Raw genomic sequence first — 72,089 nt, 5'->3', positions numbered from 1 at the left:
CTAGTGCTCCTGCGGGGGAGTGGGGTTATGGTACGGGGGCTTGCCCCACTCCGCTCGCCCAGCGCTCTTGCTGGGGAGCGGGGTCGGGGCACAGGGGTACCCATTTTTCTGGGGCCCCCCAATTGGCTGTGGTCCCTGGGCATGGGCTCCATAGGCCCAGTGGCTAATCCGCCACTGCCCATGATCTCTCTCTACTATAGCCCTGGAACTCTAAGCCATAAAGGGGCTGTCTTCCCTTTACCCAAAATGTCCCAATTCACTTTTCCCAGAACTATTTCATATGTTGCCTCTGCCTTTTTAAGCCTTCTCCCTGGTCTTTTCTTTGGCTACTTCTGCACAGTCCTTCCTGGCTCCTTCCCAGAGATCTTGTCATCCAGATCTCATTCTTGGGCCTCTTACCTGGAGAAATCGCCTACAGCTGTCACCGTGACTGCCACCACTGCTGCTGCTATCACACACCTGATCTTGCTTTGATCCTGGTTTCTCCTAGATAGAGCATAGAGATTGCTGTGTGCAGGCCTGCCCCCTGTTTCCCATTAGGGCTTACAATTTACAGTAACATGCAACTAAAAGTCCCAGAATACCTATACTAAGGGAACAGAATTTGGAACAGGGATAAGCTGGACTCAGAACTGCCCTTAAAGGGACAGCTTCTGCTGGGACAGGGGGATTATATTGATCATATTTTATCTCAAGTAGGTAGGGGTAAGATTCCAGAAATAATATAAGCTTTTGATAAGAAACCAAAGCTATCTGAAAAAAGTAGTTGATTATAAGTTCTAGTAAACTCCATAGAAAGGTGATAGATTAAAACAAAACACTTTGAGGTGACAAGGGCCATGTTCAAAGGAAGTTCTGTTGCTTGGAGACGTTAACAACAAAGTCACAATAACATGTTTTAAATTATACTAAGAAATGTTGATAAATTAACATACTTAACAAGTAATGAACAAAGGTATCAGATGTATCAATGTTTTATGAAAGACTGAGTGAAACATTTAATTTATGTGTTGAAGAGTCAATGTGAAGTAAAATTGTTCAAGTTAAAGCCAACCAAAAGAGTGCTACAAAGAACTGCATGACCACAGAGATTTGTTAACTCCTTAATTGGAAGAACAAACAAGCAAAGCCAACCTCATAAGTCAAATAAGAATAAATGAAGGAAGAATAAGCAAGAGCTGACTCAGAGATTAACAATTTATACAGGTCCTTCATCCAACTGGTTTTTAATCAATTTAAGGCTGTTGGAGAACATATGACTCAAGTGACTATGTTGTGGCATACAGACTAGTTAAATACATTTATAAAACCATCAAAGACTTCATATAAAGACCAGAAAACGTAAAATTAGACTTTGCAAAGAAGTGACATTGTATTCTCTGTATTCTCAGAGGGCACATGGAGTTTGTAAAGATAGCCCATAGGGTACACTGCCGAGCTTCTTTGGCCATGGAGCTGTGCACAACAAAACAAGAGACACCACAAAAAAAGCTTGGAGCTGGAGCAAGGGTTAATTAGTTGTTTAAACTGTTGAAATTCTGAGAGTGGAAGTGAAATGTTCCAAAACACTTGCGCGTGAAGCTGTATGGACTTTCTGTATCTGAATCCGTCCTGTGCTGTCAAATGTCACTTAGGTCATGAACATGACTCCATCCTCCATGTCTATTCTGAGCTGTTCTTTGTGCATGCTCTATGTTGTCAGATCCCATAAGTTTTCTGTCTCTGAGTAGTGTTCAGAGGACTTTCAGTGGACTTTGGTTTGTGAGTAACTGCACTGTAATAATGTACAGCTACAAATATGAAACCACAGAAGATAACTTATTTTAATGGAAGAGGCATGAAGTTTTATTTGCATTCCAAGTAGATCATCTCAGCTGTTTGTACAAAATGAGGTTTACATTCTGATTGTTCCAGATCAGCTTTTCAAACAGTGAACCACTCAGTGGACCCATGAAGATTGAATTAGAAAAGGCATTGTCTTTATCACCACACTTCTCACAACCCCAAATCACCACCACAGGCTGGTAATCTAAGTATAGTATACCATCAGTTTATCATACCTAACATGACACTCAAAAACCATGTTGATGGGTGCTTTGTAAATTGTGTAGAACAAGGGTTCTCAAACTTCATTGCACCGCGACCCCCTTCTGACAACAAAAATTACGACATGACCCCAGGAGGGGGGACCGAAGCCTGAGCCCACCCATGCTCTGCTGCGCTGGGCAGGGGTGGGGGACAACCCAAAGCCCAAGGGCTTCAGCCCCAAGCAGAGGTCCTGTAACCTGAGCCCCACCAAATGCTTTCATTTGGGGGGAAAATCACATCAATAAAAGAATTTGAGACATTTGGGCTTTGCATTTGTTCCCTAAACATGCCTGTACTAATGACGAACTATTACCTACTGAATCATCATCATGACACAATATCAGTAATGATCTGCCGAGCAAATGATACAGATATGATAAGATGTCAGACCCATGGGGGGTCGAGGTGGGATACTATTCCTTATTTGCCCCTTATATTTCTGCCCTGGATTTGCTATGGTAGAATGGATTCAGCAAGCAGCAATGAAATGTTGTACTGCCCAGAGGATATAAAAATCCTAAAAAGTCACAACCGCACTGTAGATCGTTTTTCTTTTTATAGACACCGCCCCTGGGTAAATTGGAATGAATACAAAACACTAGGAAACATATTGTAACCTGAGCTATTCCCTGAGGATTCACCTCTGCCTTCCACTAACAGCACTTGTCCCAGTTTTATCATGGTTTTTAACAATAGATCACTGTGGTGTACAACTTGCAAGGTGTCAAATACATTCTATCTAATGCTATGCGTGGTATCCATTAGCTTTTGCCATATTGTTGTTGATGTGCTGTACATAACTTGAATTATATACAGCAGTTCAAAAATTCTTCAACAAAAGTGCAGGTAGTTTGTAATAACTTAATTATTCTACTCCAAAGGTTCCAGAGAACAGAGACATGAGCCTAAATTCATTGCAGGCCATTTCATGAGCAGTGGAAGTGACCCCCTTATATCATAAACAGGAAACACATATTTGTCACCAGTAAACTTGTCCTTCATGTGGTTAAATAACGTCCTTCCATGCTCACCTTGAACCATGCTGAACTATCTTATTCTTTTGGAGTGAAGTTCATCACCATGCATAGGGCCACCACAAAGCCAGTGTATCACTTAAATCTTGTCCTTAAAAATCTAAACAAAAATCTAAATCCTTAAAATAGGGATTAAGTGGGACTGAAATTGTGAGTAGAGGGTGAAGTGGAACTGAAGTGTGCTGCTGCTGCTGACCCTCTGCATAGGGGTGTATTTCACCTTTGAAGTATAATGTACAGGCCAATTAGGCTTGATTATTACCCGAATAATAGCAAGTTTTAACATTGCTTATCATATTGTTATGAAAAGCAGAAAACACAAGTGTCTAACCTCCCTAACCATTCACAAAACATGTTCATGGCTGCTAGCCATAGCAAGTGTTGAAATGCTCTCATTGGCTTCTGAACACGAGCTGCACGATTTTTCCTTTCACTTCTACTGTGAGAAAGGTGCTACTTCTGATGACTCAGATGCCAGGCTTTGCGGTGGTGGTGATGAATGGTGTTGATGATGATGATGCCTGGAGGGGAACACCTGAAAAACTTGCTAATCAAGTCAGTGTTCCTCTTTGTGGTTTAAATGTTCTCACATTTGCTTAACATAGGCTCCAGGATCAAAACAGATTTGGATTTATAATTGTTTTAAAGCTCAACCAAGTGAGGAAAATGAAACAACAGGGATTAAGCCGGGAAATTAAAACAAAATTTTTACTTGAAATTTGCATTGCAATAAATGAGTTTGCACTAATTTGCATTACACTGCTTTATTGCGAGCTCCTTTATAGTGGTATTTGTTTTAGATACGTTAGTCCAAAATTTAGATATAAATATGAGACACCTGCAACATCCACTCCAGATTTATTATTTAACTATTGACGTCTTTAGAATATACGTATCTTCCTCCAGGGAGATCCCATGGGACAGAATACACTTTTGAATAGCATCTTTCACACAAGTTGAATCCAAAAACTCTTTACAGAGTTCAATCAGACACTTATAGTAGATAGAGAAAGACATTGAGACATATAGAAAAGAGAGGAAGGATGTCTTGGGCTAAACCTTCAGCTGGTGCAAGCCAGCTTGGCGCCATTGTCAGCAATGTTCCCATTATTTTTAAGATTCGAAAAGAGTTGTAGAGCTGATATGAGAGTGAGATCCAGGAAAGCTATTCCAGACCACAGAAGAAGCAAGGCAAAGGAGAAGGCTGTCACACTAACAATGTAAGCAATGGGAAGAGAGGATGCGAGTGGTAGATGGGGTTTAATGGGGACTCATTTGTGGGACAAAGGGAAGCTGTGTGTTCTGCTAGCTGTTTATTTTTTCTCATGCTCTTGTAATTTCTGACAGAGGCACTAGAACACTGGATAGGCCCCTTTTTATTTTTGAATACACAGCTATAGAAATAAAATAATATACCAAAAAAATTGAAGAAAGAGGGGAAGGTAGTAGAAGGAGACACAGTTCTTGAAGCAGGCAGGGAAAGTCCATAGATGTTTAAAAAAAAATGAGGGCAAATTTTACCTGGATCTTGGAAAGAATGGGGTACCAATACAGCTGTGTGAGGATGGGAGAATGCTTCGGTGTGGATATGAGACAGCAAGCAGCAGTATTCTGTATGTGCTGGGGTTCGGACAGTTGGGCCTGTGGGAATCCATACAGAAGGAAGTTTTTATAGTCAAGGTGGGAAAAGATCAAAGGCAGAAATGAGCGTTTCAGCTGAGTTCAAAAATGAGGCAGTGGTATACATGGGCAATGTTGTGTAAGTAGTTATAAGTAAAACTGGGCAAATAACTGATTTTTCTGTTTGCTGGCAGTTCCAAAACAAATAGAAAAAGAAATTTGGTTTGGGTCAAATAAAATCCATTTTTTAAAAAATATTCAGTGAATTGAAAAACAACAACTTCATTCTGGGTCAAACAAAATATTTTGTCTGACCTGAAATATTTTGTTTCTGCACATTTTTTGGGCATTCACTACATGACCAGAGGTGGTGGTGCTACCATCGCCCTTATATGTGGCAAACCCGAGTTCAAATCCCTGTTCTGGAGCAGGGATTTGAATCCAGCACTCTCCCCTTTCAGGTGACTGCTTTAACCATCAGCTTATAAACCGTTTTGGAGTGGGTATTACTCAGTCTCTCCTGTTCCATTTTGTATAAATAATTATGTATTCACTGGAACAGGGACTGGAAACTGGGTCTTTCCCCATCTCAGGTGAGTTGCTGTTATCCATGAGCTAAAGCTTATAAGAGGGGCGGCACCTCTACCACCTTCTCATCTGGCCATGTTGTGAATGGTGTCTAAGTCATACAAAAAAATGGACCAAACTATTTGGCAAATTTGTCAAATCCATGAATAGTTCCAAATCAACCAAAATACCTTTTTCAGCAAATAAACTATTTGTCTGAAAAATTTTGCCCAGTTCTAGTTAGAAGCAGATTTAGTTTTGTTTTCAGAAGTCACGTTTGGGATTTACATTTCTTTTAATATTAACAATGCTACCTGAAGATGCACCACACTAGTCAAGTTTGATGAATGACTGAATGTCATTCATGACCACCACCACCAAAGATTTGTGTGTCAGATACAACTCCCACTTGACAGAGACTAATACTGAAGGTTTAGCATGCATATTGCTCCCAGGAAAAGAATAATAATAAAAAAAACCACATTGGGAAAACTAGTTAATTCATTCCATTCCATTAAGAATTAGAATTCATCAAAGAAGACAAATGTAACAGATGTTATATTTCCTTCCAACTCAATTCAGAAAGTGAAATGGAAATTAAGAAAAAAGGAAGGTGATGATGCAACTGTCTCAGAATGAATAATTGTGGGACCAAAGAAATCCAGACAAAAAAAACCATGACTTTAGATTTCTCAATTCATCCTTCATTTTCACACATATATCCTTAGTTGCTGTCAATCAGCCAGAATTGGAATTTGCCTCTCCATTTGTTCATATAAGACCTGAAAACAATCCTTTTTTTCTCTGGAATTATAGGAATCCCTAGAGTTGGGCTGAAAGCGCGTTACTCTCCTTGCAAACAAAGCATCAGAGGAGACTGTCTGAAAGAACAACTGGAAGGCATTCTTCTGGTCATTGCTCAACAGGCAGTAAAAGACAGTGAGATAGCAGGGCTGAGGTTTCCCTCACTCCAATCCTTTTTAGAAATAGCTCAAAGCACTTGCTGTTGCTTGTCCTGCTTCCTTTATTTTGATCCTTGTATCATCCTCAATTTCATGTTGGAACTTTCTGCTGTTGCCACCAAAAATGAAATGTAATCACAAACATGCATTAGGAGGGAAAAAGAGGAAAACTGGTCTTGTGTTAAAGCACTGGACTTCTCAGTGTGGAGAACTGGGAAATATTTGGATTATTCTTTATAAATATCATATGCCTCTCATTGTATCTGTGTGATATGAGCCTGCCTGAACACACAATTATATCAAAAAGGGTTGTTAAAAGAAACCTGGCAGGAAAGGTAAAATTATGCCCTAGATAAGGACCATCTCCCTCAAACAATAGCCAGGATTACAGTTCTGAAGAGGGACTCCTGAGCCTCAACCCTAGCAACATGGCTGTTTGGCCAAGCTGAGAAGAGAGAGATCAAAAGACAGAGATATGTTAAAAGGTGCTGCTGGCAGGACTGGAAGCTGACATGACAGCATGATGCAGGCTGACCCAGGGACTGACTGGGAGTCATGGATCTGCCGTAAACAAGCTACAACTTGGTGCCCAGTGAGAATGGGGGACTGGGCACCAATGCTAAGTCATGTCTATCTATGGGCTCAAGGGGAATGCCAAGCTTGGGTAGGACAATAGGTGTGTGGGACACTTTGTTGTTTTAAATCTACTTCTCTAAACACTGTGAAACTTTTGGGACAGAATATATCAGACTTTGTTTTGGAGAAGTTGTTTCCATGTCACTGCATACTATTACTGACCACAGGTTCCCTGAAACTCTTTCAGGTTCCAAGTCCATTGGCCTTCTAAGTAACACGGTTGGTAACTAGGGAGTTTTAACCCAGAAACTCAACTGGAGAGTGGTTGGCTTGTGGGATCCCACCCCAAATTGAAGTGGAAGTGTGGGCTTGTCACTGGAAAGGGTGCACTCAGGGGACTGGAAAAGGGTCTCAGGAGGGGCAGCCTACCCAGGGACTATGAAACTCAGGGTATCAGGATTCAAATTCCTGGCTTTGCCACATACGTCATGTGTGACTCTGGGCAGGTATCTTAATCTTTCTGTATCTCTATTCCCCATTTGCTCCATGAGATATATCTTTTAAGAGTTTTCATATGTTTATACACACACACACACACACACTCTGCATTTTACATTACCCATAGCCATAGTATGATTTCCAACTTCATTATTATTTTGGATAATTAACTGATTAACCCTTTCCTGAAATTTTCTTTTTCATTATCATTTTTATCATTAGGCCCTGATCTGCCATCGAGCTCCATACTAGCAAATCCCTATGTAAGCATGGACTTTATGTTGCAGGATTGGGTCCTTGTTTCTATTTGATTTCTAAAACTCCATCTTGTTTATCATCTATCTCACTATTGATGCACTCATAAATTTAGTTTCTTCATCATGAGAAAAGGTGTGTGTATATATACACAAACATACAGTAAAACAAGACTGAACTGACTCCACACACGTAGTCATTTCTGCATTCATATTCAACAGCTGTGCCTACAGCAAATCTTAAACCTAATGGCTTCCAGATGAATGGGACTGTCACTGGAGATACTTACTTTTCTGTAATATTAAAATAGATTTATTATGCTACTGTACCTTTCCAAAGGAAAGAAAAGAGGGTGAACTTTATTAACCATGACAAATTTGAGATTATAAACACAATGACAATACTACTTGCATGTCACACTGCATGCTTCACACCGTATGTGTGAAAAATACCAATGTTTTATTTGTATTCAAAAAGATACCAAACATAATTATTAGGGCTGTCAATTAATCGCAGTTAACTCACATGATTAACTCAAAAAAATTAATCACGATTAAAAAAATTAATCGAGATTAATCGCACTGTTAAACAATAGAATACCAATTGAAATTTATTAAATAATTTTAGATGTTTTTCTACATTTTCAAATATATTGATTTCTATTACAACACAGAATACAGTATACAGTAGTCACTTTATATTATTTTTATTACAAATATTTTCACCATAAAATGATAAAAGAAATAGTATTTTTCAAGTCACCTCATACTAGTACTGTAGTGCAATATCTTTATCGTGAAAGTGCAACTTAAAAATGTAGATTTTTTTTTGTTACGAAACTACACTCAAAAACAAAACAATGTAACACTTTAGAGCCTACAAGTCCACTCAGTCCTACTTCTTGTTCAGCCAATCACTCAGACAAACGAGTTTATTTACATTTATGGGAGATAATGCTGCTTGCTTCTTATTTACAATGTCACCTGAAAGTGAGAACAGGTGTTTGCATGGCACTTTTGTAGCCGACGTTGCAAGGTATTTACGTTCCAGATATGCTAAACATTCATATGCCCCTTCATGCTTCGGCCACCATTCCAGAGGACATGCTTCCATGCTGATGATGCTTGTTAAAAAAAGAATTTGTTAATTCAATTTGTGACTGAACTCCTGTTTTACCCACATTCTGCCATATATTTCATGTTATAGCAGTCTTGGATGATGACCAAGCACATGTTCATTTTAAGAACACTTTCACAACAGATTTGACAAAATGCAAAGAAGGGACCAATGTGAGTTTTCTAAAGATAGCTATAGCACTCGACCCAAGGTTTAAGAATCTGAAGTGCCGTCCAAAATCTGAGAGGGACGGGGTGTGGAGCATGCTTTCAGAAGTCTTAAAAGAGCAACACTCCGATGCGGAAACTACAGAACCCGAAACACCAAAAAAAAAAAAAAAAAATCAACCTTCTGCTGGTGGAATCTGACTCAGATGCTGAAAATGAACATGCGTTGGTCCACACTGCTTTGGATCGTTATTGAGTAGAACCCGTCATCAGCATGGATGGATGTACTCTGGAACGGTGTTGACATGAAGGGACATATGAATCTTCAATGCATCTGGCACGTAAATATCTTGTGATGCTGGCTCCAACAGTGCCATGCGAATGTCTGTTCTCACTTTCAGGTGACATTGCAAACAAGAAGCGGGCAGCATTATCTCCTGCAAATTGTAACCAAACTTGTTTGTTTGAGTGATTGGCTGAAGTAGGACTGAGTGGACTTGTAGGCTCTAAAGTTTTACATTGTTTTATTTTTGAATGCAGTTATTTTTTTATACATAATTCTAAATTTGTACATTCAACTTTCATGATAAAGATATTACACTACAGTACTTCTAATGGGGGAATTGAAAAATACGATTTCTTTTGTTTTTTTACAGTGCAAATATTTGTAATAAAAAATAAATATAAATTGAGCACTGTACACTTTGTATTCTGTGTTGTAATTGAAATCAATATATTTGAAAATGTAGAAAACATCCAAAAATATTTAAATAAATGGTTTTTTATTATTAACAGTGCGATTAATCGCGATTAATTTTTTTAATCACTTGACAGCCCTAATAATTATGTGAAATATATTTAAAAAACAACAGCTTCTTTCCTCATATTCTATTTTGTTGTTGACAATTTTAGAAAGCTCATAAAATGTTTTCCAGCCATGAAACTCATGAAATTAAAAATGTGAAGAAAAGGGAGAACTAACCTTAATAAACAGGGGTCCTGTGGGGGTAAAATGTGATCACGTAATTAAAGACTGTATCATAATGGATATACATGAGGGGGCTGAATAGAGCTGGTCAGAATATTTGCGATTACATGACATTTCTTCTAAGCCAAAACATTTTGTGGATATGTTTCAGTTTCAATGAAGTTTTTGCCAGGAAGGTTTTTTGGATCCAGGGATCTCTGATCAGAGGTGACCAGAGACAGACAAGCTTTCACACTCTCTAACCTGGTGGTTAGACACTGGTCTGGGCTATGGGAGACCCAGGTCACAGTCCCTGCTCTGTCTGATTCAGAGTGATCCAGTTGAAAAATTCTGGTGATTCAGTTCAGAGCAGAGACTTGGGTATGGGTGTCTCCCATTCCAGGCCAATGCCTCTACACAGTGTGAGAGTCTTTCTCTCTCTAACTAGAGAGATTGAGCTCTGGACCCAAAAAACCTTCCTGAATCGAATAGCTTTAGGTTTCAACCCGAAAAAGGATTTTCATACAAATGTTTGAAAGGTTTTGTTTTCATTCCAATATGGAAGGAGAATAAATTGTGAAACCTTGAAAGCGGTCATAAAATGGAATTGTTGTCATCTGGGCAGCTCTAAGGTTTACTTCAGGTTGTCTGGGCAACCTTAATGCTAGCAAATTCTTTCTTTTTAGTGTCTAATTTTGCAACCTGAATGTGCTTTTAATATAATGTTTTTCAATGTTATATTGATATCCATATCTGGATCTTCATTCCAGATCATTTATAGGATAGGATCCTATTCTATATCATTTACAGCATAGGATTCCACATCATTTATAGGATAGGATCTGTGCTATTCTGGCCCTTGAGCTCATATTGTTGTCTTCCCTAGGACTGGTATCACTATATTCACTATACTAATGCACAGTAACACTTTCTTGGATGCTCTGATAATGTACTTCAAATATGCTCTGCAAAATAGAACCAAATGTGAGCAGGACTGATAGATTCCCTTATAAAACATGCTCTAACATCTTATGGGCTAAATGCCCTAAATACTGCATTAGCATTCTTGTAAGATATAGGGCAAAATTCTCATCTGGTGTAACTCTATTGAAGTCAGTAAAGTTACATCAGCAGATGGTTTGGCCCACATTGTTTTAGAGTATTAATGCAGAATACTGAAGTACATTTTTATAAAGCCTCCGTAAGTTTAATGCAGGTTGATGCCCTCTTTGATAAGGTACAAATTAGCAGCAGCAGAAGCAGCTCAGCACTCCCGAGAGAAAATCTGTTAAAAAATCCAGCAGTACAAAATATCCATTATTGGCAGTTTTCATTTCCAGTATTGGAAACAAACAAACTTTGGCTCAACCAGGCAAATGCATTACAATGGGAACTCCCAAGCATCTCAGCAATCACAGGGTTGGAAACCTTCTGGGCTTCTAGAGGCAATTAAAGAACTCATTGCTGGTAATCTTCAGAAAGCAACCATAAGATCATAACACATAGTAAAAGGAGCTGTCCTAAATCTGTGAGCAACCTTAGTCACCCAGGCAGAGCAGAAGGAATGACCCACAGAACTGAAAATGTGTCACCGGCAGAACAGCCCATGATTGCAAGAACTCCCTAAGTTCAGATACCAATCAAATGCTCTTGAATGAAGAGCATGTAAAGCTCTAAAATCCAAGGACTGGGCTGATGTGATTGTTAAAGTCCCCCAGCATAAAACAAAGTATGAAACAACCTATACGTGTCCTAACCAATGAGGAGTAGAGGTCAGTGAATGGGGGAAAAGTGCAATATCTCAAAAAGTGAAGATCTCAGATAAATTTCCTTAGAAAACAGTCCTGGAGAAAGCATCCCACACTTGAATGGTGGGAATTTATACAGTAAGCCTACTGGTCCCCAGAGAATATAGGTACCTCCCCCTGGGTATGATATAGTGCTTGGAATAGACAGTATGACAAAATAAAAGGCTGTCCCACATAGCGGAAAGGTAGCACAGGACTTACTTTTCCTGACTCATCAGAAAGTTCCCATTTTTTCCCAGCAACTTCTGTACTTGTGGAAACAAATGTAGTCAAGTAAGGATGATCTGGCCACCCAACGCGCTGAGCGTTTTGAGTGTTTTCTGCACTGTTTAAAGCCAGTATTTTCATCTTGGTCTATCTAATTAGCTAGCTTGTTAGGATCTTACACTGTGCACTTTACTGTGGTGTCTGAATTTGTATGATGCCTATCAAAAGGTGACAGCATTGCAGCCTACCAGGAAGGAAAACAGAGAAGTCCAAGTGAGGTCCCATGTGTAACAGCCAGTTGTTATAGAGCCCAACATGGCATGGATCACTTCCAAGGCACCAGGGACCCTGCACCAGAATTTAGACAGTCTTGTTGGAAGGACCTGGCGCAGCCTATGCAACCCAGAACTTCCCAGTACCAGATGTCTAAAAGAGATACACGCCTCAGGGCAGGTGTGCAACCTGGAAAGCAAGCCACAATAGTGGACCGGCCATTGATGCTCTGTCAAAGGGTCAGAAGGAGATGGAAAGCCCTGAGCACCAATAGGAAAGGCACTTGCCCCAGAGATCATGAAGGCCAAATCCTATTTTAACTGATATTGATCTTGGGGAGGTGACCATGATGGAAGAGAGCCATCTGTGGAAATTAAAGGAATTGCTTTGCAGGGTAACTTGACAACTGGCCCAGTTCCTAGGGTTAAATATCAGATTATTATTTGTGACAGGGAGATCTGGTATTTTGGGATATGTTAGGGATGGTTTCTGTAGCTTATAAGACTTTATGTTGCATGTGGTATGATTAAGTGAACACTGGAGACGTCAGGCAGCCTGGCGCTCAGTGCTGGGGAAGCTAAACAGCATGTGCTCGTACTAAAGTTTGGAGGACTGCAGGCTGAAGATCCAAGCTGGGAAATCTGAATTTTGACTTTGGGGTTTATATTTGGAATGTTTTGTGCCTCCCAAAAGGGCTGTGATGTGAGGGTGGGGTTGGAGATGGGAGATGATTAGAGCTTATTATTGAGAGAGGCATTTGCAAATTGGTGGACATTGAACTGTGTTCTGAAAATGGACAGAGTTGAGCTCAATGAGCTCTACTCTAGTAAGGAGTTCCATACCAGGGGACCCTCCACCAAGAAAGCTCAGTCCCCACCACCAGAGCTCCATGTCCCAAGAATCTCTCCTGGGTTCTGTCAGACACAGTGCCCCTGTGGAGGGCGAATTTCTTGTTGGGTTGCATACAGAGAGGCCATTTCTATTTTAAGGGATTTTTAGACTAGGACTAAGATGTTTAAGTGGATCGACAAATGAATGGTGTGTGCAGAGCTAATGGCACGTTCTCAAGCACCTGTGTTGCTTAACAGGCAGACAGATCCATGATGGAGTTTCTGTGTGGCTTTCACTTTTCTTCCCCATGTAGAATGGGAGTGGCCTTCCCTTGCTTGTATATAATTAGGCTTGGAAGGATTAGATTTTTCTCAGTAAATGTCGGTAAATGTCAATTTTGCCTCACACGCACAACCTGACGAAAATATATTTCCATTGACAAGAACAGAAATTTACAGCTAGGCAAAGTAAGAAAAATGTTGCTTGAGAACTTATTAGAGTTTGACTTAATTATATTTACTTTGTATATTTTGACATGTGATATTGACAATGTGTGTATGGGTATAAGGCTTTAGCTTTTTGAATCTCAACATCTGCTGTCATTAAATAATTATTGTCAGACTGCCCTCCCCTATAATTTCCCACAACTATGAACATTTAAATCAATAAAAATAAAAAATAAAAATTCGTAAAACCCATAATTTTAGGCAACTGGGAAAACTTAAAGCAGATTTTGCTTGGTTTTGATGGTTCACAGATTCTGCTGTGGCAGACCCACCTGATTTTTTTTATTGATATATTTGAAAAAAACTAACCCCCGTCTGTTGCTCATTGTTGTAAAACAATGTTGTAAAACTGCAGTTGAGTATGTACTAAACCTACAGTATGTGCTTAAATCCTGAAAACTAGGCTTTGAATGTAAATTTGCAAATACTATAATGTAAAAAAATGGAAACATAATTTCTTTTCAACCTGACATTTTAGGGCTTGTCTACACTGGCACTTTACAGCACTGCAACTTTCTCACTCAGGGGGTGTGAAAAAACACCTCCTTCCCCCCGAGTGCTGCAAGTTTCAGCGCTGTAACGTGCCAGTGTAGACAGTGCACCAGCGCTGGGAGCTAGCTACACCCCTCGTGGAGGTGGGTTTTTTGAGAGCGCTGGGAGAGCCCTAAGACCCTATTTCTATGTTATATAGATTAATCTGCACACTGGGAGCATTACTCCAGTGGTCTGTTTGCAATGTTCTGTTATTAGGCTGTACTGGGCATCCAGCAATAATAGCATATCATTTCTGTCTGAAAGCTTTGGGAATGTGCTGCAACATAGTTAAGCAAGTAAGGGACAGATTGTACCTGGTTTTGCATGGGTGTGAAAGGGACAAGAATAGGGTGTGTGCACAGGCTAGACACCATCCCAGTGAACCAAAGTAGGAAGGGAGGAGAGTGGCCATGATGGGGGTCACAACCCCTTTGCACCAGGAAGGTAGGGCAGGTCTACTGCATCCTACCATAGGATATAATACCATCTACACTCCCCCTGCACTCCTGGAATTATTCTGTCTGCCCCCACAATGTCCCCGACATGACCAATTGCTGTATAACCACAACCTGATCCTAAATACTGATAAAAATCAAAGGACCAAATTTAACCATGGAATATGTATGTGCAACTCCCATTAAAGTCTTCCTGTTAGGGACCAGGCCACAGGCAGTCTGGCCTGGCAGTCATAGCTGGGCGGAGGTCTGCCCACCAGGGATGGTAGTTGCCAAGCAGGAGTTAGAGGAATCACAAGAGCCAGGTTGTGTAAGCAAAGTTGGGTTTAGAGACTGGTGGCAGTACCAGGATAGAACCAAGAGGCAGGAATCAGGGTCATAGTCAAACTGGAGAAGGAGAACGGAGATCAAACAAAGTCTAGCATTACAGCAGGCTAAGGTCTGTGTGGCTGCCCAGACAACTTCCTGGGGCAACCCATGGGATTAAATATGGTGCTTGGCTAATCAAAGGGCAGCTGGATATCATCACTCAGTGTCTCTTGGGAAGTACTTCCTACGTGACACCTATTCTCCATAGCACTCCATGGGTGTGGCAATATCAGCTGTCCCAGGCTCTGTAGACCTGGGTTCTAGTCCCCAAGTCCTTACACTTCCATCTTATTCTTTGGTCCTATGCTTTCCAACCTCAACCCAATTCCTCCCCTTTACTCTGCTCACTTCCCTTTTCCCTAATTCTATCCCAAAAAGATCACTGTCATCCACAGCCTGTTCTCCCCCCACTCCCTCCATTCCCTTAAATCCCTCCACTGACTCTCTCTCTCCTCCGCTGGATCAAGTTGAACTTCTTGTGTTTTCCTTCAAATTCTTCTGTCCCTTCTTATTTTTCAAGGTTTTTTTTTTTCCACATCATCCCGGGGCCCTTCACTATGTCAATGATGTCAGCCAGCACACTCTGTTTGCGCACTTCTCCATGCCTTTTTTCATTATGCATGAAACATCCTCCCCTACTAACCTCTCTTTCAAATTCCTCCTGAAGACCATTTCTACTGCAATGCCCAACTATAATGCATGAGTGCATAGTAATATGGGGTTGTATATACTTTTAAATTATACCATTAAAACTTTGTGTTAGAACTGGTCAATTTTTTCCAAACGAAAACTTTTTTCATCAAAAACTGGCCACTTTTTAAAAAAGGACTTTTTTTTTTTTTTTTTTTGGCCAATGATTATTCACATTTCAAAAATGTTCATGCTTTGAAAATAAAAAGGTGCTTTTTCAATATATTTCAATTTTTAAAATCAAAGTATCATTGAAACGTTTATTAGAAATTTCTGTTTACTGAAAAGTAGCTCTTCTCTAATGTTTTGATTAAAATGGATTTTTAACAAAAATGTGAAAGGTTTTGAAAAAATGAAAAATGGGTACATTTTGAATATTGGGTTGTTGGGTTTAGTGTGGGGGGTGCGGAGGGGTGCTGGTGGCCTGGGATATGCAGGAGGTTAGACTGGATGATCTGGTAGTCCCTTCTGCCCTTAAACTCTATGACTAGGAAATGAAAACACCCGCAAATTTTAAATTTCTTAAAAAAATAGAATTTAATCTTTTGATCAACTCTACTTTGTGTTATCAGCATGTAGTCAATCACCATTGCTTTGATTAGTGTTTTCCTTTTCTCTAGCCCTCTGCCTGTTACGTGTTTTTAGTGTGCAAAGTCTTCATGGCAAGGACCATGCCTTATCTATGTACTCTCTCTCCCCTGCTCCCTCCAGTACTGTGTTTGATTCCCTGAATCTAAAATACTGATTTCCACTGTTCACACTGTATGTGGATAAATATTGTTGGTCGTGGAAAGATAGTCCTGTGTTCTGAAGCTTGCAACAACTCTTTAGTTCACAAAAACAAGAAATTAACTATGTCAAACTCTTCCTCTGGGTCTACCATTATATCCTGTCTTATCCACTTTTATACTCAAACTGATCAAAACTTTTCAAATAAATAAAAATAAAAATAAAAAAAATTAACAAAGAACTGTTGACTTTTGCAAAAGTTTTCATTTTATGTGATTTTTTGGAACATTTTTAATTGAAACACTGGATTTTATTAAACAAAAAAAAATCAATAACCATTTTGATAATAACAAAGAGTCCTGTGGCACCTTATAGACTAACAGATGTATTGGAGCATAAGCTTTCGTGGGTGAATACCCACTTCGTCAGACGCATGTAATGGAAATTTCCAGAGGCAGGTATAAATATGCAGGCAAATTTGTTGCTTTTTACAGATCCAGACTAACACGGCTACCCCCTGATACATTTTGATAACATTTTCTATAAAAAGTGTGACTAAAAATGTCACCAAAAACTCATGAAAAATGGGTCTATTTTTAACCCCGCAACCAGAGCTCCCAGGATCTTGGGCTTTTGGGCTGCAATCAATGTGACTGCCCCGGAGCCCGGGGTTAAAGGAGAGCTAGGTGGAGAACAGTAATTCCATTTCATTGAAAAATTCAGTTTTTGTAGATTAGGTTCTGAATCTCAAGTAAACCAGATTTGAAAATCTTGAACTCCTGTGGGAAATGAAATCACTGTTCTCTACCCAGCTCTATTGTTAGTCTATCTTTTAGATCTATCTTTATGTGTCTGTTGTACAAACTTGTGTCTATTGTACTATCAATGCTTTACTAAATAGTAAATAAAATAAATAATACAATTCAGATGTCTGGTAACTAGTACATGCTGCACTACAAATATTTTAGCAAGCAGGAGATTGTAACTACAGTGATTTCCAGATGGGAGAAAAACATTTTGGGAAAAAGTAGTTTAATTTTGAGAGACTGAATTTTTTGTTGTTGTTGCAATCCTTTTTACCTGCTTATTTCAGTCCTTCTGGTATCACTGCTTTTTTAATCTGTTGTTTTAAAAAAAATCTTTTATGAATGTGGTTTCTTAATGAAAGAAAGTGTTTGCTGCAAGATTTTGCTGCACATTATGTAAGCTCCACAGCTAATTAAAAGCTGGTCGTTTCTAGATTAACTTGTGAGTACCTACAGTGATGGAAATTGCCTCCTTAACAATATTATTGACTGACAAAGCAGGCGATGACCTGCTTGTATCTCCGGAACAAGTTCATTAGTTTGTCCTAATGGCTATTGCAGGTAAACACTGATATTGCATTATCAAGCTGCCTACAGAAGAGCGAGCTAATAAAAAAATCCCTTCAGCTAACTGGGGACTCTAGTATGGCCAGTCTGACTCATTCTTAGTCAATAGATGTATATCTGACAGCTGCCATTAATAACTATTAGAGCCCTATTTGAGCTCCAGGATCAGACATCTATATCCTTCATGTTCTAAAAATAAGATATTATCAGTCTACAAGTTTAACAGTTTAGGTAGTGATAATTTAAACCCTTTCGGTCTGCATCTTCCAACAGACATCACTTAATGTAAATGTTTTATCCTGCCACCTCACTTTTTTTGTATTCAATATGATGAAAGACTCTTGGAGTTATTAATACTAATGTTTCCATAGAGTGTTTTGGTCAGGTATTCTTGGAAATGACTGTCTCATATAATACTGTCTGGTAGATCAAGCATAAATCTTAGGCAAGCAAGCGCATTAACACTTTTCATGTTAACAGAGGACAGGATGACTAATAACGCACTGAAAAGGGATCTAAATTCCACCACCAAAACTGAAAGGAGGATTGGGGTTATTTCCAAGCAGGAGATGGAATTTACCCCTCTCTGGATGCTGCTTCATCATGTGATAGACAGAGATTACTTTATACTGGGAGCTCATAAAAATATTTTTGAAGAGCATTTCTTTTAATTGGAATTCACAAAATTGGACTACATGTTAGATATTTCTTAAGAGATCTTCATGCACCCTGCCCCCATTTCAAATTAACCTTTGCAATATATTTTCCAGTGATGCGACTTTTTCTCTTTTGGTTTTACTGGGTACAGCTCCATTGACCTCAATAGAGTTTTTTCTGCAACCAAAGAGAATTTGGTTGTAAACCTTTCCTTCTTACAAGTTTGTTTGACAAGTAGCATTGCCTATTTGCCTGCTTTTATTTATATTATTTTTATTAAATGGGAAAACAAATGAATAGATGCCCCACACCTTCCCAATCTCCTGGCATATAGATAGGTCAGGAGGAAACTTATGTGTGAGCCCCCTGTCATAACTATAAAGGGAAGGGTAACAGCTCTCCTGTGTACAGTACTAAAATCCCTCCTGGTCAGAGACTCCAAAATCCTTTTACCTGTAAAGGGTTAAGAAGCTCGGGTAACCTGGCTGACACCTGACCCAGAGGACCAATAAGGGGACAAGATACTTTCAAATCTTGGGGGGGGAAAGGCTTTTGTGTGTGCTCTTTGTTTTAAGGGTTTGTTCGCTCTTGGGACTGAGAGGGACCAGACATCAATCCAGGTTCTCCCCATCTTTCTAAACAAGTCTCTCTTATTTCAAAATTGTAAGTAAAAGCCAGGCAAGGCGTCTTAGATTTACTTCGTTTTTCTCAACTTGTAAATGTACCTTTTACTAAAGTGCTTATCTTTGTTTGCTACACTTTGAACCTAAGACAGAGGGGAGTCCTCTGAGCTCTTTAAGTTTGATTACCCTGTAAAGTTATTTTCCATACTGATTTTACAAAGATGATTTTTACCTTTTTCTTTAATTAAAAGCCTTCTTTTTAAGAACCTAATTAATTTCTCCTTGTTTTAAGATCCAAAAGGGGTTTGGATCTGTATTCACCAGGAGTTGGTGAAAGGAAGGAGGGGGGAAGGGTCAATTTCTCCTTGTTTAAGATCCAAGGAGTCTGGATCTGTATTCACCAGGGAATTGGTGAAAGGTTTCTCAAGGCTTCCCAGGGAGGGAATTCTTGAGATGGTGGCAGCGGACCAGAGCTAAGCTGGTAGATAAGCTTAGAAGTTTTCATGCAGGCCCCTACATTTGTACCCTAAAGTTCAAAGTGGGGATACAGCCTTGACACCCCCATACTAAAATATTAACAGTTTACTAGTAGATGGCTTGGCAACAGGCACATAAACTGTTTTGCACCTAGGTCAGAAGTTCAAATCCAGCACATCTCAGTAGTGATCAAATGCTATTCAGTGATCTATATTGAATGAGCTCCTGGTTTCAGATCAGTATCTAATGAACAGACAAATCACAAAACAGTTTGCACTTACTGGCAATTTTGCTGGCAATCCCATTAGCAAGGTCCTGGATAGAATAGGCTGTGGTGGGTATTTTCCAATCTGCTTAAACCCTAAGCACTCCCATCTGGCATTGGAAACACACATGATAAACTTGGCTTCTGCTTTTCTGTTAAATAATGTTTGTTTTATTGATACCTCATCCTCCCAACTCTCTCTCACCTCTTAGTCTGCTTCATTTAGCTTGGGCCTGTCTGACATTTACTTCTCTGGGATGGGCCTGTCTTCTTAGTTACACTTTGTTACTTGTGTGTACCGTGTCTCTCTGATCCTTCTTTGGGGCCTCTGTGTCTTGCTGTAATAAATAACAACAACAATAGTAATTCTGAAGAGAATTTGAAAGGCAGACTCTCAGGGGGCACCTCCTCCTCCAACACTCAATCCCCCCCACTCCTGAATGAAAAAAATAGTCCATTCTGTGGTTCACCAGAAAGGACTGTGTGACCTCTGGAGGTTTTAGGACTATACTTTGAGAATCACTGGACCATGGAGATTGAACTATCCCTCTTACCTCTAGAGATGGTTCCTCCAATTCAAGGTGGAAGCATACTAGTAGAGCAGTGTGAGCAGCTAATGATGTTTGTGCTGTAACTGTTCTTCACTCTGCAGTTTTCACTGTTGCCAATCTGCCATATTTCATAAACTCACTTTAAACATTTTAGCTGCCCTCTGTAAAAGTGTTAACATTTTCATTTAGGCCCCCACATTTTTTTCCAGCTGGAAGTGCAACTTCCTTCCAAGTATAATTGTTTGAAACTGGTATTTAAAGACCATTACTGAACAATATGGGGCAGATCTTCAGCTGGGGTAAATCAGTTGGGGGTAAAATCCACTCTTTAGCAATGAAGGACCTAGCCCTATAATTGTACCAGTGAATCTCACCATATTTCTTAGATAGTTCTTATCCTAGCATTTGAAAACTACAATCCCCAGAATCTCTCACTATACAGGACACTCATGAGGGAATTATGTAAGTTATAGTTTTATTATTTTTTGTGGTAATACACAACATGAGACAAAAGGTGGACTGCGATGCTTTTCCCACTTGGAGGGGATTATATTGCGTTCTTTATTACTTTGAAACTTTTGGGATTATAACCATTTAGAATACATGGAGAAACAACAAGTGACTTTAATTAATCCCTGGTTAACATGATAGCTGATTGAAATTGAAAGAACATAATGTTCCTGTATAGGAACACAAAACAAAACAAAAATTCTTTTAATGTGATCATTCTTTTTTACCTTTGAGAAAAAATGCATATAAAAGTTTAAAAAATTACAAAGTGATGGCAGTGAAAGAAGAGGAGAATCAAACTTTCAAATGGTAAATTAAAAATCTTGGAGACTTTGACACTATAAGAGGTACAAGATTGCAATTAAAACTTAAATTAACACTGAAAAATGCAAGTTAATATTTAATTAATTTAAAGACAGAGTGTTTTCTATATTTTTTCTTAAACTGCTGCTGATCTCTTTGAAACCATTTTATAAAAACCTCACAACCTGCAAACTAGACAATGTGTCATCTGCACCCATCAGGGACACAGAAACATAAGGTTCATCCACTTGCAGAAAAAAACAACACCATGATATAATGCTTCTGCGATGAGCTCTGTCAGGCAGAGCCTCATCAGTTTGACAGGGGCACAGGGGCCTGCCTGCATGGATTTCATTGCAGGATCAGAGCCATTAGAGAATTGGGCCCAGACCATAAGTCTGAATCCAGATTTAAACTGCCCCATGACTTGGCCAGTTGTGACTGTACAATTGCAGGGTTCCACTTCAGGACCATCTCTGCTTTGAACAAACTCTGACTTAATCCAAATGGCTCAGCCAATAAAAAGACTTAATCCCATGGGGGGAAATAAATCAACAGCTGGTAAAACTATTTTTTCCCCTTTGTATCAAGATTCCCCTCTAACTCAGAAACAATAATTTGAAACTAGCATATATATTACACAACACTGCCAAGATTTCCTTGTCAGCAAGGGTCAAACAATGTGACAATGACAGAGTACAAAAAGGCTTGCAGGGAGCCAGAAGGAGAAGAGAAATTCAATTTATTTGTATGGCAAGTATTCTAGAATAGGGCAGTCAGATGGACAGACACATTCTGAAGCTTTCACGACTTTAACAAGCTCGATTTTCAGCTATGTCTGGGGTGAGAAATTTGAACATTTTACTTTTAACTAAAATCCAAAGACAGCATCCTGGAGACATCATTAACAAGCTGGAAAACAAAAACAAAATGAAATAAATAGACACAGCCCTACTCAGGAGTAATGCTGGGATGATATATTTAGCTTCTGCTGGAATGTGAAATCTGTTTTTAGTTCTGGTCTCAAATAATTTAGCATTAAAAATAAAACTAATCAGAAATGTAGATTATCCTTTTGATCAGCACTGCTCAATAAAATAAATAAATAAATAAGGCAGCCAGACAGCAACATTTCCTAAGGCTCATTGATGTCAACTTTAACACACTTCATTTTAATGACAAAAACCTTGCCAAGATTTAAAAGGTTCATATTCCAAGCAGAATTTGACAAGATGAGCACAAAAGATGGGGTAATGAGGTAAAGACCTCAGAAAGGAAACTTTTCATCTCCAGTACTGAATGATTAAAAATGAGAAATGCACAGCTCATCATGTGAAAATAATGTTAGTGGTATATAACAAGCACAAGCAAAAGAGAAGACAATTCACCCACTGAAAAATATTGATTTTTAAATGAACAATAAACAAACATTGAATGAGCTCTATTGTTAGTGACAGGTAGTTTACTTGGCTACTTCTTCTGGAATAATAAAATGTCTAACTCCATCAGAAAAAATATATATTTAGGATATCAAGATTTCAGTGCACTGTGACTCAGTGGTACTTTTAATATGTAAAAGAGTCCAATCCAAATTTGCTTATTTTTAATAGTCTATCTTTTACCAGCTAGTTATGCTTCCTAGGTATTCAAACAGGGCAAATTCTTGAGACGCATTTTTCTCCCAGCCCCATATTCTCCCCATGCTGTTTTTCTAACATGGCAACTTTTCCTCCTGACCAAAAATGGAATGAATGATTTCCTGAGACTGTGTTAACATCACTTCTTTAATCAATGACTCAACAGGGGAACACAAGAGCCATTCACCATCATATCCAGTAGAGACCAACGGTGTCAAATGGTGCTGGAGCGTATGAGATGTCTGCTGAGTGCATTAACTTCTAATCACCTCAGGGTAGTCAATGAAAATTCAGGGCATTCATCACCTTGCAGGATCCCTGTTTATGGGCTTCCTAAGCATGAACACCTTGTGTAACTCATGCAGAAGGGCTGTGTCCACTATTAGAACCAGTGGTTGGAACAGCAGTCCGGGGGGTAGCCTCACACTCTGGCCCTAACTTCCTCACCAACTCTGCACTCTGTCTGAATATAGTCCAGACTAAATGCAGGTAGAATGAAATTCACCAAAATGGAACTGAAGATGCTCAGCACCTCATAGGATTAGCCAAACTGGAGAAGCAATAGGTTTGGCTTTCTGTTTGTTTTTTAACTGGTGGTAGATTACTCACAGAAATCTTTGTTGTTGCTGTTGAGTTTAAGCCTCACACATCAATTTCAACACCGCAATGTTATTCTTGGACTTTCTAAATTGGGTAGAACTCTTCACATTGATATGCAGCTCAATCATACTGGCAGAAACCAGGAATCAACAGGAGGCTAACCCTTAAGAAATTGTCTCAAAATATCAGTTCAAACATACAGTTGTGGCCAGGTAGTGAAGTCTAAAATTTGTATTCACAATGCTATTTTACAGCAATTCTAAGAAACAGACATATGGGTTAAACAGGAGGTCACTAGCGTGAAGAAATTTCAACTGCTGATGTTTGCAAAATCTGTTGCCTCATGACTGCTCTTGATTCTGCTCCTAGAAGTGATGAAAAAATTCTAAAGATAAATTAATACTTACTTTTGTGTTTACATCTGACAGGGATTGGATTTTTAAAATAGTTACAGTAGGCACCACATGGATGAAATAATTCATTAGTGGAAATGGGTGGGTTTTTCCAGACCTAATGCAGATTTCAAAGTTTCAGAAACTGAAGGATCAGATTCTTAGCTGGTGTAAACTGGTGTAGTTCCTTTTATATCAATGAAAGTACATCTATGTACAGCGGCTGAATATCTAGCTGATATATACTTAATATAAGTCTTGGGGGGTAGGGGCTGCATCTTCTGTATTTTGAAAGTTCCTAGCACATATTGGGAGTTCCCATGAACTAAATCATAAGTTCTTTGGGACAGAGACCATCATTTTGTTCTTTGTACAGCACTTTATACAATGGGGCCCTTATCCCTGATTGGGGCTCCTATGTTTCACCACTATAAAGATGATGCATATTTTTTTAAAAATAAGCAGTGAACAAAAAAATTTATTAGCAAATAGTTTAAGTTGAAAGTGTTATCATACAATTTCTCTACCTCAAAACTAAACAAGCAAACAAACCAACCTCAAAAGCATGAGAGTCTGGAAATGAACAATTAAGGGATAGAGCCACTTCACTCATACCGATTAGTCCTTTCTCCATTACAAACAAATTACAATGAGAGTATTGTAAGTGGATACCTTGAATAAGAAATGGATTTTATAATCTCCCTGAAATTTGTTATCTTGACCTTTCCATATTTTATTAGATGGCGATGTTAAGGCTGGGTGGGTTGTGTAAATCAAGCTGGGGGATAATGAAGCATGAAGGATTATATGTCAGCAAGGAGCAAGCTAGTCAGCTCCAGACTGTCTAACAGCTGGAATTGAGAAAAGGTGCAGCGGGACTTTTGTAAAGCTTCATACTGGTTTTGCAAGCTGGATTTCACTGAAACACACTAAGGCCTGGTCTACACTGGAGGAGGGGAATCGACCTAAGATACGCAACTTCAGCTATGAGAATAGTGTAGCTGAAGTCGACGTATCTTAGGTCGACTTACCTCGCGTCCTCATGGCGCGGGGAGGATTGCTGCCGCTCCCCTGTCGACTCTGCTTCTGCGTCTCGCCATGGCAGAGCGATCGGGGATCGATTTATCGCGTCTACACTAGACATGATAAATCGATCCCCGATAGCTCGATAGGCGGGTAGTGTAGACGTACCCTTAGCCTTTTCATAGCAATGTGTTGGTTTCACAAATGTTCCTATTAAGAAACATACATGTACGGGCCGTATGCTGTGCTAGTGTAAATTGGTACAGCTCAATTGACTTTAGAAGCAAAGAGGTGATTCCCTTCACCCTCCTTCATCCTTCCCTCCATACATCATGAATCTCCTGTGCTGCTCCTCCATTTATCACCTACCGGGGCCCACTGCCCATTCCAGGATCCATGCCACTCCTTTCATGTGTCCCCAGCCCCTACCACCTACCTACATGCCCTGCTCTCATCTCCATGTCCCCTTGCATCCATACTCCTTCCTGACTTCTGATTCATCATATGACCCTAGCTTCCTATTTTTCTCTTTTCTCACTGCCACTCTCCCCCACCAACATGCCATCTCTGCCTCAAACAGCAGAGCGAATCTAAAGAAAATCAGTTTATAATTATAAGTATTTACACTTTACAGGTCTTGGATCAGATCCTCCACTGAAGTCTGTGTTGCTGTGATGATCTCCCCATACTGAGGAGCAGACCTTTTGTCTGATTTGTCTGAACTTTCCAGAAAATCTTTACCCTGGGATGAAACAGGGGCATACAGGATTTCAGGAAAATTCATTTCTTTCAGGATTGAAAAAAAAAATCAGGCATATAATGGAGAGCTAGTTGCGTCCTTAGCTGTAAAATGACAGCTGCCACTCCATAGTGAAACCAAAAATTCAGTTAATTAATGATGAAATGTAAAAGGTTTTGTCCATGTCAGTATCAAATTAAGTATCAAAGTGATGGTTTTCATTTCTGTGACCCAGAGCAATTAGTGATTTTTTTATTGGGTAAAAGAAATAAGTGCTATGGAGACTCTTCTTCTGGTGAATCAACATCAATGTTTAGTTTAACCAACTACCTAAAATCTGAGGGAAAGGATTGTAATGATTCTGATGGTTCTATACAAATTTAGATTTGTATGTTAGATACTGGAACAACATTTTGCTTTGTTTCTTGCTAAGCACTATTTGCAATGAGGTTATTCGGGTTAGTGCTGAGGTTAATTGGGTTATGATGCTGAGGTTAATGCTGGCATGATTTAATATTACCACTTACACTGAAGTTTGACTTTATAGTTCTTGTATTAATATTTGGAAAAATTGCCTTCTATTAATTTTCCCCTTCCTCCTTATCTAAAAATAAACAACACCCTACATGCATAGCATGCATATTATCTAATGTAATAGCTGTCTTATGTAAGCACCTATGGGACCAGCAAAAATCATTTGCCTAGTAGAGGTGGTCTTTAACAAAATTGTGACAGACACTGAGCCAGCGAAAGTTAAGTAACCAGCAGACTAAGCGACCCGAAATCAACCTTTCAGAACATATTAGAGAAATATTGAAATGGCTATCAGGGCCATTTCTTGTAGATGGTTATCAAAGCCATGTTAGATAGACCAGAGTGTTTGAAATGCAAGTTTGTATTGTCAGAGAATTAGAAGTAAATAATAATTGTATTTGCCTGTGTTTACCTATATCTTGTTAGCTGTTAACAATGTGATCTAATCAGCTTGTACATGCTAAACTTCTGTTCCTGTCTATTATATTCTATTGATTCAGAGATAAAAAGGGAATATTAGCAATTAGATGAAACCTGTAGTGTAATAATATAACTGTCTTTAATTCTCTTTGAAGTTTGTAGTACACTTCCTGTGAACCTTTAAATAGCTAATGACCTTATGCTAATCAATGCAATTAATTACCTGTGCATACATAGGAAATAGGAATTGACTTCAAAACAACACTGTATATTACCTGTTCTTCAGCCAAGGAATGCCTGCTGTGTATCTGTGTCAAGAGGCTATTGTAGCCTGCCAGAGCTCTATAAAAGAACTCTTGGGCCATGATGGTGTCATCTCAAGTCTGCTTGAACTTTACCAGTGGAAATTTGAGTGACAAGAGGTCTCCAACTCCACTATTACCCTGGATTACCCTGCTATTTTTCATGGAAGAACTTAAACAGACTCTGCACATGGACTGCCTACTTGGACTATTACCTAACGAACTGATTCTGGAAGGATCCGTTACAACTCAGCAGCTCACCATCTCCGCTTTGAAACTTTATTTGTATCTGTATGTATAATGACCTTTTAACCACAATACTCTCTTTCCTTTTTTTAATAAATCTTAGTTTAGTTTATAAGAATCGACTGTAAACGTGTATTTTGGTAAAATCTGAAATATTCATTGACCTGGTGGGTAATGTGTCCGATCTCTTGGGATTGGTAGAATGTTAAATATGGTGAATAAGATGTTAAGTAATCCTCACCATATTTGACTTGACTGTCTGGGTGGAAGCCCAGGAAGCTTATGGGGAGCTGTTGTTTTTGGCTTCTTGGTAATCAGTAAGCTATTGTAGAAGCTGTTTTGTTGCTGGCTTGGTGAATCTAAGTATTAGTATAACAACCAGTTTTGGGGATTGTCTGTCCCATTCTTTGCAGTTTGCCCTGATTGAGCAATCTCAGTATGCCCCCATCCCCCCAGTGACCACAGTCACAAAAATATTTTAAAAATATGTATTGGAAGCCTTGGAGTAGCTTGGAAGTGGCTGCTTAAGTCACTGAGTTCTCGTAACGCAGGTTTCACTTTCCACGAGAATCAAATTTTAAATTTACCAGGCTTCAGATTGGTTTAAGAAAATTGGCTTCTTTTAAAATAGTTGTTGAACCCATACTTTAAAAGACATTGGAATGAACCTTTTGATTACAGAGCAGTGAACCTTATTTTACCAGGCAAATTAGTTGATATAAATATAAAATAAGCATGTTATAAAAGGAGCAAACCAGCTTTAATATTATAAAGGAAAATCATGTCTCTTTAAACTATTAGGATTCTTTGAGGGAGTCGACAAAAGGGGATAAAGGAAAACTAGTGGCAGGGGTGAAAGTAAGTCCAGTGACTTACCAGTACGCTGGGGCCAGCTCTGGCCCCCAGAAGGGGCGGGGCCTAGGGCAGAAGGGGCGTGGCTGAGGGAGTCAGAGCCAGCCCCAGCCCACCCTATAATGTAAGTGCCCCCCCCCCCCCCCGGGGTAGCAGCAGCAGCCCGGGGCTCCGGGGGCTATTTAAAGGGCCCGGGGCTCCCCTGCTTCTACCGCCCCAGCCCTGTAAATAGCTGCGGGAGCCCTGGGGAAGCAGCGGGGCTCCAGCAGCTATTTAAAGGACTGGGGCAGCAGAGGCAGCTGGAGCCCCGGGCCCTTTAAATAGCCCCTGGAGCACCCCCGCTACCCCTGGGCTCTGGGGGCTATTTAAAGGGCCCGGGGCTCCCCTGCTTCTACCGCCCCAGCCCTTTAAATAGCCGCCGGAGCCCTGGAGTAGTGGCAGTGGGGCTCCGGCGGCTATTTAAAGGGCCGGGGCGGTAGAAGCAGTGGGAGCCCCAGACTTTCTAAATAGCCTCCAGAGCCCCACAGCCCTACCCCAGGGCTTCAGCCGTGGGGCTCTGGTGGCAATTGAAAGGGCCTGGGGCTCCAGCCCCTGCTGGGAGCCCCAGGCCCTTTAAATTGCCCTCTGGGGAAGCCGGGCCGCCCCGGTATGGCAAACCGGCTCTTGCCGGTATGCCGTACCGGGGCATACCAGCTTACTTTCACCTCTGACTAGTGGATAACACTTATCTAGATTTTCCAAAGGCCTTTGATAAAGTGCAACACAAGAGGCTATCAAGGAAACTAAAATAATCATGTCTTGAGAGGTAAACCTCTGTCATGGATAAGAAATTAATGAAGTGGAGGAAAGATGCAGGAATGACTGTGGACAGCTCAGTGAAATCATCTGCAACAAATTAAAGGACCTCTTGGCCTCTCTCAAAGCCAGATGTAGGATTGCATGAGCTCTTTATGCAACAATCACCTTGCATATTGGGTCACTTGTGTTCTAATCTATGGGGCAGATGTGGAGGGAGGGCGTGTTTAAGTGTCTATTTCAGCAGTTGCTGTGGATCAGAGGCATTCATAGTGTTTTATCAGCCCATCAGAACATTTTTCCCTTATGTTATCGTAACATTAAAAAGTTGATGGCCATACTGTTGTGTTCTTATTTCAGGAATTCATGTGTCATATCTGTAGAAGCTCAAAAGTTTGTCTCTCTCCCCAACAGAAGTTGGTCCAATAAAAGATATTACCTCACCCATTTTGTTTCTCTAATATCTAGTGCATGTCATGAATCCAAGGAAAAAGAATCTGCTTTGTAGAAACTTTGCACAGGCTCAGTGGAAAGATCTGATAGGGATGCAATCACAGCTCCCCAGTTCTGCTCTGCCCAGCCCCAGTGCAAGTTAAAGCCACATTGTGGTAGCTTTAAGTTATACTGAGAATCAGGCCTAGTGTGTCAGTCAACTGGGAGAAGGGTAGTCTAGTCTAGTGGTCAGAGCAGGCATCAGGCACCAAGAACTAGGGTCAGAGCTGGAGTCAGTAGTTAGAAACCAGAGCCAAGGGTCAAACCAGAGTCAGTAGTGAGAAGCCAGAGGTCAAAAACTGGAGCAAGCAGGATAGCAGGCCAGGAGGGGGTCAAGGCAGGGGCAGGAGAGAGGCAAGGCTGGAGTAGCAGGAGCAAGGTAGTACAGGAGAAGACACAGTAGCAGGCATGAGCATTATGTACCCAGCAAGCAGCTGCTGCTGCTGGCTTAAGGCACAGCCTGCTGATCCCTCCAGCCAATCAGGTGGCATGGTGAGTCAGGCAGCCTGCTGCAGGTCAGCTCTACTGATGAGATTGCCTAGAGACAGGCTGTGCTGCAGACCCTGGTTCCTGACATAGTGGAGCCTTCCTCCCCCACGCACAAATCCTGACCCTGACCTGAACCTGCTTACATTCATCCTGACACCCCCTCCCCCGCCCTCCCCTCAAACATACAATCATGGGCCATTGCAGCTACACAGGAGGCAGTGACGCAAAGGACACAGTGTAAAGCTACCTCCACCAGCTTGACTTTGATCAGAAGGGCGAATTGGCTGGGGGGGTTGCACTGAACAATCTGGCCAGTTCAGTGCAAAATGAATTTAGCAGATTAGAGCAGTGGTGTCACCGTGCCTCCGTGGGTCACAACGGAGAATACCAAATTCAGGACAAGCTGCTGGGAAAAAGGGCAGATGCACCCCAAAACTGGTGGTTATTCTCCCATAAGATATACCAAACCAGCAACAAAAGTAAACTTCTGTCTCACCACACTGGCTAACAAGAAGTCGGAAATGCAGCCTCCTTAGGTATTCCAATCCTGGATTCAACACCCAGACACTAAATTTAATGATGAGTGGTTATTCAAAACCAATTTCATCAAACAAAAGGGTTCTTCTGATCCCAAAGGACCAGCCACATACGTAGGTCAAAATATAACTCAGATCTTAGCCAATAATCATGGTGTTGCCAATCCTTTAGTATCTAATATCTAAAGGTTTATTTATAAGAAAGACAGAAAGAAAGTTAAAATTGGTTAAAGGAATCAAATACATATAATAATTGCAAAGTTCTTGGATCAGGCTTGTAGCAGTGATGGAATAAACTGCTGGCTTAAGTCAAGTCTCTGGTTGCTTCCAAATCATTGGAAGGTCCTCAGTCCCTTGGTTAGAATGGTCCCATTAGTATAAGTTCATAGTCCAGAGGTCTGAGCAGGAAAGAGGCAAAACAGAGATGTTTCCGATCCAGGGCCTTTTATAGCTTCTGCCAAGTGAAGGGAAATCCATTGTTCTCACTGTGGAAAATTACAGGTAACAAGATGGTGTTTGGAATCACATGGAGAAGTCACATGTCTATGCATGCTTCGCTTAGTCATAGTAGAGGCCATCACCCATACTCTAGTTAGAATGTTCACAGACAGGTCCATTAAGTGTAGATAGGCATCTCCCATGGGCCATTGTGAGTTGAGTGTTCCTTGATGGGCCATTTAACATGAATAGTTCCTTCACAATGTACTGGCTAAATACCTTTCAGGTATTTTGCTACCCAAAAAGCAAACACATTTGAAATACAGGTACATAGTTAATATTAATAACTTCAGATACAAAAATGATAGATGCATACAAATATCGTAATCATATTCAGCAAATCATAACCTTTCCATAGACACCTTACTTGACATACTTTGTACAAGATTTGTTGCAGTTATATAACAGTGGTAGCAACAATGATCTACACGATCATATTTTAATCAGATAACGTCACAAGTGGTTTTAAACCTGTAGTCTGCGGACCCCACTATGTCTAAGATTTCCAAAGGGGTCTGCATTTCCATTCAAATTTTTTTAGGTGTCCACAAATGAAAAAAGATTGAAAACCACTGGACTAAAGGGTCTGGCTCCATATCTTTCACTCAGTGAAAAGGAGAGCACCATGTTCAATTGACAGCCATGTTAGGCCAATCTTTCAATATTTGGCAATTATGGAATAGAGATAGTGTAACATTTTGGATCATTAAAAGCTAAAAAATGTATAATTAAATGTTCTTTTACTTGTTACATACTTCATACATAAGACATAAGGGGACTGAGAGTGTGATTGAGATATAATCACAGCTAATGAAAACTAAATTCTGCGATACCATGCTCCAGGTAAAGCCAGCTATCAAATTAAGTGTAAGGAAGTTGTTACTGTACAGTTTAAATAATCTGAAATATTGGAATAAAATCTGAGTCATACTGTACAAATTCTTTATTGCAATGTTTTAGGAATTTTTTTTTTAAAACAGTTCCTAAAAATGCAAGGGAAATGAAATAACAGCTTTGGAAGAACCTCCTGATTTACAACAGCTTATGGCATTTAAAACTTCAGCATTTACTTGTATATCCTTTCATAACTTTTTAAAAATTCAATTTAATTTTCACCCTCTTCAACTGCTGGTACGATCTATGCTAGAAACAGAGGGCAGAAAATCTGATCATATTATTCAGTGCTGTCAGAAGGTACTAGTGCTAGTTTTTTAACATGATGGCAGAGAACGAATGTAGCATCTGCACAATGTGGGAAACTTTCCATTTGTTCAAGGAAAACGAAGAACAAAGTCACATCTTAACCCAAAACTCTTATATCACTACAGACTTACTTATATACTACTGAAAGCGTACACAGTGCTATATACCACTTAAATTGTCACAAATGAATAACAAGTCTCTGCTTCAGACAGTTTATGGTCTAAAGGCATGAGTGGGTATTATACAGAACATACAAATGCAATACAGAATAGCTTACATCAGTGACACTCAGACTGAGGCTCGAGAGCCACAAATGGCTCTTTAATGTGTCTCCTGTGGCTCTTCGCAGTGATATTAAAACACAGTGTGTGATTTAATTATTAACCAATTAGGATGCTTTTAGTATGTTATTAACAAATTGTAGTTGATAAAATAATAATACATGGTCAGAATAACGAAGAAAAAAATTCATTGTTTCATTTACTATATATAGAGTATATAGTTCTCTCTCTCTCTCTCTCTCTCTATATATATAGTAAATGAAACTATGAATTCACACTACTGTGGCTCTTTTGGGGTAATGTTGATTGGTAATTTGGCTCCTGAATGACTGAGGTCTGAGTATCAGTGGCTTACATTATTTATAATCCTTATTGCAGGAAAGCTTCTTAGAATAGATAAGTTTGAAAGCAGCTTGTTATGCATTAATTGGGAGGCTGTTTACAATGTGCACATATCAGTAGGGTGCTTAGCCAAAAGAGGCCCTGATTCTGACTGGAATCTTTCGGCGCTATCTTAATAACAATGATAAAATATTGATACTGCTAATGATGACAAATAATATCATGAAAGTGCACAGATAGTATAGTGATGTGCATCATATAAGAAGGTGTATATATAGAGGGGGGGGGGCTACATCTGTATTAAGTGCAAGTTATTCCCTTCTATCTAAGGTAATTATATGGCCTGCCATACCACAGTCTCTGAGCACGTCACAATCTTTAATGAATTTCATTTTACAACACTTCTATCAGGTAAGGAAGAGCTGTTATCCCCATTTTACAGGTATGGAACTGAGGCACAGAGAGGCTAAGACCCAGATCCTCCCTTGATTTCAATGGAAGTTAGGAGCCTACATAACTTTGAGGAGCTGGCCCCAAGTGACCTGATCAAGGTTACATAGGAAGTCTGTAGCAGAGCAGGAACTGAACCCAGGACTTCCAAGTCCCTGGCTAATATCCTAAGGGAGTATCTGAGAAGGGAAAGGAGTTTGAATGGTGGAGATAGCAACAACAGAAGAAACTATTCTCAAATGCTTGTTCCCAATAACGAGGAGCTGATTGAAAATGCTAGAATAAAAAGGAAGTTTGGAAGAAGAGATCACAAGCTTTAAACTCATCACAGAAAGGAGCAGGTTCACAGGATATGGTAATACAATTTGCATTTGATTACAGGAGAGCAAATATTGACAAACTAAGAAATTGAGGAAATTCAAGTGGCAGTATTAAACATTTCCCTACTACTATGTTAATAGAAATTTGTGGGGAATATATCCCAGAAACAACTTGCATACACTTTCTAACATTAGACCAGAAGCGTTTCTATTTGTGATAATCACAGTAAATCTGATGTTGGTTTCCTATACAAAATCTGTACTATTTCATATCCTGGCTCCATTTAAATCAATGGTAAATTCCCACTGACTTCAATGCGGCCAGGATTTCAGCCTTGGCTCGTTAGGGCTTGATTCCATCAGGGGCTGACAGTGGGAGCTGAGGGAATCAGCACTGCCAAGTGTGCTCAGAACCTCACAGGATCAAGCCCCAAAAGAGTAACTAGAATGGGTGTGGGATCTTTTCTATTAAATTTTTGAGGTGAAAGCAGTGGATTTATAAGTACTGTGACATTGGCAGACCAGATGCCAGCTCATGCCAAGGCCCCTAGGTATCAACTGAACACAGTCAAATACATAGCTGGAACCAGCATGGCTCACCTGTATGTTGCTATTGTTAAAATAGGCATTAGAGTTATAAAAATGCATTCAGTGTTTAGACTTTATGAAATGCTTGTAAGTTGCTGCATGTATTAATCTTACTTATAATACCTGTATCCCATGTTCTAAGTAATATTTAAATGTTTGCTCTGTAACTGTAAATCGCGAGTCAGGAGAGAAGCATTAACGACTGTGAAATACTAGTTTCCAACAAGACATGTTATCTCTGGCCCATCAACACCAGACAAAGCATTGTGGAACATCAGAAGACAAAAGGCTTTGAGGATTGCTTCCCTCCCTCCACTCTGTGAAAAGGAGATGTGTAACTGAATTCCTCCCAGCAGCTGGATTTGCAACTTGAAGCTGAAGGTGGAAAGGAATAGCAACAACAAGAGGGAACTGTATCTTTTATGGTACTGGGATTCTGAGGGGCAAGGGTTACTAAGCATAAGCAAAAGATCCCTAGTGCTTAGCCTGGATTAGTCTTACAGGACATATAAAGCTTGCTTATTATAGAAGCTACTATTACTTTTTGAAATATAAGATTGAAACTCATGTGTACGTTTACCTGCTTTAACCTTGTAAATAACTTTCATTTCCTTTTCCTAGTTAATAAATCTTTAGATAGTTTACTATAGGATTGGCTACAAGCCTTGTCTTTGGTGTGAGATCAAAAGTTCAGTTGACCTAGGCTAAGTGACTGGTCTTTTGGGATTGGGAGTAACCTGAATATTGTTGTGATTTGTGCCGTAACCGATGATCTATCACAAAGACAAGCTTATGTGGATGGCAAGATAGATCGGAGTACCCAAGGGGGCTGTCTGTGACTCCATGTTAAGGCTATTGTAGTGCTTGAGGAGTTTAAACTTGATAATTGGTTGGTAAAACCTAAGTATAGAACTCACATCCAATTTGGGGTTTGTGCCCTGCTTCTTAACAGTCTGCCCTGTGGTTGGTACCCATGCTTTTGAACCACTGCAGGACAGCTTGACAAGTACATGAAAAGAGTTTGGTCTAAAACCCTTATTGAGGTGCACATTCAATGATAATAAATAGTTGTTATAATAATTGAATTGTTGTGTTAAGAGACAGAGACAATGGGAAATAATCAGAAGTAGCATTTCTTCTCGAAGGTGCTGAGTGAGGCAATCCCTATAAAACTTCAGCTCCATATTTAAGAATGTGTTTAAGCTATCCTTGCAGATGACAAATGCATTTGGAATTCCTTATATGTGTATGTCTTTCCTCTACAAAATATGTAAATTTCTTAACCTGATTAGCTTTACATCATCAGGGTTGAAGTACCACTCCTATAAAACCATGATGGTAAACAAAGCAAAACAAAACAAAAAACCTCAAAGCCAACCTGTCTCTACTCCCTTGTCCTTCAAAAATAACAGCTCTTCAGGCTGTCTCTTTTTTGTCCAGATGGCTTAAATAAAACAAATAAGGAAACAATAAAGATTCCCCTCACAGCAAGGACACCAGAAAGTCCCAGTTTCCTCCTTGTTATGGTGAACAGGGATGAAACAGACAGAGACAATCAAAAGCACTGGTCCTTTCTTCAAGTTCCTGTCCTCTTTGAGTCTATGCTTTAGGCTAGACTTGTAGGCTCCTAAAGATACAAATGGGTGCCTAACATCCATGGATTTCAAATCCCATTACAAATCTCTCTCTTTGTTCTTAGGAGCAACTCAACAATCCAATGAAAGCCTCTACTTTTTATAGCTTCCCTGCTCTTGAAGTGTTGGTGTCCGCTCCAGCTTTCAGGAGCCTAATGTGCCACAGCTAATAGCTCATTCTCCTGACTTGAAGATTTAGGCTTTTCCTATCAGCCAGGCCTCTATGCCCAGTCATGACAACTCCTCAAAGGGCAGCGTAACAGATCTCCTGGTTGTGAATCCGCTACTACTCTTTTCCTCCTGCTTAGGTGGGTGATGGGGCCAGCAGGGGAAGATTCCCTGGCAGTGAGGGTGACAGTTGAGAGGAGTTTCAGAGTGGTAGCCGTGTTAGTCTGTATTAGCAAAAAGAACAGGAGTATTTGTGGCACCTTAGAGTCTAACAAATTTATTTGAGCACAAGCTTTTGTGGGCTAAAACCCACTTCATTGGATGCATGCAGTGGAAGATACAGTAGGAAAATATATATATACACAGAGAACATGAAAAAATGGGTGTTGCCATACCAACCGTAACTGGTGATCTATGATATATGATCACCAAATAGCTCACCTTAATTAATTACCCTCATTACAGTTGGTATGACAACACCCATTTTTTCATGTTCTCTGTGTATATATATATTTTCCTACTGTATCTTCCACTGCATGCATCCGATGAAGTGGGTTTTAGCCCACGAAAGCTTATGCTCAAATAAATTTGTTAGTCTCTAAGTTTCCACAAGTACTCCTCGTTTTTTTGGTTGAGAGGAGTGGGTCACAATAGCAAGGTGTCTGGGATCCTCGGAGGAGCATGATGTTGAAGGCAGTTGGGGACTGGATTTTGGGACTCACCAGGTGCTAAAGCCATAGAGCTATAGGAACTCAGGCATCTCAGCTATGATACAGGGCCAGTGGTTTCACAGCAAAGGGGTTTTCCTGCTTCCTGCTTCAGCCAATTACAGGGTACATACATCATAGTCATTCTTGTATAGTTACCTTTATTTTGTTCCATATCATGGGTGAGGTGTGTGTATATTAGGAAGAAATTGTATCAAGAGATTAAGATACAGATCTTTCTGGATGTTGCTCAGATAACACAGGCCCTGAGAAAAGAAAAACTTACATGCTCTTAAACAGAGATGGTTTCACTAGAGAATGATGCTAAATTAAATTTGATTATGAGTGGGGAAAAATGTTTTTAATTACTGTGCTGGTGCCAGACATTTTTATTGGTGCAGTCCAAGATACAGGAAAGATCAAGAAAAGAGGAACTCATGGGACACTGCCAAAATTATATTATTGAATCTGATTCTTCCTGATTTTGATTAGGAACTAAAATTAATATTCATGCTCTATCTGCTGTGGCACCTTTCCCTGTTTTGTGCATTTAAAATGTTATATGCCAGCATTACTACAGGAAACAGTTTTGTAAACAGGCAGCATTCTTCAATGATCCTGATCATGCAATGTGCAGTGCACCTTCATGGAGCCCCTGAAAAACCCTCTCCCTGCTCATTGAAATCAATGGGAGAGGAGCATGCTCAACACCTTGGAGGAGGAGTGTCAGAAAGCAGCAGCTATTTTTAAAACTACTGTCACATTTAAAAATCAGGATTTTTCAGATGACATAATTCCGATAGCTTGAGAGCAGTAAATCGCTAATGATGTGCATTTAAAAATAAAGTACTTGAGCCCACTTGTCAGGATGCATAATGCAGGTTGTGCCTAGGGAATAAATTAACCTCAAATGTGATTTGAAAACAACCCCATTATTCTACATATATGTCACTGTGACTTGCAGTTTCACTCACTGTTATCTTGGAATGATAGGTGATCTGTTTGCATAGAAGATAATATTCAGACAGTTGAAGCATAGGTTTTTAATAATGTAAAATTCACTGGGGCCTAAAATAAAGTAATAGGGCATATTGATAGAAGCATCCTATACCTGACATTGCCCAGGTATTTTGATATCTTACTTGAATGAAGGCAGCTCTGGTTTTCTTCGGATAAGTGGTGTTTTGAAATCATAATATGCAAGTGACTTGAAATGATGAAACAAGAAATCATGTGATAGCTTGTAGAATTGCTGACATTTTTCTTAGATCTGTCAGAGCATGTTCACAGTTGGAAGACTCTGCTTCTGACATCTATACTTCTTGTGAAGGAAAAGAGGGAAAATATCACAAGCTGGATAACATTTTTTTTCTATTACTATGAAGTCCATTATTTGCAAGATGAAGCATATGGGCCATATTTTAACAAATCAGTATTTGAAACCTGCCAGGATACCTCTCACTCACTTTATCTTGCTTTTGTTTCAGAAGGCAAAGTTTGTCAAGTTCAGATGCACCAGCGTGACACTACTAATACGATTTCTCACTTGAGGCAAACCACATCACTCTATGTTTAGAAAATATAAATCAAAACAAATAATTTAATACCTCTTAGATCAACTCTAAAGTTAAGTCCCAATCACGACAGCACTTCAGTCAAATGGCTTTTAGGGATGATAAATACAGGGGTTCAGCTTATTCACCAGTTTCTGAGGAGTAAGTAGGAACAAACAAAGAAATAAAATCACTTAAAAGGAAACACCTTGTAAAGCACTTTGAGATCTTTGGATGAAAGGCACTATCTAGGTATAGTATAAAGATGATTAGCATAACTATGATTATTATAATACACACTAACTTGGTCTAGAAAAGATCTGTTAGATCATCTTGTCTATTTTTCTGTCACTCTAGGATTAGATTAGAGGCATTAAGATAAGTCCATATGAAGAGATATTAAACAGTTAGGACACTTACTTGAAAGAGGAAATAAATGAAAGAAAACATCAGAGAGATATAGAAAATAGAAGATGGTATGCAGAGAGGGAGTATGATGAAGGTGAATGAGAGGGCCATCATAGAGGTACACAAAACAAACAAAGAATAGATGCTTCTGTTGACCCTTTCTCATACTAAAGGAACCAGGGGACATTCAATGAGGTTGAAAGGCAACAAACTTAAACTGATAAAACAAAATTTATTTTATTTTACATGCTGCATAACTAGCCTGTGGAACTCATTGTCACATGATATCATTGAGGCCAGGAGCTTAATCATATTTGAAAAAGAAGTAGACCTTTATGTGGATAATGAGAACATCTGTAGTTACAACCCATAGGATCATTTTTAAAATAAGAAATATAACCATCTGGGCTCAAACCAATTATAACTAATGGGGGGAGGGGGAGCTAGAAAGGAACTTTCCTTAACATCAGATTATCCTATTATCGCTTACAGTAATGTTTCCTGTGCTTTCTTCTGAAGCAGCTGGTATTGGCCACTATCAGAGACAGGACAGTGGTGTAGCCCAGTGGTTCTCAAACTAGGGCCGCCGCTTGTTCAGGGAAAGCCCCTGGCGAGCCGGGCTGGTTTGTTTACCTGCCGTGTCTGCAGGTTCGGCCAATCACGGCTCCCACTGGCTGCGGTTTGCCGCTCCAGGCCAATGGGGGCTGCAGGAAGTGGCGCGGGCCGAGGGATGTGCTGGCTGCCCTTCCTGCAGCCCCCATTGGCCTGGAGCGGCAAACAACAGCCAGTGGGAGCTGCGATCAGCTGAACCTGCGGATGCGGCAGGTAAACAAACTGGCCCGGCCCACCAGGGGCTTTCCCAGAACAAGTGGCGGCCCTAGTTTGAGAACCACTGGTGTAGCCAATTACTTCATTGTATCATTCATTTATTGTGTAATTAACATTTCATATCATATATAATCATTGTATGTTAAATAGATTTAAATTGTAGGATTAGAGAATATAAAACTAATCAGTAGTTAGAAGGGATGCATTAAGTATCTAAATAAGTAGGGCTGAAATGCAAGGGCTACAGGCTGAGGACTGTAAGATGTCAGCTTAGCCATAGTAGGCCTTAGAGTTAAGAAATGCTTGACGTAAGTAAGTGACCAGAGAAGAATCCGATGCCATAAGATTATGGGAAAAGATGTCCCAATGGGAGGTATTGCGAAAAAATATCTGCAAGATTAATTTTGGACTACAGGGTATCCAGTAGTCGCATTTTTTTCTAATATGTGCCCTGACCAATGTGCTTAAATGCTAATGAGAATAAAATGAACTATAAATAACCTATGACATATTCCCATATTCTTGGGGGACACAATACAAATAAGGAAAAAGAGGGTGGACACCTTCGCACACATACTCAGAGTGTTAGGAGTTGTCAGAATCACAAGTTAAAAGAGGAGCTCCCAGAATGGGTAAAATGAGCTTCCTACGGGCAAATTCCAGCAGGAAACATCCCTCTATTGATGATAATTTGGCAAGGCATCCTTCAGACCCTAAGAACATCATTGTGTGTATGACTCTATTTGTAACTTGTGCACAGGTCTTTATAGGTTTTCTATATGCATAGGTAATCATAACCTTAATTGTAACTTTAATAAAACTTGTAAAACAGACTAGACTTTGTACTTGTAAATGTATGTGTGGTCACTACTCTTGGTCTTTATATGTTCCTAGAGGCTCTAAATCTGAAGCAAGTAGCAGATGTGACTTTTAACTCTGTTGAGCTTGAAACTGTAGCCACCAGAGCCAAACCCACAATGGTGTAATACCACATTACCAAATTCACTTTAAATAAAATAAAAGGCTACAGTGGGCTAGAGGGATCACTAGTCTGATCCAGCTTTTAGCAGGCTGGGCAGAAACACTGTCCCCCCCCAAGTGATTTCAGCTCTCATTTAATACAACAAAGGCTCCTAATGAAGTCTATTTAGCTCTATCTTTGAACAGTGAGGAGGAACAGGTTCAACCAGACCAGGGACCCTTAGGGAGAGCCCACACCTCCTGGTTGGGACACCTGTTCCCTCCCCTTTTATTTTCACAGGGCTCTCGCATTTGAGCCCCTGCTTAACAAGGTTATTTCAGCTGAGGGTAACCCCCTCATTTGTAACAGGTTAAGCACAGTTCTGCTCCCCTTTATTCATACAATAAAGACAAAAGCATTTCACTACCCCTGCATTCAGTACTAAAGTGATTTGTAACCCAATACCAGCCAAAGTTGATCACTTTGAGCAACACCGCTCTATCTGCTGGATATCTAAGCAGAGTAGGTGTGTTCATGTAAATCCAGTTCATTCCTGAAGTCTCTCCCCCTTCTAGCTAGCTGTCAGGGGAGAATTCATTCAGACCCTGCTTACATATGTTAACAAGAAGCATGTAAAACAAATGCATAGAGTGAATAATACTCTAGAGCAGGGGTATATAGAGATCCAATAGCAGAATTCAGCTCATGGCCATCTTCAAATATTCTAAGCCCATCTTTGGCTCATTTGGAAGAGTGGCAAGCAAAAAGCCATAATAAATTGGTCCTTGAAATTACAATTGGTCATTGTACCACTGCAGGTATAGCACATTATATTAAATTCCTATTTCACAAGCAACCAATATATATCTAAATGTAAAAGGAACAAAACTAGCAAATAGCTTTTGTAGCATCAACCTCGGCTGACAATGTCAAATCAGTACTTACCCATATTCCACAGGATATTGTAAAGGACAACCAACAAGCTAGACTTCTAAGTAAGAGGTAGGCAGTGAGGCATTAGGAGAAGTATTAACAACTCTAGTTCACATTAAAGAAAAGAAGCACAGAGATGTTGAACCAGAAGAGATCCTTGAGGGAACCCTGTTACTAATTGGGAAAAAGTGTGCTGAACATTTACTAAAAGTGATTATGCTGGCCATTAAAACTCTGTGTTTTTCCATTTATAGTTTGAGGCACTTCTGTGTGAGCGGAAAGAAATAAACCCCCAAATATGTTTGTACTTGGTGATTGTACCAAATGTTATTTTTTTTGTTGGAGATTTTACCCTATCAAAGTTTGCCAAGTGTGGGAAATAAGTAATTGGTTTGTTTATAAAGAGCAGGAGAAGTGAAGTGGGAGGCTAGCAATGGGCCATAACAACTAGTACCTTTGTATGCCAAAATCCAACTTGCTGCTGAGGACAATGGTTGACATTCCAGTACTGATTTGAATGAAAAAGGAGAGGTTGCTCTAGTGGATTATCTACTTCAGCGGTTCTCAGCCTTTTTACACACAGGTTACAAAAACCAATCATGCTCCTTGCCGCAACCCACCAAAATTGCATTTGCTTCTTTCCAGCCTTTCCCTGCCTCTCACTGGGCCCTTGTCACCACTGATCTCCCCACTCAGCCAGGGGGGTACACTCCTCCAGGCACCCCTGCCAACCCATCTGCACATAGTGCCCCCCAGTGGAGAAATACTAATGTAGTTCACCCATACGTTTTTGTAGTGCTTAATACAATTCTACCACATTCACTAGTTGCTCTAGTTTTAAATGATGAGGCAATGAGGTTTCTACCACTTCCTTTGGGAAACTAAGAAGATATGCAAAATATTCCATACTGCTACCACAGTTCTAAAGCAGTAAGCTTCAAATTAAAGTGGAGTTGATTCCATGCTCAGTTACTAAAAGGTGTATCCATTGCAGCTAACATATTTTGTGTGGTGAAATCTGACTTCAGCATCAACGCATTAATTGTTCCCAGAATAATCATCATTAGTTACTACAGTAACTGAAAACATTCAACATACAATATGTATTATTAAAATATCTTCTGATAAATATGCTATTACAGCACTATATGTTCCTCAGAAAGCAAATCAAGGAGCCTAAGTAGCACAGCAACCAACAGTAAAAGAGAACTCATTTATTCTTCATTCCCTAACATTCCTATAATATAATTATAAGTAAAGATGATCAGACTACAGCTAACTGTTAGAGGAGTTACAGCAATGAACAGATGGATTCATTTCATTAGACATTATTTTCATATTTTCTTTCTCATTTTATTTCTTCCATTTCCCTTTTCTCCTGTACTCACATATTTGGTAGAATGTTTATTCTATGTAATTTGAAATCCTGGATCTGCTTCACCCAAATGTATTTGTCCATGGAAGTCATGGTGGAGCCTCTTTGGAGGCTAGTTAAAAATTTAGAAATCAAACTTTGCTTCTCTTTCCGCTGCTGTGGAACTAGAAGTTTGCAAAATAAAGCCCAAAGACTCCTTCCCATGACTAGATTTGGGGCAGGATTCACTGGTCTGCTCTGTTCACCAGCATAGAATGTTGTGAGGGGATGTGGCAGAGCAGAACTCCACTATGCCTATCCTCTGCTGGTGTAAGTTAAAACAGCATCTGCCATGATTGGCGGGGTGTGCATCAGGAAGAAATAGCCACCTTTGTGTGGGCCATTCCCTCCCTTGCATCTGAGATAGGGTAGCATGAAGAATCCAGCTCTTGATGACTGGTTCACATTTTCATTCTATGGCACCCTTTACTGGTGTGTTCTATTTCAGCTTCCTTGCTTCACTGGAATGTGGTAACATTCCTTTGAAGTCCTGATGTTCCATTAGACTATACACAGGGAGAGAAGTGAAGGAGAAGTTGAGGGGGATTTCCCAATATTTGCTGGAGTTCACTTCAGCGAAACTTGCCCTGAATCAGACAGCCAGTCCTGGGGAACAATTCTTTTTTGTACTTTTGAATATACCCACTTAAACCTTTTATTAATTTATTATGGACCACTTTATGAACTCTCACTTACTCACAGAAGTAGACCCATTAACTTCCATGCAGCCACTCATACAAGCAACGGCTCATGACTGGGAGTGAGGGCTTTATAATCAGGCCCTATCTAATTAGTATTTGTATTTATTATCTGCCAGTGTTTTCAAGACATTTCTTCATAGGCACATACCTCTGCAACTACCTCACAGCCGTTATCCCTGCTTCTGCTTAGATGAAATGCTATGGGCTTGATCCTGTTCCCTTCTATGAGCCAGACTGTGTACTCATATTGGTGAGCACTTACACATGCAAGAGGGGACTGATCTAAAGCCCACTGAAGTCAATGGGAGTCTTGCCATTGACTCAGTGGGCTTTGGACAAGTCATTAACCCCCATCAAAGGCTCTGAGGTAGTAAGGAGGGATGCTCCACTTGAAAAACATTTAGAAAATACATGCTATGCATTTGACCAGTAATATACAATAATGCACTAAACAGTGAATAGGGTGGTGTAATCTAGTATTGGGATTCAAGGAGCTAGTCTTTATAGGAACAGTATAACGTGAACAAATCTTCCTTGGCAGTTGGAATTTGAGGCAGCAACAATATTTGTAGCTTTTCTTTTTATTTCATAGGAATGGATTTCTTCAGAGACCTCTTTGTTATCAGGACTTTGTTCTGTATCATAAAGTATCTTTAAAATGGGGCACCATGGTATAATACCAACCCTGAAGTCAATGGGCTACTCCCAGAGTAAGATACTACTCAGTGGGAGGGAGAGTGGCAGAAGCTGGCCCACTCAGAGCAGGATTGGGCTCTTTCTGTATTAGTCTAATAGTTAACTTTCTCTGCACCCTGGGAAGAATAAAAGAGTATTAAAAAAAGAAACATAGCCTCAATAATACTTTACGACAAGGGCCAGCCAAACTGACTCCAGACATGTCCAACCTTTATTTCTCTGCAAACATTTATAGTCTACATTGTGACTTGGACTGCACGGCAAGCAGGGTAATAAAAGCAAGGATGAATACCTCTTACCTCCCATGTGGGCTACCCAGATCATGGGTCTGGTTGCACAAGGTAAGTGGATGAGCATCTGTGAGAACTCCTGCTCCCCCAGGCAACAGAAGGAATGAGGGAGATAGTTGGGGAGGGGCTGGAGCTTTGCCCCATCTCTCATGATGCCTCAGCCAATACAGTCTACCTGGTACAAGGCTGTTGTAATTTGTCCCTGGTATAGGCCAGCAGCAAATTACTACACCCCTCCCATAAGCCAAAGAGAAAGCAAGGAGGGAATTTTGCCTCTGAAGTTTTAGGATGGTACATCTTGTACATCACCCCTTGCTTGGCTATGCATATAGGCACAATCTAGCCCAAATATTCAGGGCCAGATCTCAGCCCATTCAAAGCAGTGTAACTCAGTTGATTTCATCAGCTGAGGCTCTCCTTCCTTAAATTAACACTTTAAATCTAATTCATTCTCTGGGTCTAATAGTATTCATTCAAGAAAAACAATAATGGGGACCAGCTTGAACAGAACAAGTGGATAGAGGCAATATTTCAGTGGAGTTTGGTAAGGGCTTTAAAATACCGGCTCTTGGTCCTGCCTCAGTGCAGGTGGCTAGACTTGACTTCTCATGGTCCCTTCCAGCCCTACAATTCTATGAAAGACAGCACACTGGCAACAGATTTACCAAACCAAACCAGAAACGTAAAAGGCATGATGCTTTCAATAGCTTATAATAAACTGGTTTCTTTTTATTTTATTTTAAAGTTTAAAATGGCAACCCTCTTTTATCATATGCAGAGAAGTGACATGAGTCAGATGTATCACAGTATAAATAGACAACAAGCATTTTGATTCCTGAAGAAATAATATCGATAAATGTTTACTTTGTAAATCCACTTGTATCAGGTAAGCCAAGAGGGGTTCCATTGGAAGATATCAATCACATTGCAGCATTTGCCTTTTCCTCAGCTTATCTGTGATAGCCATGAAAACGTGATAGTCTCTTTCAGCAGATGTTCCCATGGCAATAAAGAGTTGGGAAGGAAACATCAGTTCAGTAGCTCACTTTAATTTTTCTAGCAGTAAATAGCAGAAAAATATTTGCTTGATGTGCCGCTGGCATTCAAACAGAGAACCCCAAACAAGAAACAGGATCACGCTGGACATATGTCTTTAATATTTGATTTCTGGAGCTTAAAGGAAGCAGAACTCTTGGGCCGCCAGCCACCCGCCTCCAGATGCCTGGGCTGTGGTGGCCCCGACTCCCCTTTGCCTCTTCCCCTCCCTGCTCCACCTCTTCCCCAAGGCTGCCACCACCTGCCACTGCCTGGTGAGTCCCTCCTCTCCTCCACCCCCTCCCCCGTGAGAACCCCCCCACCTGCCCACCATGTTCCTCCTCTCCTCCACCTTCTCCCTCGCAAGGCTGCCTGCCGCTTGCCACGTCCCTCCTCACCCCCTCCCCATGAGACCCCTGCTCCTGTCACTCACTGTGTCCCTTCTCTCCTTCACCCCCCTCCCCTGTGAGACCCCCCGCCTGCCACTCTCTGCATCCATCCTCACCCCCCCCCCACCCACGTGGCAGGCGGCCTCGTGGGTGGGAGGAGAGGAGGGACTCAGTGAGTGGCGGAGGAGGCGGGGCCTGGGGCAGAGCAGGAATGGAGTGTGGGTGGAGCCACAGGCAGAAGAGGCAGGACAGGGAGCTAGCCTCCCCCAAGGGAAGCTTCACCCACTGCCTATGGCTCTCTCTAACCACATAAACTGTAAAGATTAGGAATATAACATGGAGCACGTTTTATGGTATAAAATGCACTTCTGATAATAAAGAAGTCTCTGCTGACATCCATTCCTACTTTTTTAAAGAAAGTTATAAGTATTGACCCAGGACCAAAGCCCACTAACATCTATGGAAAGGATCCCATTGACTTCCATGGGCTTTGGATCATGTCCATCATTGCTGGCTTAATTCCAGTTGTCAGGGAAGATATTTTCACCATTATACTACACCTTTAACACTTAGATCCTGGCTTCCTAATATTCTGTTCTCTCCTCAGAGTGTGTCTTTTTAATGTGAGGTTTTTCTAATTACATTTTCTCTGTAGTGCTGTAGATAGAAAAGGGCATCACAGCTAGACAACATAGAAAGTCCCTGTTGATTCCAGATAGCTAACTGATTGCTGCTAGGTCAAAGAGTTTGTTGCATGAATCATTTCAGCCTAACCTGAGTGCAGTGTATGAGACCTGTGCCCAGATGATATGTTCACACCCAGAAGCAGAAGTAAGAGCTAGCTAGTGCTTTGACTGAAGATGGCAGATTAGTGTCTACCTGCAAAATGCGGGTGTGATCCAAAGACCACTGAAGGCAATTAAAAGAATCCCATTGGTTTTATTGGGCTTTAGATCAGGCCCTATATGTGATTTTATTAGCCACTGGATAACCTGGAAAAACTTTTTCTGGTTTTGGGTAGTTCAGGCATAACTTTTTAGCTGACTACTATACTGGCAGCCAGGGCTTAAATTCAGCCAGAGCTGTCCAGAGCAGAGCTCCGGTAAATATTTTCACACCTGCGGGAGCCCTGGCATCTCTGCCCGGGGCTGAAGCCCAGAGCCCTTGGACTCCAGGAAATACTCGGGGATAATTTAAGCCCTGCTCACAGCATAGCATTACAAGACTGCATTTGTCCTGGATGACTTGTCTCTTACTCAAGAGAAGACAAAAAAAAAAAAAAAAAAAAAAAAGAAAGAAAGAAAGAAAGAGAAAAAACTAGGAAAGAGATGGGAGGAGTAGGGTGGCATGGAGATTGACACTCTAGGTCAGTGGTTCTCAAACTTTAGTACTAGTGACCCCTTTCACACAGCAAGCCTCTGAGTGTGACCCCCCCACTTATAAATTAAAAACATTTTTTGTATATTTAACAACATTATAAATGCTGGAGGCAAAGCAGGGTTTGGGGTGGAGGCTGACAGCTCACGACCCCCCATGTAATAACCTCGCAACCCCCTGAGGGGTCCCGACCTCCAGTTTGAGAACCCCTGCTCTAGGTAGTGTATTGTAGGAACCTTAGGTCAACAACTCAGGAGATGCTCAGGACACAGATAGGGAGCTGATGATTTCACCTGATTCCCTCTGATCCATCTCATCTGATCTCATCAGAAGATCATTCAGGATCAGGAAAACAAGGGCACGGTAGTGATGATGGCAAATCCTTGGACCCCAGTGTGGGTGGGTAATGGTGGTTGTGAGTAAAGGCTGCAAGATTTGCTCCTTTAGTTTCTAAAACAGCTGCAGCTGCTTAAGCAAGTCTCAAGAGATTATTTCCCCTTGTTTTTAGCTCAGTCATTTTGCCTCAGGGAAGCCCCTCTCCATGGCCTTAAAACATATATATCTGATACTATCTTGCAGTACAAAGAAAAGCCAGTTGAACTCTGGCATATTCATGGATCCCCGGGGTTGCAAAGTGATGTTCCCTGTCAAAAACCAATAGACTTGTTTACTGCCTAGTGTAACTAACTTGTTACCTAGCTGGGATTATCTACAATGGTGTTAACTGTTGGGGCCCGGCCATGGTTACCAACTGACTAATTAATCACTATTCCCTTTTGGTCTGATGGGACACCACCAGATGCATTAGAGAGATCTCCTCACTTACAGCTTCAGGGAGCTTTAAGTCAATGGCACATCTGTGCTAGGAGAAAAAGAAATTACCTCACCCCCTCCCCACCCAAGCACAGCCATACAAAACAACTCAGAATTTTGACCTATCCCTTCCTTTTACTGACAGAGTTGCTCTTGTTATTTTGTAATGGCTACAATGTTCCATCAGAACCATATTACAAAACTATGATGCGGCCACTGCTGCCTGCTACTATATGTTTGTGCTGCTTTTTTAAAAAAGAAAAAAGAAAAGAAAACATTTTAGGCATAAGTGACGAGAGTAAGCAACAGTTAGAGTGGAAACATCTAATGTAGTTTAATACAAGCATTTACATTCTCGAATGACAAAGTGTTTTGAAATCTATCACATATATCATGGTTTACCAACACTATGCTCTTAAGATCGGAATTGTGCAGTGGTGATTGCTTTGTATATGTATTCATTAGTTCTATGAACAAAGGATATTTACAGCTGGTAATGAAATAATTCATGATGTAGAACTGAGATTTTCATAGGAACCTTGTAGAAAATGAACAGTAAATTAGTTCTTATGGTTTCAATGCTCTTGATAAACTGGAAAAAAAAAAAAAAAGACAGATTTTGTACTGATGTCACAGCACTGATATATACATATATCCAACTGGCCAATGCATTACTTGATTAATCTATGTCACTATATTATCTTACTTTTGTCCTTCCTCCTCTTTCTTCCTCTTATTGTTTATTAAACCCACTTGATAAGTCGCCTCTTGAAATTAGAATATAAAGTTTTTTGGAACAGGGACCGTGTCTTACTATAAGTATGTACAGCAGGAGTCACAATAGAGCCCCAAACCTCCCGAGGACCTCCAGGTACTATAATAAACAATAATAATGTTATCACTTTTTGACCCAAGTAGTTAGCCAAAGTTTTGGGCCCCACATGCTCTTTCCAGGAGGAGGAGAAATTGATGATGGAGTCAAGTATCTTTGATGCAATCCTGTTTACTTACAAAGAATGCAAAAAGTTCTGTTTCCCTAAACACAGAAGGAATTAAACAACAGGAGACTGTTTCTTTGCTCACACCTCCAAGCACTCAGCCCAAAAGCTCTCTTTCACCGCTTTTTCTTTTGTTTTCAAATCCATGCTACCGGTGCTGCTGTGTCTGTATCTGGTGCTTCTTTCTCTCTCAGCTTCACTGATATTTTTTACCCACGAAAGCTTATGCCCAAATACATCTGTTAGTCTTTAAGGTGCCACCAGACTCCTTGTTGTTTTTACTGATATTTCTGTTGCTTTTTTCAGACACACAAACCTTTACAAAATAATAGCCAGCAAAATCCATTTGCCCACATGTGCCTTTGTTTTGGGCAGGGACATCCTTCTGTTTGGGGCAGAAGCTGTTGTTGTTTCAACAAGCAGATTACATAAAGATGCTTAATGGCTTCTTACAATCATCTTAAATGAAAGGCAGCGGTTGCACCCCTCGGTTTCAAAGAGGCTTTACACAATCAAAAATAACTATGGCTGATAAAAGAGGAATGTTGCATTGGTAGCTTGGTTTTGTAAATTTCACACCATTTCCTATACCCTTTCCTATTCAATGTATTGTCCAGATGGTGGGGAGATATTTTGAGCCATTTTTTCAGTTAGTATTGAATAGCTTCTAATTAATAGATCTGGAAAAGGGGCTTGGGGGGTTTATTTTTGGTGCTACAAATCTAAATTACTGGCAGAGCTCAGGTAACTGAGCTGTCCAGAACTGAAGTATACAGAAGTGTGTCCTATTAGAGACTATCAATCTGCTTAGTCTGCAAATGATGGCAGCCTTGATTGTCCATCCGTCTTAAACACCTCCGTGTTTTCTCCCATCCCGTCTCTCATACATGGGAAAGTTCCCTGGAAAATATATAAAGCTGCCACCGTAGCCTTATTTTATCTTTCCTTAAATACTATCTCTGCCATGATGCCTACAAATCACTCCTGTCTGGGAATGCTGCGGAAAGTGGTGAGCTGGGACTTTCATTGCTAAACTCGCTTTGTTACTTCATTTTTCAAATGAGACTTTTTCCAGCAGAGGTCAGTTTGCTGTGCCGCACAAAGCTTCATGGTATTTCTCAGAGAAAGCATTTTAATGCATGGTAAAGCTCACATGGCATTTTTCAGAAGAGTCTGAGTTTATCTAGATGCCCTTGCCTAATGCACTGACCTAATGAATATGATCATGTATCCTATAGGCTGGCCAAAGAGACTATAACACTGTGCTACTTTCTCAAAGCTATGTGTGGTCTCTGTTAGCAAAAATGGTGGAGACCTGTGGTTTTGGTGCGTATAGATTCAATCCCCGCAGACCACCTGTGATGGGGTGTTCACTCCCCCTCCCACACACACGTTAGCCTGGAAAGGGTTAATGTGGCTCAGAAGGGACCAAATAACTTGATAGGCCACATCTGACGGGAGTTAGGCTTGATAGACAATCACGGATTGTGGATGGAGCCCAGCAGGAGCAGGCAGGTATGATGGGACCCCTGAGGTATAACCTGAAACTGTGGGACTGCTGTGCCCCTTTAACTCTCCATCCTGGGTTGTCTCACACAGTGTGATGCCAGCGACAAACAGCAAAGCCCTCCAAGTGCTGTGATAACTCAGCACGGGGAGACCCACATCCAGCTAAATTGCATGAGGGCTCTCCAAGCCACTCATGAATTATACAGAGAGATGCACCAGGCAATCACTCCAGCCCCCAGCCTTGCACCAAAGAAATATATAGTCTTACACTGCTCAAGATGCCCTTGGAGAGTGCAAGCTCATTAATTAGTTCACCACTCCAACAAAGGGTAGTGGATGTGCAACAGCCCTTGTTAACCTGAACTGAGATTTACTAAGCACTTCCACAAAAAACCACACTGTTTTAGGTAAAATATAAAACAGATTTATTAACTACAGAAAGATATAATCACTTAAAATCTAAGTAGCAGGCATAGAGATCAGAGTCAGTTACATAAGAAATAAAAATAAAGTCATAGTCTAGATTCTGCAGACTAAGATTTGAATCAAGCAGTTTCTCACTCTAATAGATGTTATAGGCAACTCACAGCTCTTAATACACAGACTGAATTTCCTTTCAGCCTGGGACTAATCTCCCCAGTTCAAAGTCTTTGCCTTCCAAATGATCTTCCAGGTGTTGAGATGGGGGAGGAAAGAGGTCCAGTGGTGATGTCACTGTCCCACTTTTATACTTTCCTCCAGTTGCTAGAAAGATCCTCACTGTGTCACAGAGGTTAAGCCGCCTCCATCAGGTACATGCCCTCTGAGGAGTCTCTGGGATGGCCACTGGGAGAGCCGATTCCCCTTAATGGGACATCAACACATGTCTGGCTGGTCCTGATGTAAATCTGTCTGATTAGATGCTCCTTTGTTGGCACTGAAAGGCTGGCTGTTGGTGTCTCCCAACCTCCCAACATATTTCAGTAACACACATATGGCAATACTTCGTAACTTCAGCTCCAATGGTAACACACATAATTTAACAGGATAGTAATGTTCAATGGATCATGACTTCTCAAATGATATCTCACAAGGCATACTTTGTACAAAACATATCCTACTCATACCATGGTGGTGAATATGAGGGTTCCAGGGTGCAACTTTGAGATACAGTGAAGCTGGTATAAGGCCAGGATGTGAGGGCAGAAGGAGTCTGCAGTGTGGATGTCTGCAGTCACTCTCTGGGTTTACAGAAGGAAAAGGAAGAAAACCAGCGAAGGAATAGATCGAATGGGATCCTAGCCCTGGAGGAACGGGTTTACCCTGAGGGGTGGAAGAAAAAGAAGCCTGACAGATGTGGAACAGGAAGCAGCCGAGGGAAATAGCAGAAGAGTTTTGGGATGGAGCAGATCTTGGCTGCTGATTGAAGGGTCCCTGGGTTGGAACCCGGACTAGTGGGTGGGCCCAAGTTCCCCTATCAACCACTCGGGAAGTGGCATAGCCTTGAATTAGAGGAGTGCCGGGAGTGATATCTGGACAGCCATTATAGTGAGACTCTGAGACCCCGGAAGGGGAAAACTGTAGTGACCTGGCTGGAGGGCCAGGCTATGAAGAGAGAATATCCCGAGTCACAAAGAGGAAGCACTACAACTCCTGGAGCACAAAAGATGTTGCAATGTGAGATTGAAGGGACCATCAGACCGAGTGGAGCTGTTCCCCAGATGCAGCCAAAAGTGTCCCAGCAGTGAGTAGCGACCCTGTGACACCACAGTAGTGTCTGAGACTATGGCACAACAGTTACACGTGGTCAAAATTTCTCCCCCTTCTGTTCTTGTTCCATGTGCTGATTTATTCCTGCTCTCTACACTCTGGGATACATTTTCAACAGGTGGCCACCATTTGTGCTCATGAAAATGGCATATGCTCACTGGTAGTTGCAAACATCTGCACGTCTGCACTTTAAGTAGTCTAGCAACAACATGCAGAACAGTGCTAGTATTTGCATCCACCACTTGTACTGTAATGAGTTTTGTGGGTACAAATGCTAATATTTACATGTGCTCATGCAATAAACTATTGAGAAAGAGTGCACCAATGTTTGAATTTTCAGTGGTCGTTTGCACCCAGGAAATGCAGGCAGATGTGTGAACAGTTTTTAGTGCACACAGCCAGAGACCTGCTAGAAGTCTTGCTGAAAATTTGCTCTGTATGCATGAAACTTGCCCCTGTGCAGAGGCCTACATACCACATAAGTTGAATAGGGCCTAAGTAATATTTAAGTTGTATATAGCCCTTGCGTAGAGCCTCTGCACAGGAGTAAATTTTGCCTTGTGTGTGTATTATATCTAGCATCAAGCCTGTTTTCTATTTTAGTTTCTAAGTAAAGTTAAGTTACATTTTCTTTTTGCTTTGCTATAGCTAGATTTTTAGTCGAAAATACAATACTACACATGACAAAGCAGGATTTTTCATAAAACACGTGCTGGTGAGATATATCACTTTTAAAAAACATCAGTCATGATTTCTCTTCAGTCAGGTTTTCCATCCAGGTATGGTTTACATGAAGGAACGCTAATTAATTATTTTTTCTTTTTGTAAGGGTATTTTCCTTTTGATAATGCATGTTCAAAATCCACCTTTCACCTCTCTACAAAGATAGACAACTGTCTCATCTCTGGGAAGACACAAAGAAAAATATCTGGGTGGGGGGGGGGAACCCAGTAGCTGCCAGCTTGATTTGGAATTCCACACAGAACCTTCATGTTATAATTATAGATGGAACAAAATAGCCACCTATAACCACTCCTTCTAGGGAGTTTTTATATTTTAAAATAAAGAAATACAGCCAAATTGATATGTATTTATACAGTACATTTGCAGCTAGTAGATCAAACTATGAAAGCCGTGATATGACAGCGCAGAGTGAAAGGAAATAGCACAGAAGGGTGCATTTATTAATATACAGATGGTCTTACTCTAGTTGGCTGAAACCATGGTGACTTGGTAACAGAAGTGGAACTCCGAATGCCTGAAGCCACCCCAGATGGCATAGCAAACACACCAGAGAATATAATTTAATAATAATTTATACAGTAAGTGTAACACTTGTGAAATTTGTCATTCAGCACCATCACTGCGCCCCATTCCCTGGTGAGTAATTTAAGGACATACACTGTATCAGAGCTTTGAATTGGAATGGAGATAATTAGATTCTCTTTTTAAATCAGGTATATGCGGGGGAAAGTTAATCAACTCAAAAAGATAATCTAGTAGATTTGGATTCTCTAATGACACTCCTAATAAGAATTAGGACACAATTTGGGACACATAAAGAGTTGCTAATTATTATGAAAATATTTTCAAACACGTTATAGTGTAAAAGGTGAGGAAAGTTTATGCAAACCTGATGTAGAGAAGATCCATACTTAAACATGTATATCCACTGTTCGCAGCTATGGACTTAGTCAGCCTTTCTGATCAGCAAAGTTTTAATTTGGACGTTTGGCTCCTAAACCAGATTGCAAATAGTCCAGAGAACTGTGTGGAGCTGTCTGGCAGTGCATCTTGTTTCAATCCACTTATACACTTCCCTACTGATGTGCATAGTTTGCTAATATGTAGACTCCACAGCACTTTGCTTCTCAATAAAAGTTTGTGCTGGTGTCTTAGAACAGCCAAAAATGTCCCTGACCCCCCAATTCTGTCTAATGTGCTGTATACCAGTTGTCTAATTAGTTGCTGTTCTCCTACTCTATAGGAAGTGTCTGCATAACATTTCAGTGATCCCACTCTGAGAACCTTCCAGAGGCAGGACATAAATATAAGATAACTTATTTTTACTGCTCTTCAAGATCTGAATGTTCACAAGCTGAAATACCACAGAATGCAGGCTGGGGTTGGATAAAAGCATAGGCACTATCACCCACATCCAGAGTCCCAACCCCTAAAGTCACATGAGGAGATTTAAATCTTAGCTTTCATGTTTAAAAATAATATGTGTTTAGCTCTCACGGATGCAAAGAGAAGCTTAAAAACCATGAATCAAATCTACCAGATGCCTGGCTGAATCTGCAGACAGCCCGAAACAGTATTTCCAAGATCTGTGGACAGCCCCATTCATATCAACTCTGAAATATGCTGCCACCCCAAGGAGGGGTGGAGCCACAGCACAGATGCGGAGTCTCATGAGGGAGAGGCTATAGGGGTCCCCAATCAGATTTGCCTGGGGCCCCAGATTGCCTTAATTCATCCCTGCTATTAGCAAAATGTAAAGGGGCTGATTCCCAGTTACTCTCAAAGAAATATTTTTGCTGGTATAAAGGGGCCTTTGTAGAAATGAGAATCAGGTTCCAGTACACACAGTGACAGATCTTCATGTGTGTCACACTCTCATACTTGCTTGTATGTTTTTGCACGTATCACCTGCTGGAAATACTTATTAGCTTTGTTCAAATGTTTTTCAGTTCCTTTCAATCTATGACTCTGTGATTTACAACATCTATGGATCTGTCCTTTATTCTCTGCCATAATGAAAATGGATCATTATTTCGTCCTACCCTTTTCCCTCTCCTAATCTCTTAGCCAGTTTATAAACCATGGAAGACGTTTACATCTCCCCCCCAAAACTACTTAGTTTCCTTTTTAGCGTCTTGTGGGGGATTTTGTCAGAATAAGTGTGAATAATCAGATGAGTGGAAGTAAATGTGAAGTACTCCCTCCTGATACTTTTGGAGTTATAATTCTTACAATGCATTATATTGTACATCGGTGTTATATATAATTAGCATCATCACAGGCGTTTCTGCTCAAACACTTTGAACAATGGAATTTATGTTTCACTAGTTCAGCAGAATCATCATTCAGACAATGTCTCAAATTATGTAGATATTTACACATAACAAATTGTAGGTTTCTAATTGCATATGCGAGGTCACACACAGGCATCATGACTGCCCTAACCTTTTTTTTTTTTTTTGTTGGTTAGCTTCACTGAAGCAGAAGTCTCCTGGAAAGGTGGCTAATGCATGTACATAAATTGCCTTTGAAACAGCAAGACAGGTGCTTTTACTCTAGTTTATAGTGTTTGCAACACAAACAGGACTCTAGGTGGAATTTGCCCACGGCATACATGAATAACAGGTGGGCTTGACCTGCACATATGGGGTTGGATTCTCCAGAGCATTGCATCACTCCACTCCTGCAATGCTGCTTTAAATCCAGTGGATTTAGGCCCTGGAGGACTCCTTGTGAACAGGGAGATTTTCAAACAGTGTAAGGTTGCCATACATGTTAGTCTTGAACGATCTTTCCTTCATGCACAGCCGGTTAGAAACCCTGGTCTCGATGTACAGGTGTAATGGGAGGGAGGAAAGGAGGTTTTCTGCTTCTCATCCTCTCAACAGCCTTAGAGCTGGGCTACTTGTGGCTTCCCCACCACAGAAGGGCCTGACCAGCAGAAGCCATGTGCCATGCCAGTGAATCTCTTGGCTGGAATGGTATCCCCACCTCCCAAGGCTGATACATACACGTATACCTGGTGCACTGAGCCAGCCAGCAAAGTGAGGGGCAGGGACAGGGTAGTGTTGGCCATTGCACTCTCATTTCTAGAGGATTTCTAGGCACCAGGTTCCCAACTTTGGTTCTGCCACAAGAATTTGAGGAGTGAATCAGGCCCTGAAGGTTTATGGAAATGTGTGTTTGTTTCATACGTATATAAAATAACATTTGATAAACATCACTGGTGAGATGATGTAAGAGGACAATTTTGGAGACAGCATTTTAGGGTATTTTACATTCAGCATTTATAGATGAAAGCCCTTTGACAGTACTTAGGGCCTGCTCCTGCTCAAGTGACTAGCACACTATGGACTTCAGCAGGAGCAATCCCTTAGAGTGCACGTTAATATATGAAAATAAAGCATGAGCGCTTCATATCTGACAAATAGAAAAAGTATACGTGCCTAGAACTCACCCCATGATTAGTCTTCCATTGTGCACTAGAAAGATATTTACTTACACAAGGAGCTAAGCTGTTCAGTGAAACCCTGCCTTTGCCTAATGCATAGCAGAAAGTATTTAAGGATAGTTCTTGTTAATGTAAAGCTTGTATATATCAATGATGTGCTGGTGGCAGAGGTTAATGGCCTCTTTTCCAATAAGTTATGTTTATGAATAAGTGTTCAGTTTAGGGGTCAATAAGGTCTCCTCATACTCGATCCTCTTTTGGACTGGTTCATTACTAACATGCACCAGAAGGGGGTCCCATTGTACAGCAAGTGAACTACAGTGAGAAAACAGGATTTCTTTCTTCTGCACTATAATTACACACACACACAAACTTTGTTGAAGTAAAGTTTGCAGGCACATAGCAGTGGGTTGATTGCTGAAAAATATTCAATGACAGACTTAAAAAGAAACCCACAGCCACACTTCCAATGCTGGGAACCCATTTAGTGCAGCGTAAAAGTTGCACTTCTCAAACAAAGCACCCACATTATCTGAGTGGTGACTGGGTAGAGATGCCACCCTGCCATCTTCCCTTTTCTGCATGTAGCGTATCAAATGTACAAAATGGTTCAGTGGTTTTAGAATTTTTTCTCCCCATCCATACACAGTTCCTCCAATATTAAGCATGCTCCTTTGCAAGCACAGATTCTTTTCTGTGTCACAGCCCTGCTTTTTCCCCCAACTCCTCAATTCTTGGGGCTAGCACCAACCTGAAAATACATAGCTGGTTTGGGGAAGCTCCAAGACCCATCACTGGGTCCTTTAATGGACCTATGCCTGTGGAAGGTTGCAGTGATGGAGTGGGACCAAACTCAGCCATGCTTTCCCACCACAACCCTAACACACCTCCTATGCCAAGAAAAGGGGATGGCAGGCATAATACCTGGAACTATCACACTTGCCCACCAGCAGGCAGAGTTCCTCCTATACCAGCTGAAATCTTGTGTGGCTAGTTTCATCCCCATTTGCACCCTCTGAGTAGAGTTGACTGAATAATGGATGTTGCAATTTGCTGGAAACTAAAAGAAAATAAAGAAACCCACACATTTTGGGTCAAACCAAAAATATTTTTTTGAAGTTTTTGTTAAAATGAAAAGTAAAAAAAGTTGGTGGTCAAGCAAAAAGTTTTATTTAGACAACCAAAATATTTAATTTTGACCATTTTCAAATATTTTTTTAAAATAAAAGGAAATTTTGAAGAGCTCTTTCAAACTGAAAAATCAGTGAGACAATTTAAAAAAAAATTACTTTTAAAAAACTGGAAAAAATTGAAACAGCTTGAATTCTACACACATTTGCAAAAGGTTCTGGTGTCATCAAATCTGCATTTTTCACCAAAAATCAGGTGAGAAAAAATTTCCCCCAGGTCTTCCGAAGCAGCATTGAGAGAACAAAGTTGAATAGAGAATCCAGACCTAATTTTTGTTCTTTTTTTTTTTTTTTAATTTTTCATGCAAGTGCTATAATTTAATTTGAGCACATGAAGTTTGTACATGAAGATATACTAGCTTGTGTTAAATACAGTCACAGAATTGGTTGCCACTTGGAATCAAATAGACCAGTTTTGTGCAGTGCTGTCAATAGAATCTTGCAGTACTGAGCTCTCAAAGAGTGGGTAATGATTGACTTTATTATGCTATTTGTTTAATTTGGAATTGTTAAAGATATACAATAAATAAAAGTATCACTGTGAAACAGTACAGATACTATGCTATTAAGGTGAAGATTTTCATGGCCTTAACTGTCTGCTCGAGTTCAATTCTGCTTTTTGTATTTGAACGCTAGAAATAATGGATGTTTGTCTGAGTGATGAAAATTACATAGATAAATTATTTAAGAGTTGAAAATAATCAAAATAAAACCAAAGTCTATTTTTTTAAAATTCTAGAGGCTTAACAGCTATTCACTTCTACTAATTCATCATTAAAGTGAGATTAGAATAGGGAATATTAGAATAATTTGCTCTTATCACATCTTTTTGTCTTGTTCATCTCTCAATGTAGAAAACAAATTTCATCTCAAGGCTTCTGTTCCTAATTAAATAAACCAGATAGATGATAGTCAATTAACTATGCAACATCATAAAATTTCAGACATCGTCTCCATGGTTATTTACAGGAAAACTACAGAAAATTGACTTAAAGCTGGTTTCAGATATCCATTTTGTAAATCAAGCTGTAAAGTACAAATTTTGGTGAGACAAAAAAGTAATTAATACATTTCCTTATTAAATATAATTACTATTAAATTCCCCCAGACAGCTTGCCAATGTTTCCTTAAGACCTTAAGGCTCTTATGAAAAGTAATTTGTTATTTTAATTATATTTGTGTCTGAAAACATTGAAAAAACAACCCTGCTTTTCAGACAATGTATATTTTGGGGACACAAATGGTACTAAAGAATGTGAAGTTAAAAAAACCCTTAGCTCTATACTTAAATGATGCAAGTCAGGAAACAACTCATTTTCATCCATTGGAGCAAGTGTTAATTTAACCATTCCTATAGAACTTGATTGCTGGGTACTGGATTTATTTCTGGATACTATTCAGTTAAATCATATAGGATTCCTTTCCCCCCTTTCTGTATTGGAAGATTAGTTTATTCTAAGGAACGAGTTGGTTCCTATCACTGCCAAGTTTTCCTTTTTGTAATATGCTAGAATGTTGCTCTTCACTGACTTTTTTTTTTTTTTTTTGCACTCAATCTATGACCTATCAGTATAATTGGCCTCTTTAATTGCTGCCTTGATCAATGACAGTTATGCGTAGTTACTTTTTAGCAATGGACAGTTACAAGCTGTGGTCAGACGTTTCATGCTTGGGATGTTCCTGCAGCTGAAGAATGAAACTAGTATCAAAATATACTCATCGTGGGCACAGAAAGAAGCCTGATGTCACTTACTTATGCTAGGTGTTGCTAAAGAAATGTATAGTACCATTGACTGAATAAATTGACCAAGATAATGTTTAGAAACCTCATGGCCATCTCTGGGGAGTGAACTGCTCTAGGAACACAAAATTGACACACAAACCGACAACAATGCCAGAGAATGAGAACAGGGAGTTGGAGGGATTTATTTATAATCTTTAAAGAGGTTAGAAAGACCAGGTGAGTGAGGTAATATCTTTTATTGGACCAACTTCTGTTGGTGAGAGAGACAAGCTTTGGAGCTACACAGAGCTCTTTGTCAGATCTGGGAAAGGTATTTAGCTGTGACACACTTAGTACAAGATCAAACAGATAGTTTAGCATAGCTCACCAACAGAATTTGGTCCAATCAAAGATATTACCTCACCCATCTTGTCTCTCTAATATCCTGGGACCAACACAGCTACAACAACAACACTGCATACTTTAAAGAGGTTCTCAGTTACAGCTGTTGAAAGCTATGAAATAGTCACATCCAGATGCCTCTTCTCTTCCACTCATGGGGAAAATAAGGAGATGCCTGGGTGGGAAGTAGTTCAGGGAACTATCTTCTGATTACAATGTTCTTGATGGGCTATAGTGTCCGGGGGTATCTATTTAATTAGTTACATTACCAGAACTGGGGGGTGGGGGGGGGCACTGCCTCAATAAGCAGAGATTTATAGACACTTCAGTAATAGCATAGTTTTCCCCACATATTTCTCAATTATGCATGGAGACAAATTCTCTAGCCCTAACATAGGCAAAACTGTCATTGAAATAATCGGGAGTAAGGCCTGAAGGAATTACCAGCTATTCAGGGGTTGCAGCATATGTACTATACTCTCAGTAAAGCCCCTAGCATAATGGCCCCCTCTCACAATTGTGATCCAGGCCTCTAGGCATTCACTGCCCTTCCTCTTGCTAGCCCTGGTCTCTTAGGTTCTATTGGTGATCACGTTTGACACTGAAGCATAGTACAACCTTATTTATATTATTGTGCTCACATATTCTAGTGATAGAGGCCATATAAATAGACTGATTTGGGGATGAATTAATCCCAGTCCCATAATATATCTGACTGAGGCATGTTTGCATCATATTTATTTGGAAAGTAGGAGGCTCCCAAGCTCAAAGCTCACCTTGAAGAACTTTGCTCATTTGAATATGGGGAGGGAGAAATTCCTACCACAGTGCTATTAAATATTTATGTACACCATCAAAGCCTCACAATTTTTACTTGGGGTGTTCACATTACTCACCCTCTTGAGTGAATCCTCCCTTTTCTTTATGCTCTTTTGGGTAAAGATATAGCAATTGAAGTTACCAGTTAGTACAAAATTTCATTGACAACTATTATGAACATAGGAATTAATACATTATGGACAGATCTGTCATTATATGGCAATGTTTACTTGTTGTTACTCTTTATCAGAGTTTATTTGAGCTGTTTTTAGATCATTAGGACACTGCTTACATTTTTGGAACCAAATGGTTGCAAGGTCCCTTCCTTCATGCATCTTCCTGGGTGCAATTGGCTGATGGCTAGTGTATGTCACCAAGAACCATCACAAAACTTAATAACAAATGGACCACTGGAATTTTAAATGCTCTTTATTTTAGTTTCTTTAAAACCATAGATTTTCAACGCAGAAAATAATCCACACAAAATGTCATAATACACTCAATACTTCCAACTCTATACAACCCTATTTTTATGTCTCTTATGATGAGCTTGTCTTGTTTCCCCAGTGCAGTCAAGCCAATTCTAGTCACTGGTTTTGTAGGGTGGGATAGCATTACATTATAAATGACTCATTTCTCCTCTTTAGATAGGACAATTAAAAAAAAAAATCAATGAACTTGGGACTAGTTTGCCTATGGCAGTTTTGCCAGTTTCTGATTAATAAATTCATTAAAATATCACCATTTTGGGTTGCATAATTTATTGTTCCTTTTTCAGTCTGGAGTGTGAATGGCTCAATGCACAACTTCCACCCCCCCCTTCCAACACACACCACTCCCTTTCTTTTTTCCCCAAAATGGACCAATAGTTAATAAGAGTAGAACTAATACAATTTTCATTGACTACCTATAAACATTAAAATATACACAATTCTCTTACATGCACACTTATAAGCCCATATAGGGCCAGATCCTCAGGTCCTGCACATCTGTCCTCCGAATTGCTCTAAGTTGTACCAGCAGCCTCTACATGGCTATTATAATTATTGGATATAATTATTGGTTGCCCAGATGTTGTCTCTCTTTGGCCACACACCCCAGCTCCAAGCATGAGGAGGAGGAGCTTGGGAATGGCTGCACCAGCCCTTTGCTGCCTGGTTAGTTTTTCAGGCTGGCAGAATCCTCCGGGATCTGGGTAAGGCAGTTTTCTGACTGCCTTGCACTATCAGAGTGGTGCGAAGCAGCTGGGGTGAGAAGATCAGGATGCTAAAAGAAATCACCCAACTACTCTGACTTGCTCAGTCCACTGGAACACTTCTCAGCATGAATAAGGGTGGCAGAATCAGGCGCATAATATCTTAATGATTTTAAACTATTAAAAAAAACTCCTTAAAGAAGGAATTTTTAAGACAGCATTAGTACATTTACTCACTTTTTGGAAGTCAGACTCCTTTTGTTCAGGTTGAACATACCTCTGAGTCACTTAGTTTCTCAAGCACTTGCATGGATGTAGATGTTTTCAGTACTATTAAACAACAAACTGCTCTGTGCATCAGAACATAAGCTCTTTACTTTTCTCAGGTCTCTCTGTAGTTAGGCTATATTTGGGAAAGTCACTATGTTCGGTTGCCCTCAAGAGCACGCTTCCCTCCAGATTGTGTGATGGTACCAAGTATAGTAGCAAGGCCATAAAAATGCAACACTTATAAGCAGAATAGTTACCTTGATGCCTCCTAAAGATCAGTTTTGTGCATCTCAGTGCTACATGTTCCCAGCTGGATGGCTCCCTTTTTTCCATTTGTATTTAACACATTAAAAGAGAGGTTTTATCTGTAAGTGGGAAGGCAGGATGTCTAAGCACTCTGGAGTCATTAAAGGAGTGAGAATTCATAAAAACTGTCATAATGAAGGAGGAAAATTACATAGAACATGACTCTCTACAGCGATTGCATTTATATAGGCAATCAAGTCAAGCGTGTTAGTGTCGTAACCATTCAATAGCTGAGGGAAGGGCATTATGCAAGAGCATGAGGGAACTTTTTAGATGGGTGCAGCATCCAAGTAAGTGTCCTATATCTTCTAACTGGCCACAGCTGCAAAGTGTAGAGTCACAAAGACCCCACTTAAAGTCATTAGCAGCACATCTGATCACTCCCTGGCTTTACTCATAGATGGCATGAAAGGTCAAAACCAGGGGCCTGGACTGTTGGACCTGCCATGAGATAGGTATTGGCTATGTTTGAAGCTTGTTTTTGCCACCCAGTAGTTACTGGAGGTGACATCGGGTTCCTTAGGGGAATTGTTCAAACAGGGCACCTCCAGCAGAGATGGTGGCTTGGTGGAATTAACACATCCTTTAAACAGGAGTAGATGTGGCATGTCTTGTGCCTTAAGGAGCAAATTCTGCAAGATGACTTGCAGATGTCAGGAGGGGGCAATTCCAGTCATCTCATGGTACCTCTTACTATACACACAGTGTCATACAGCTGAGCATCCACTAGTCCTGTGTGAAAAGAGCCGAGCCACATCAGGGAGCTCTACTGCAGCGTTTCTCAGCGTCTGCTCATTGGCTCCCCAGTTAGAACTGGCTCATTTATTGATCGGGTTATTTCTTGTCTTTATGTTCAGTATAATACAGCTATGATCCCATGATATGCCCCGTAGGTTCCCTGCTTCAGCAAGGGGAAACAAAGGTGCAACTAGCAGGCCAAAACGTTCAGATCCTGGCCAGCATGGATTTTCAAGAGATCTTCCACACCATAACCAGCTATGCTACCTACTTGTGAACTAAGGTGCCAATCATCATAAAGCTAGGGCATCAGGTCCCTAATTATCTACCACAATTGTAAAGAGCTAAGTTGTACCTATTGGGCATAGCCAGTGATAATGAGGGGCATGGAATTACACTGCCCAAGGGGGAGCAATAAGAGGCAATCTCCTCCATAGGTCTTGCCCTGATGGGCAAAGAGGGTTTATTTTTCAGTTGTGTGAGTAGCATAGCACTGTTAAGAATCAGTCTAACACATCTGAAGGCATAATAGCTGGCTGCATAGTACCTTCTGGGAGAGTCTAGGCTGAAGCACAGCCAACCTAAATGGCTCCAGAATATGCATTTTAAGGAGGCTTTTCAATCATGATTAGCTAACTCAGTGGAGTTAACCTGATTGGGGGAAAAAAACAACCTCACCCTTTTTGCCCCTCAAGTCAGTGCCAGAGACCATTCTGGCTGCACTGTGGATGGAGTCCTTTGCAACACCCCATTAATGCTGGTTACATGTCCTGACATAGGCAACTGGCCAGCTCCAGTGTGTTAGTGGAGCCAACTCCTGCCTCTCCCTGCCACCTTTCCAGCAAGTGGCTCCCTGGGGAACATTTGGTAGCAGCCCCTTAATTCACCCAAGTGAAGTGGCTGTGATTCCAGGCAGCCCGCACACAAACCCGACAATGATGGAAGGGATTCCTTATTCCCTCCCTGAAAGTCATAGATTCATAGTCTCTAGGACTGGAAGGGACCTCGAGAGGTCATCGAATCCAGTCCCCTGCCCTCATGGCAGGACCAAATACTGTCTAGACCATCCCTGGTAGACATTTATCTAACCTACTCTTAAATATCTCCAGAGATGGAGATTCCACAACCTCCCTAGGCAATTTATTCCCGTGTTTAACCACCCTGACAGTTAAGAACTTTTTTCTAATGTCCAACCTAAACCTCCCTTGCTGCAGTTTATGCCCATTACTTCTTGTTCTATCCTTAGAGGCTAAGATGAACAAGTTTTCTCCCACCTCCTTATGACACCCTTTTAGATACCTGAAGACTGCTATCATGTCCCCTCTCAGTCTTCTCTTTTCCAAACTAAAAAAACCCAATTCTTTCAGCCTTCCTTCGTAGGTCATGTTCTCTAGACCTTTAATCATTCTTGTTGCTCTTCTCTGGACCCTCTCCAATTTCTCCACATCTTTCTTGAAATGCGGTGCCCAGAATGACACAATACTCCAGTTGAGGCCTACCAGCGCAGAGTAGAGCGGAAGAATGACTTCTCGTGTCTTGCTCACAACACACCTGTTAATGCATCCCAGAATGATGTTTGCTTTTTTTGCAACAGCATCACACTGTTGACTCATATTTAGCTTGTGGTCCACTATAACCCCTAGATCCCTTTCTGCCATACTCCTTCCTAGACAGTCTCTTCCCATTCTATATGTATGAAACGGATTGTTCCTTCCTAAGTGAAGTACTTTGCATTTGTCTTTATTAAACTTCATCCTGTTTACCTCAGACCATTTCTCCAATTTGTCCAGATCATTTTGAATTTTGACCCTATCCTCCAAAAGAGTTGCAATCCCTCCCAGTTTGGTATCATCTGCAAACTTAATAAGCATACTTTCTATGCCAAGATCTAAGTCATTGATGAAGATATTGAACAGAGCCAGTCCCAAAACAGACCCCTGCGGAACCCCACTCGTTATGCCTTTCCAGCAGGATTGGGAACCATTAATAACTACCCTCTGAGTACGGTTATCCAGCCAGTTATACACCCACCTTATAGTAGCCCCATCTAAGTTATATTTGCTTAGTTTATCGATAAGAATATCATGCGAGACTGTATCAAATGCCTTACTAAAGTCTAAGTATACCACATCCACCACTTCTCCCTTATCCACAAGACTCGTTATCCTATCAAAGAAAGCTATCAGATTGGTTTGACACGATTTGCTCTTTACTGGCTATTCCCTATCACCTTACCACCTTCCAAGTGTTTGCAGATGATTTTCTTAATTACTTGCTCCATTATCTTCCCTGGCACAAAAGTTAAACTAACTGGTCTGTAGTTTCCTGGGTTGTTTTTATTTCCCTTTTTGTAGATGGGCACTATGTTTGCCCTTTTCCAGTCTTCTGGAATCTCTCCTGTCTCCCATGATTTTCCAAAGATAATAGCTAGAGGCTCAGATACCTCCTCTGTTAGCTCCTTGAGTATTCTAGAATGCATTTCATCAGTCCCTGGTGACTTGCAGGCATCGAACTTTTCTAAGAGATTTTTAACTTGTTTTTTTAATTTAATCTTCTAAACCTACCCCCCTCCCATTAGCATTCACTATGTTACAACAATTTAGTCCAGTTTCAAATCCCCCTCTCCCCTAAAGTTAGAATGTTTATTCGGAGTACTGCATCTGAAGCACTTGGGCCAGATCCTCAGTCCTGTGTAACTTGTCTTTATTATATTCACTGCCTTGTCTTCATTATATTCTGCCTTTATTATATCCAGCAGTAATGCAAGGAACTTACAGGATTGTATCCTGTCAGACATTAGCTTCAGTAGTTAGCATAAGGCTTGAGGCAGTAAATATAATAAAGGCAAGCTAGCCCTATGGGCTACACCTGCTACATCCACTTTGAGCTACACCAGCTTAAACTGGTTTAACAGACTTCCTGAGGACTCCTCTCCTAGCCTTTCAGCTTGTGGGGCATGGTGAAGGAAAAAGGGGCAGATGCAGTGATGGAACACTAGCTGTGCATGCCATCTAACCCATTAGCCCCAGATGTAGGTGATTTGCTTTACCTGTAAAAAGCAACAGAGGGTCCTGTGGCACCTTTAAGACTAACAGAAGTATTGGGAGCATAAGCTTTCATGGGTAAGAACCTCACTTCTTCAGATGCAAGCTTTCGTGGGTAAGAACCTCACTTCTTCACTTGCATCTGAAGAAGTGAGGTTCTTACCCACGAAAGCTTATGCTCCCAATACTTCTGTTAGTCTTAAAGGTGCCACAGGACCCTCTGTTGCTTTTTACAGATTCAGACTAACACGGCTACCCCTCCGATACTTGCTTTACCTGGCGCCAGTTGCACACACTCAGGGTTAGTGAATCACTTTTCTCTTTTGCCTGCTTAGATTACCGGAAAGAGGTTTGAGGGATTAGGAGGGGAAGCACTGTGAAAGAAATTGCATTAGAAGAATTCCCTCTGTATCCATGTTGAAACTATTCCAATACAGCAGACAATACTTCTAGTTTCCAGTGCCACAGTTACAAAGTAATTGAATAAACTGCAATATTAAAGAAATTCCAACTGACAATTGTCTTATCCAGGTGCAACCAGGTCACTTCTGGGCTCAGGACAAACCACCACCAAGTTCACAGTTTGGTGTAAGGAAACAAACAGTCTTTTATTTAGCTGTTGCCTCTTTCAGGCAGGGCACCACCTGCAGCAGACCCACTCAGCACCAGCAGATAAATAACTGGTCACAAATCAAACAGTAGTCCTACATCAGGCCTACCTTCCCTCATGGAGTCTGTGGCACACAACAGCCTCTCAAGCAAATCCAGGCCACAGCCAGGCCTGGCTCACAGAGTGTAAGCTCCTCTTTCCCCACATGAGCTGTGGTCTCCCCCTTTTAACTCTTTCTCCAGGCCTGACACTTACTGCTGGTTTAGTAGGATAGGGCTGATTGAGCCCACTGCAACTTGTTAACCCTTTCCTGTCTAGTGTGGGGTTTGTATGCACCATCCTTCCAGGTTATCATAATCATTGTGGTGTAGCTTGTTCAAAAGCAGAGAAATGAATTCCCTCTGTAGCACAGAACAGGAAAAAGAATTTGGATTAGAGAGGAGGAAATTATGTATATATGAAATGTTTTGCTTACTGTATTTATAACCAACATACTTAACTCCAGTTAAATCTATTTACCGGTTTAATCTTTGTCAAGTGGTCTAATTGTAAATTCCAATTTAAATAGAGCCCCTATTTTCATACCTGGGTTATTCAAATCAATGCTGCCAAAGAACAGTAGCATTTTGCACCACTTTGCACTGGTATAAAGGACTACACAACGTACAAGGCAACAAAGAATCTGCCCCATAGAGCTAGTAAATCTGTAGTTTAAAAACTTGTGTTTGGTTCGTAGTGTTCATGCTTTAATTGCTTGGATTTCATCAGCACTCCTATTACTAATTTAACAAGGTTATATAATTAATCCAATGAGGAGTGAAATTTGGTTCTAGCCAGGAAATTATTTTTTCTTAATCAAGTTTTTTAAAAAAATCACGTATAGTAACTGATTCTACCTTTTATATCACTTAAATACATAATTTATGGGGTTTGGGCATTTTTTCAGACTTCTAATGCCTTTAATCTAAAAAAATATTATGTGACAAGTGATTACTCAATTATTATATTGAAAATTAAAATAGTCAAGACAATGAAGTTAAAAAATTAACTACTTAACATAAATAAATTTATATGCAATTTTCATAGTCTTTAAAATTCTGGATAGCAATGTAATCACGCAGTAGAATCTGGGCTGCAAAGGAGCCATTTCCGTCTGATGAATAAATTGCCTTTTAAAAAGAATTGAGGAGTTCTGTGCATAAGCCAGAATGGCCTGGCTAGACTGATAAAAGTATTTCTGGAAAAAGTGAACTTAAAAAAAAATGTACTAATCAGAGTACAAGTCCAGTGATCCTCTTTCCAGGCGACTGAAGGTTGGCCACATCGCCAGATAGCAGTGCACAGGGTAACGTGCATTGCTTCCCCACCTAGTAAGACCCATTTACTAAGAAATTCAGTAAAATAATTGGGACATGAAGTGTTAGTTTTTTATAACAGTAGAAATCCAGGAACTGGCACTTGAACAACTTATTGAAATTTCAAAGTGGATGAATAAAATAAAAATTACATTTTGTATTTTAAAATTGAAAACCGCAAATTCCTGTCCGAGTGAGACCTGACAATGAATTGAGTCCTTCCTTTCCTATCCATCCACCTATGTCAGTAAAGTAGACATACTCCTTAGCTCTTCTGTCAGTCATTTAGCAGGATAGTGCTAATAGCCAAAGTCAGGTGACCCAAAAATACTCCTTTTGTCTTATTGTATGGATATTTCCTAAATAAATAAAATGGTGCAAGCCTCCATGCGGAGACAATTACCCAAAAGCTTTGGGCTCTGGGAAAAGAAAAAAAGGAGACAAGTTTATCAATGTGAAGTCTCCCTCCTGTCAGTAAGCAATTAATCCTGAGTCAACAGTGGTTTGGAATTAAGTCAGAAGATGGCACCACTGTGTGTTTGAAAATCCCAAAGAAACAGGTGACCCTCTATACATGTGCGCACGCACACACACACATACACACACACACTTTAAAATGGCAACAAAGTAAAGAATATGTTAAGCAGAAACTCTACAGCCTTCCACCAGTCACATGTTAAAACTGTCTGGATCAATTATTTGTGGAAGTTCCAGGCACGGTTGAAGACAGTATGTCACACACAGCAGTCCGTATGCCTTTAGACCCATCATTGTCAGTAAGGTTGAAAGTCTTTGTCCAGCTGGAATGGAGTTGCAAGCTACAGATTGCTAAAAACACTCACTATACACCACCCGTGATTCACGATTGTCATCAACATTGCCCACAAAAGTTGCCATTTCTTTGCTCTCCTATTGGACTTCATGACTCCTGGATATCTTCTTTTCCACAGGGAAACTGTTCTTTGTCTTTGTGCACTATCCGATTGCCCTCTGCTGGCTGTGTGTCTACATGGAAGAAAGCAGAATTTTTCCTTTGGCTGCAATTGAGCTTCCTTTGCTGGTTGAAGACCCTCAGTGAAGGCTAAAGAGCTCTCTCTGCTTGCTTGCACGTGATTAGCCAAGATAGCTGCTTGCTTCCGCCTCACTGATTTGTTTGAATAGGTCTGGCAGTAATTGCAGAATCCTTCTCCTCTGTTCTATCTTTATTTGCCCACTTCCCCCTCTCTAGCTAGCTGGCTCACTCTGTGCCAGCAGCAATCTGTCACCTTGTGCCTCTAGGTGAACTTTTCCCTCTTTTGTTTTTATCTGCTTGCTTTTTCTTGTTCAGGCAGTGGGAGCACTGGACACTTGTGCAATAGAAGGATGCAGTAGAGAAGGAAATAGAAACACAGCTATCTAAGGTGGAGACTTTATTGTTCTGGCAGCAAAACTGAAACCAATACAAAATTAAGGCACTTTGCACTGGGGCGGGGGGTGGGGTGGGGTGGGGAGGAGGGGAGTACTCAAACATTTAAAGGGAAAGGACATCACAAGATTAGCCGTACTAGATAAGAACAATGGTCCCATCTAGCCCAGTATCCTGTCTTCGGAGAGAGGCCAAAGCCAGATGCTTCAGAGGGAGTGAACAGAACAGGGCAATTATCGAGTGATCCATCCCTTGTCAACCAGTCCTGGCTTCTGGCATATGGAGGTTTAGAGACATTGTGGAAGCAGAGCAAGGCCTGACAGGGATTTGAAGGGGATTTGGCTGATGGACTTTACGTCCTGGCAGTGTTTTGCAGATTTTACAGCTGCTTGGGCTCATTCAAGCCCCCCCTTTTCCTGGTTGTCAGCCAAGTCTTAGCTGTGAGCAGTGTCCTTGAATGGGGCCAGCGTCTTATCTTTGGACTGAGGTTGCTAGCTATGCATGGGGTTGCATCCCTGATCATCTTGGCTAATAGTCATTGATGGACGTACACTTCATGAACTTATCTCAGTCTTTTATTTAACCCAGTTGTACTTTTGGCCCTCACAACACCCCCTAGCAACAAGGTCCACAGGTTGACTGTGTATTATGTGAAGCAGTACTTTATTTTGCTTGTTTTAAATCTGCTGCCCATTAATTTCATTGGGTGACCATAGTTCTTCTATGGTATGTGAAGGGGTAAATAACACTTCCTCTCACAAGATATCCGGTCCGTGTGAGTAGACTAGGTCCAGATCCCCTGGACCACAGCAGGCAAGTCCCATCCAGACAATTAAAGAGTGCTTGGCTACGCCTGGGCCATCAAAGAGCTGACTAGGGGGAAGTTGGAGGAGCGATTGATTGAGACAGGCTGTGGCTGGAGATGGAAAGCCACAATGGAGTGGAGCTAACTTCTGTGATGAGTCCCCTGGAGCAAGGGGGCCAGTTCCTCAAAGAGACAGCCCTGAGGCTGCTGCCCCAGAGAGGGAACAGAGCTGGTCAGAACTGGGAACCTGCTAGAAGCCCTGGAGAGGGGTGGAGCTGAAACCAGAAATTGAGAACTGAGTTAAGGCTGTTTTTGTTGGTTTGCTGGCTTCTGTTAAGAAAACAAACCTCCTCGCAACAAACTGGGTATGGCAGCATATATTTTGGAGCTGGGGAGAAGCCTGGCCTGGTGACACTTTCCTATTCACTTTCTCCATTCCATTTATGATTGTATATTTCCCCATTTATCTCTTTTCTAAGCTGAACAATCCCAGTCTTTTTAATATCCCCTTGCATGGAAGCTGTAAGTGTCTTAGTGAATATGTGCCAGAGGAATATTATTTAAAAATGGGCCACTTATGCATTACTCCATGGACAGAGCAATATTACTACTATTATTATGTATTATGGTAATGCCCAGGAACCCCAACCCAAGACCAGGGTCCCATTGTGCTGGGTGTTGCATAGACAACACAGTACTTGGCCCGGAGAGATTACAGTCTAAGTGTCAGACAGGAAGACAGAAAAGACAAATGGAGTGGGGGAAGGTAAGAAGACAAGGTAATAAAATGAAGAGAGTTTAGCAGTGAGATGGAGGTATCAGCTGACACTTGCCTAATAGGCCTGAATCACCATGGTGTTACTCCACGTTTATGTATGTGTAACTCAGTGGGGACTCAGGCTGTGTATCTCTGTCCTCCTGATCTGAGGATCCCACTGGGGATTTGGCATGAGATAAGTACCAGTTATCAGAATTGAGGCCTTGTGCACGTGTGCAGATGCAAAAACGTAGGTACTTTGGGAACTTTAATCATGAAAATTTAGGCATTAGAGATTTTAGGCTCTAGTTAAAGATCTCAATGGCCCCTAGATTTTGGACTTAAGGCCTAAAGTGGAAGTTAGGTATCTAAGTCCTCTTATGGATCTGGGCCAAAGACTCTGTCACTCAGAGGTGACTGGGCAGCTTACAGTCTAGGCTGGGTAGGAAAGATGTTTTGCTCTGGTCCTGTAGCTAAGCGGAATAGCTTTCCTGGCTGTGGGTGGCCTTACTGCAGCTTAAAATGTGATCTGGGCTCAAGGGGCAAAGAGCATGACTGCTTTAGGCCTTCTCATGTTTGTTATAGAAATGATGCCATATTTCTCCTGTATTTCTAAAGTAGGGCATGAAAATTTAGCCATATATCTCAAATTAAAGTGAACAAGAATCATGACTATCATCCCAACCTGATCACCTGTCCCTCTGAGTCATTCAAACAACCTTAAAAAGCATTTTGTACTGGGATCCACCTTTTTAAACACCTCCGGTATAATGGAGTTTTAATGTATCACTCTACTACTTATATACTTATTATCACTTGCTCATTCAAGTATGTATTTGTGTTTTTTATCATATATTATCATTGATAAATATTTATAGACATTTGGAAAAAAGTGTATGCTTAAGCTGCCATATTTCTCAGCATATTAAAAATACAAATCTCACTCTCTTACAAATACATTACCATATGTCATTTCCATAAGTATCCAGATGCTCCCTTCCTGGAGACTAGCAAGTAGATTCATTATAAAACTCTTCCCCTTAAGAACGCCTTTTCTTTCAGTTATCTAATTCTTTACACCTGCCATCCTTCACTCTTCCTGATTGACTTGATGTGGTAATTAAAGCTTTCAAAAGGCCTAACCTGTGGAGGAAGTATATGCAGCATTTTCCTGAATATAAAATCCATTTCTTATCCTAGAACCTACATGTCTGACACCAACCAATATGTGTAGACAACTATAAACCTGGGTCATTATTATGATAGTGGTTGTGCCTGTAATGACTTATATTGCATATCAGTTTCCATTATAACTCCCATGTCTTCATTCTCCCAGAACCTTCTAAAACATTTTTCTCTGGG

Source organism: Emys orbicularis, chromosome 2, assembly GCF_028017835.1.
Source record: "Emys orbicularis isolate rEmyOrb1 chromosome 2, rEmyOrb1.hap1, whole genome shotgun sequence".
Classification (NCBI taxonomy): Eukaryota; Metazoa; Chordata; order Testudines; family Emydidae; genus Emys; species Emys orbicularis.
This window is presented reverse-complemented; position numbering follows the sequence as displayed.